This window comes from Alosa alosa, chromosome 6, assembly GCF_017589495.1.
Source record: "Alosa alosa isolate M-15738 ecotype Scorff River chromosome 6, AALO_Geno_1.1, whole genome shotgun sequence".
Classification (NCBI taxonomy): Eukaryota; Metazoa; Chordata; class Actinopteri; order Clupeiformes; family Clupeidae; genus Alosa; species Alosa alosa.
This window is the reverse complement of record NC_063194.1, coordinates 16,767,089-16,839,177: the sequence shown is the minus strand read 5'-3', so window position 1 is coordinate 16,839,177 and position 72,089 is coordinate 16,767,089. Positions and strand designations below refer to the sequence as shown.

Here is a 72,089-nt window from a genome sequence, read left to right as displayed (position 1 = left end):
CAAGAAGCACTACCACACTGACTTTGCCCTCTTCCACCAGACCACCTGGGTGCCCGTGCCCATGATGAGCGCACAGGAGCGGGACAGGGCCCGGGGTCTGGCAGACAGCGGGGAATCGGTCGGCCCAGCAGTGTGTCGTAAAGTTAAAACGTCCCAGAGGGAAAGATCTGACCCTGTGATTCTTGAAGAGGCTTGGTTTTAACACACTCACACACATTTACACATTGCATGGATTATCATCTCTAAGGGAAAGATGCAGGTAGTGAAGTAGTAGTACTCTGAAGGCACCACAGGACAGGTAAACAATCTGGAAGGGGGAATGTATGTTACTGTGGAATAATAACTACTGTGCTGTTGTCTGCAGTAACAGGAAGTCTGCAAGCGCAGAACAATGCCAGGATTATTAATTAATGCCATACCACATGTATGGAAGTACCTGCTGACTGACACAGCAATTTTATGTAAAATGGGTGGGAAAATATTGTAAATAGACATATGTATGTTTGTTAATAGTTTTGTGTTTTTTGTAGTTAAGTGCAATATTTTAGACCTTAAAACATCTGTCCTTTAAATCTGACTCCTTTACAGGAATATATTTATTAAAATATATTTGTTGACGTTTTCTGATATTTTTCAAATGAGTCATTATTATTTCCAGAGTAAAGTTTGCGAGCATTCAGAACAAGTTATAGCATGTGCATTATGAATTAATATTACAGAGAAATAAAAATATATGATTATTCTGCGTTTAGCGAATATACATATTTCATTTTCAGTCGTGCAGCAGGGTGAGCAGACAGACTGATTCTGGCGTTACGCTTTCAACCATGCACAGTAGGATGACCACGCAACTGGGCGGGGACAGACACATGCTCTTTTAAAGTATCACTCCATTTGTAAATGTATCTTCCCTGGAGCGTGCCGAGGGGGTGATGATGGGCGTTCGTGTGATGTGCACTTGGTGTCTCGTAAAATACAGCAACAAGTTCTAAAGCTAAATGTGGATACATATACAGACCTGGGATGTTTCAGAGTGGAATCACGGAGATGTGTCATCCTGTGCACTCAACAGGTAAGCGCAAAAACATCAACATCGCGGTGATGTACCAGTTGCTCAAAACGGGAAAGCGGCAAAAGAATAACGGAACCGAAACTGTTGAAATTGTCTTATAACGACGGCCACAAGGGGTAATTTTCAATTCCATTTCATAGGAATGATAGGTTTAAAGTTGATTTGGTAATGAATTACAGTTTCCACTTTGCAAAAAAGGATTTGATTGTTTATATAGACTGTCTAATTTATTTGAATTGTATTTATTGTAATATAGGATAAAATTCATAGATTCAAGATTCAATAGCCTACTTCATTATTTAGGCTCAATAGGTTATAGGGACTGATTCGCTCGCTAATATTTAACAGTCGTGTCTAGCTTTTGTCCTGTCTTATTTTTATTTCATAATTGCAATGCATCTCTTTCCTTTTTTCAATCAAAATAGTTTTAGCTGTAGGCCTACTCTCGCATGGCATTTTTAAGAATCTTCATTCATGACACATGCACAGCAGAGTTCTGCAATCTAAACTGACCCATGCTGCTTTCATCCTGGTCTTTGGCAGGTCATTTTCAAATGGACAGCTATGCATATTGGACCAAATTCTATTGATCTCCCTAGTACAAAAAATAGAGCGCCTTTATGTAACAAGTTTCCATCTTGCTCTACAGTGTGGCCTAATTGCACTAAAGAAAAACAAACAAACTTGGGATGTGCGCTAGACCCTGTGTTAGCATCCTGTTGAGCTTGTAGAGGATAACACATGTTAAAGTTGAGGGTTGCTTGAAGCTTGTTGCCTTTCATTACAATGAATGACTGAGTTGTTGCCTCTGGTATCAGCCTCGTACTCAGTATTATAAACTATTGGTACAGGCACACCATTTTTTGTTATTCTTTATGAGAGATGAGCAGTTGTGCTTTTTGGTCATTAGCCTTTCTTTATAAATCAGTAATCTCGATTAAGTTGTAAGTGTGACCAAGAATGGTTTCTAATTACACTTTCAAAGAGTGGCCTGGAGTAACTGTATCTGGCCGTGAGTGGATCCTAGTGGGCAGGGATGACGCCGGGGCAGGCTTGTCCCTTTAGACAGAGCTGCGAGTCAACAAGCTCCTGGTCGTCCCCGAGGAGCCGCAGTCACATGTTTAATTAGGGCTGCTCCACAAGTGCATGTGTTCCTGAGCAGCAAGCGCTCTAAAATCAGGCACGAGTACATCAGTGGATCAATCAGACACTGTGATTAAAACATGTCAAGTGAACTTTTTATATGTCACGAGCTGTTTTATTTTTACCTTTGTTGTGACAACCAAGGTAAAAATTGTTATCACGTTGCTTTTTCCACCCTCTCCTAATAATTGTAACATTATAACACCTGAGCCTGACTTGATGTGCACAGCAACTTGTGATCTCTTGACAGGTTTTAAGGGGTGAGAATGCTTTGTATGCTTAATTAGAATCAGGGGAAATGTGAGAAAATTAGCGCAGTGATTCTACCATATGATCCACTCATCGCTATAGGACCATTAAACAAGAAATTATCTTGTCAGGACAAGGGGCCAGCAAAAATAAATGTCCCTGTGTTGAAACCTGCCATAATGTTCCAATCCAGATTATAGATCTCTCAAACATTTCCTTATGCTGGGTGGCTGTGCATTACTGCATGGATATACATTGAAGTATATTGTGGCTTGGAGCATTGTGTGCCCTCTGGTGCGCTATTATGGCCCTGGAGTCTGAGTCGATTGTTTTGTAATTCTGCTACTGCTATGTGATGTAAGCATATCTGTATATCAGGGCTGGATGACCTATCGCTTTTGTGTAGCTGCAAGGATAGGACGATGTGATTGAACTGGTTGCACGTTAGTATGTTTGTCCTGAGTGAAATGATGACCATCTGCCATCCACTCTCTTGGACATTAAAACACAGCCAGCCGATTGTTCTGTAGAAACATCCTGTGGGTGTTCTGGAAGTTTCTGTGTGTCAGTAAACTTGCATCTTGTAGGTTCGACTTATTCTAAGCATCAGCCTCCTCAGCTGCCTGGCCTGCCTTCATCACCGTTTCCTTTTGGATTGTTTTGACCAAACCCAATCTGTAATGTGACCCTTGGTTGTCAATCAACAGCAAAATGAAGGCGACCTTGCAGCAACGGGAATCACTAACTGTTTGAAAGGTTATGTGAGTGCGTCAACTAATAGATGGAATAAAAGTTGCATCATTAATTTGTCAGGACGTCCAAGAATCATGTGTCTTTTATTCATCTGAAATATACTATCGCATGTCATCGAACCTTAACTGAAGGATGCATTATTAAAGTGGCTGGATACGATATGCCCAAAGCCACTGATCTTTTCCTCTCGTTTCTTCCAATTAGTGTAACATGGCGTTTCTCTCTGTCTGTAATTTCCACAGGGCACTCCGCCGATGAGGTCTGAGGCACTCATGAGAGAGACCTGATCAGCCCTCGCTGCCTCCTCCTCCTGCGCCGCCACCACTGCTGGTGCCACTGCACATCCCCTTGGGGGGAACCAGCCGGATCCCTGGACGCCGGATCCCCGTACCTCTCCTCCACTCCCGCCTCTTTTTTCCTGCGTGTGTTGGTCCCCAGCTAGCGTTCGAAACTGTTTCTCCAACGCTTCGTCCAAAAACTCAGACTGTTTTCCAAAGCAGACGGGGGCCAGCCGGCGCAGCAGGCGGACAAGGCCATGGGGAGCGTGCGCGCCCACCGCTACAGCATCGTCTCCTCGGAGGAGGACGGGATGAAGCTGGCCACCATCGCCGTGCCCAATGGCTACGGCAATGGCAACGCCGGTGGTGGTGGTGGCGGCAGCTGTAAGGTGCACACGCAGCACCAGACCCAGAGCCGCTTCGTCAACAAGGACGGCCACTGCAACGTGCACTTCATCAACATGAGCGAGAAGGGCCAGCGCTACCTGGCCGACATCTTCACCACCTGTGTGGACATCCGCTGGCGCTGGATGTTGGTCATCTTCTGCCTGTCCTTCGTCCTCTCTTGGCTCTTCTTCGGCCTGGTCTTCTGGCTGGTGGCGCTGTCGAACGGCGACCTGGAGCGGAGCGAGCAGCTGTGCGTGTCCAACGTGGACAGCTTCACGGCGGCTTTCCTCTTCTCCGTGGAGACGCAGACCACCATCGGCTACGGCTACCGGTACGTGACGGAGGACTGCCCCGTGGCCATCTTCGTGGTGGTCTTCCAGAGCATCGTGGGCTGCATCATAGACGCCTTCATCATCGGCGCGGTCATGGCCAAGATGGCCAAGCCCAAGAAGCGCAATGAGACGCTGGTCTTCAGCCACTACGCCACCATCGCCATGAGGGACAACAAGCTGTGTCTGATGTGGCGCGTGGGCAACCTGCGCAAGAGCCACCTGGTAGAGGCGCACGTCCGTGCCCAGCTCCTTAAGTCACGCACAACAGCCGAGGGCGAATTCATCCCCCTGGACCAGATGGACATCGATGTGGGCTTTGACACCGGCATCGACCGCATCTTCCTCGTGTCACCCATCACCATTGTGCACGAGATCGACGAGGACAGCCCCTTCTACGAGATGAGCCGGCAGGAGCTGGAGACATCCGAGTTCGAGATCGTGGTCATCCTGGAGGGCATGGTGGAGGCCACGGCCATGACCACCCAGTGCCGCAGCTCCTACGTGGCCAGCGAGGTCCTGTGGGGCCACCGCTTCGAGCCCGTCCTCTTTGAGGAGAAGAACAACTACAAGGTGGACTACTCGCGCTTCGAGAAGACCTACGAAGTGCCCTCCACGCCCGCCTGCAGTGCCAAGGACCTGGCTGAGAAGAAGTATGTACGGTCAAGCTCCAATTCGTTCTGCTACGAAAATGAGGTGGCCTTAATGGATAAGGAGGAGGAGGTGGAGGAGGACGACGACGACGATGATGAAGAAGCAGAGAACGTCCGATGCGAGAACATAGAACTGGAGGGCACAAACATGGATGCTGGCTCAGACACACTGTCCGATCAGGACACAGTGCCTTTAGAAGCAAGGCCACTGAGACGAGAGTCTGAGATATGACACCATGAGTTACACTGACAACAAAAACGACACGAAAAACAAAAAATGTACATAAACAGTTACTATGAGTGAATCTTGCCGGTGAAAGGTGCAACCACAGCAGTGGACAGGACTGACGTGTCAGTGTCGTTCTCTGACAGGACATTCAGGAACCCGTCTATGCAGGACAGAGGCCAGGAGATCCATGGGATTGCATGATTGATTCCCTGCGGTTCTCATGTATGGGGCTCACCACAATATTGTGAGACAGTATGATTTGCTCTCCTCATGTTACTCCGTGAAACACAAATGTCTCTCTTATGTTGTTGTTGTTGTTGTTTAGATGCATTCAGGGTACGGTGCTGTCGCAAACGCTTTGCCATCCTGCAGGGTGAAAGATGGGTTGGATAGCATGCAATCTGAATGTGGTTCTGCATGTTTCTGAATACCTGCACGTTCTTTAAAGGCTGCTCACACATATTTTTTTACTGTTTGAGGACAAATATATTCTGGTCGGAAATAAGGGATTGTGTGTGAGTGTGGAAGGTGTTTTACCTATTATCATTTTGAGAACATAACCACAAACTTAGGTACAGCGTCCTTTGACAGATGTTTTGTTGCACTGGTGGTCGAGATAGGACAGATGTCTGAGTGATGGTCCTTTCAGTTTGAAATGTATCTTTTTCTCCACACACTGAATGAGCCGTGGCTTGGTTAGGTTTATGTTCACAATACTTAGACCCCCTGATGCAATGCAGTGATTGCCAAAGCACATTTTATATTATTACCAGTAAGAATACAGAAGGAGATGCATAACTTTTAAAATGTGTAAAGGCCCATACCAAGAGGTATTCAATTTTCTTAAAAATATTGTGAGCTTTGCTATTTGTGACCTGTTAATGAGCTGGTCTCTTAACACACTTCTTAATTTGGACCTTTTCCTTCCCATGTGTGTGTGTGTGTGTATGTGTGTGAGAGCGAGAGAAACAGAGAGAAAGAGAAAGATAGAGAGTGCATGTGTCCATGGATGCACCCTGTAGTTTGGTTCCTCAAAGTCGTCTTGGCATGTTTATGTGTGCCGCTTTATTTGTTCCTGCTCACATGAACTGTGCATTATGCTACTCAATCTTCATCTTGTCTAAGTATAGCATCTTTTTTTGAAACATGAGCCTTCAGGCTAGTCTTCATTGCTCTTGAAAACAGCCATCAGTGGGAGGCTATGTTTTGGCATCTGCTGAGAGAGAGAGAGAGAGAGAGAGAGAGAGAGAGAGAGAGATGTCATCTATACGGGCATTAAAACCTTACTCCCCCAGTGGGGTGGATATTTAAGGCTGGCCAGTCACAGCAAGCAACTCATGCTAGCATGCTAGACTTGTCTGACGTGCAATACAGTCTTGGGGCAGTCAGTCTCTGAGCAGAGCTTCCTGTGCAATCAAACACCCCGAGTTGGGCAACTGATCGAGCAAATGAATGTTCCTAATCAAGTGCTGCTAAGTTACATATTGCAAGTTAAGGAAAACAAGGAGGCAGGAGCCAAAATGTATTCTTTGTCTATTTTAGCAATCAAATTAAACTCACATGAGAGAAAAAGAGAACTATTTTCAGCATATTAACAATGGTGCACTTTCTTATAGAAATATTTTGTCCCATCAAGGAGTAGACCACATTAGAAATTATTTTCTTATCGAGCCAAATGTAAATAGTGAGGATAACCTTTCCTATTACCTCTCATGTAGTTTATAGTTAAACTGTCAGAGGGCCTGACCTGTCCAGCTACAGGCTGAAAGGACACCAATCACTCGTAGTCTAGAATATCTATGTCGGAAGAGTACAGTGACAATGCAGTATTTTCTCCACACTGAGAACCTGTTTCAGTTGTAGAGCTGGGTCTGTCTCTGTTGATGGTCTTGTGACGAGGAAACACTCTCAAGGTGTCTCTCATCTGAATGGGCCTGTGAATCCTATAGCCACCTTATTTCCTTTCATGTCTCTGTGACAGTAGGAGACTTGGACAGACAGTAGGCTTAAAAAGCCAAAAGCATTAGAACACCAAGACGGTATGTGTGTGTGTGTGTGTGTCTGTGGGACCTGACTGTGTATGTGTTTGTGTATCTATATGAGAGAGAGAAAGAAAGAGTGAGAGACAGAGCAGGGTTTAGATGATGTTTTGTATTGCTTGAGTGGTGACTGAGGATGCCAGACATTTCTGTCATTATTGGTAACTAAATAACTAAATAAATAAATACATTAATTAAAAAGCCTGAGCAACTGCTGTCTCTTTCCCTGTAAAATGTCCATTTGGGTTTGGCTTATTTTTCATTTGTCTTATTTTTCTTTCTTTTTTAAATCAGTCTTCCTGTTTCCCTGCACAAGCCAGTGGTTGTACAGTTTTTATATTGTGCTACATAACAAGAGTAGTTAAAGGAAAATTCTCGTTTTTAGCACTTTAAGGCCCTTTTCTGGTTTGTTTTGGATGAACTAGAGTGGTGGTCACCGAAATTTTGACAATTGGTCCTGTCTCGACTTTTCTGACTCGTTTTGAATCGCCTTTGACTGCTCAGGGTGGCTGCCAACAGGCATACTGTAGGCTACTCAAACATTTCCTAAAACGTTCATTTTCAAAACTGTGCAACTCACGAGTGGTTTGTGGAGTTCGTTGACTATTAAAAGCAAATATATCGGCGCAATGTATGATTTCCAGCCGTCTTATTTGCTAGGCCTATTGTGGAACTATTTATTCAGACACCTCACAACTGTGTATAAACTTCCGCTCAATATTTGAACCTGAAGCATAGACGGTGGCGCAGTAATATCAACGTGCAATGAGTCTTCCAACAGAAATCAATGGGATTTTACAAAATGCCAAATAAAACACGACAGAAACTGTATTTCGCTACGCTACTTGTTTTGGAACATCAACGAACACCACTAACCACTCGGTGAGTTGCACAGTTTTGAAAACGAACGTTAAAGGAATTATCCGGAGTAAAATGCACTTTAGATCAATTTACGGACGATTGGGAGTACACACGTTGAGTTGACATCAAAATCATGTCATTCAGATGTGTTTTGAGAAAGTTCGATTTTACCGTTTTTAGTCAAAACTCGTTAGTGTGGAGGTGAGAAGGGCATATTATTTTGCCGCTACAAAGCGCTATTTTTATACCTCTTCTACAGTTCCAAACAACATTACACTTACGTAGTAGTGAGTAGAGGGTCCCTAAAGCCAAACCGAAGTCCAGAATGAATTTCCGGACTTTCCCCTAAAGATGGCAGCAAAAGATGGCAACATTTCCGGAAAGGTACTGGCTTGATGAAATTCATTCTGGACTCTCTATCCGACCACATAAAGACCTCGGGATACTTCGGTTTGGCTTTAGGGACCCTCTACTCACTACCACGTAAGTGTAATGTTGTTTGGAACTGTAGAAGAGGTATAAAAATAAGCGCTTTTAGCGGCAAAATAAAATGCCCTTCTCACTTCCACGCTAACGAGTTTTAACTAAAAACGGTAAAATCGAACTTTCTCAAAACACATCCAAATGACATGATTTTGATGTCAACTCAACATATGTACTCTCAATCATCCATAAATTGATCTAAAGTGCATTTTACTCCGGATAATTCCTTTAAGGGTTGTTTTAGGACATGTTTGAGTAGCCTACTACAGTATGCCTGTTGGCAGCCACCCTGAGCAGTCAAAGGCGATTCAAAACAAGTCAGAAAGGTCGAGACAGGACCAACCGTCAAAATTTCGGAGTCCACCACTCGAGTTCAACCAAAACAAACCAGAAAAGGGACTCAAAGTGCTAAATACCGGAATTTTCCTTTAATATATTGCTGTTGATGTTCAAAACATAATGTATAATTTTCTTTTGTTTTCCAATAAAACAGATATAAAAAAGATAGAATCTCATTATTTACTCATGATTTAACAAAACAAAAACTTTAGTCATATACAGTATGTGTACATTTACAACCATGTTCTCCAGATTTTTAAAATGCAAATGCTTTGCTTTTGTCCAATTTTGGTGAATTTCAGCATTCTCATTGAACTGAACACTATGGGGAAAGCTCTGAGGTGTGACATTAATGTGTATTGATATTTAACCAAATTATGTTAAATACAAATTAGCAAAATAGTTTAGATGTAAAATTCATAATAGAATTTCTGAATTCTACTAAAACTTTCAAATGTCTCTCCTTGACCTCAGTGTGGGGTCGAAAAAATCTATGGGGTGTCATGGCATGTAACAAGCCCTAACCAGCCAGTTTGAGATGAATAGACAAAGTTTAAAAATAAAACCACATACAATGGGTCTATTCCTCTGGCTAGCCAGACTTGATCTTATTCAGGAGTTGTAAAAGCTCATGGGTCACTTGATTCTTTCAGATACTCTTAATAAAAGCCGCTTTTGCTTTGACCGTATTTTGTCCTCTGGACCCTAGGCGGACAAGGCTTATGTAACCCTTGTGATTTCACCAAATATAGACTGTGCTTTGATTATTATTACGGCTAACAAAGGCACTGGGACGACATGGAGAGGTGGCGGTAATGGTGCAAGCTCAGTGAGTGTGTGTGTGTGTGTGTGTGTGCGCACGCTCGAGATCTGTGTCTGTGGATGCAGTAAATAGTTAGGAAAAAAGGGCAACATGGTTCGCTTTAAAGCGGTTCCCAAACAGACCCAGTGCAAACAGAAGTTGGAGTATTGATCAGTGTGGAGTGTGGAGCTCTGATGAGCGGATGTGATTGTGTTCTACTTATAGCCTGCATTCGGCCTGAGGGCTTTTTCCACATTATCCAATGAAATGTCCTCTAATGCTGGGATTTAGCTTCCTAGAATTCAATCTGTTTTAGTGTTCAGCAGTGTTTAAAAAGTGCATAAATGAAGTTAAATATTTACCTTGGATGAAAATGGTATGAAAAAAGCAAAAAAGGTTTTTGAAAAGAAACAGATTTTTCTACTTCCCCTTATAAGCACCTTAAATACTCCTCTGTGTTGTAATGAGGCAAGTAGCCTATCACTGGACGTACAAAAGAAATATCTGGATGATCAAGTTAACAGCTTCTTTTGTGTGTGTGTGTGTGTGTGCGAGAGAGAGAGAGAGAGAGAGAGAGAGAATCAGAGTCTGCTGATGTGTTTGGTTAGTGTCTGTGTGCACTGTCAGATAGATTTGGTGTGATTGGAGTACGTCCAGGTCCATTTTCCTGCTTGCGTTTCTGTGACGACTTCAGCTAGTTGGTGGATCCAGCAGAGCGAATTGGGTGATAACTACCGCGCAATAGACATGCCCTGTTTGCACAGCTACCATGTAAGCAAGCAAGCTCTCGTCACTTGCACTGGTACCCGTCACTTTAACACATTCCGCTAATTATGCTGAAGGGTGACATAACGGTGACCACTTGGGTTTGCCTGGTTGCCTCCCTGTGGAGCAGGAAGCTGAGAGCATGTGGCCAGGCCTGGTACCACAGACGGAGCCCAGATAAGGGACGTTTTGCAGAATGAGGTTGCGCCAAAGAGCCAGCGCTCCTCTTTCATGCTGAAAGTGAGACGATGACCCAGAGATAGGGGAACTTACGCAGAGCTAGTTCCAGGGTTTATTTCAGAAAAGCATCCCCATTGCTCCGGTTCCAGACCAGATGGGGTGAAGGGGCACAGGGCTGCTTTTTCCCTTCTATTTTTCTCTCTCTTTAGCAGAAAGGTCATGCACCTCAGAGTGAAGTGGAAATGAGGAAGGTGTCAGAAGGGGAGGAAGTTCCCTATCTCAGCCACCGACTTCACAGCGGATCTGGGGCCTTATGTGGGCCCTATAAGCAGTCTTTAGAAGAGCAACACCCTCGAAATGTTACACACGTTAAATTATTAATGGGAGCTGTTTTGGTGTTGATTTATACATTTTCTCACTGATCCGATCGATGCCATATCCAGGCCAGATGAGAGCCACATGTGTCCTGCTGTCTGTTCATTTATATCTGGGTCAGATGAGCCAAACCTCCCATGCCCACAGCTACTGCCCATGCCAGGCTGGATGCTGTCATTTCCCCTCATTACTGCCAGAGTGGATTCTGAGAGGGATGAGTGTATGGAGGGCACTGTGCACTTGAACTATCGTGGGTGTTTTTTTTTCTCTACTTATCTCCCTGTGCAGGTATGACCTTGTCCTCACCTGGGTAAGAGCATTTCATTCTGCTCAGCCTGTGCCTGGAGTTTGGAAAGTCTCTGAAAAAAAAAAGCTTAGGGAATCGGCAGGTAATTTAGTCATTTTAAACAATTTCATGCATTTAGCCTTAAAAGCCTCTCTGAGTAGATATTGTTTTTCTTTTCTGCTCCAGTGGCCTCTGTCTGGCATTCGAAAACATCTGCTTTACTTCAGGTCAATGATAGAGTGATGAAAACAGGAGGATTTTCCACATCTTAGGCGGAAAGAGCCAATGTCTGCACAGTTTCCGTGACTGACAGATGAGCACTGAGGAAGTGAAGACAATTCTTCAAATGCAGATCAGTACATTTGACTAGTATTTACTGGTGTTGCAGTTTTTCCAATTTCAATTGTAGAATACACCACCCTTTTATATATGTATGGCTTATGTATGGTGTAGGTCACAGATTTATCTTGCCAATGTGGGGGGCTAGTGTGAACCAGTAACAAAAGGAAGTTTAAAAAAACCTTTCCATCTATAAATAATAATACAACTTTATTTCTACAGCATCATTAGAATAACCTGGGTAAACCTAGATGAATATGGGACCACACCTGAATTTACTCTGCATATGACTGCACCAAATGCAGTAGATAACTGATTTACAAGAAAGATGTGTTTGCTGTGCTTCTAAAATATTTTGAAAGAGAAGAAATAGGAAGTTCCCAGACTACCAGTTAACACAATCACAACATGCTTTACAGATTCAGTTCAGAAACTCCAACTACAAGTGCACTGGTTACAATCAATCGCTGGATAGCAATAGTGAGTGAATTGGCTGAACTTGGAGATGAGTGATAATTTATGCTAGAGGCAGCTGGTACACTGATTATCGCCCCCACCACCTGATGTCCAGCATTATAAAACAGTGATCAGTCACATTGGGTATATGTTTGAAATGGTCAGTTAGTTACATCAGGTGTGTTTCAGTCTCTCACTGAGGAAATCTGCAGCCACATCAGCCTATTGAAGATTAAACCATCTACCCACCTTTTTTTCTAAAGCTTGGTTCCAAAAATAGCATGATGGATGACATCTCTCCATCTACAGGAGGCAGAATTAGCAATAAGCCATGTAGGTTGAACGCCAGGGATAATTGCAGCATCCGGATCAAAGAAGAAATCCCTTCCGCTGTGGGCGATCTGAACATGGCTTAAAGGATTCTCTCTCAACTGACCAAAAGGTTTGCCACAATTGGCCTTATAGCTTTACATACTGTACATGCATGCAAGTGTTTTCATAAATGTAATCTGAGAAAAAAAAATTTAATACCGGTAGTTGATTCAAGATGGATTGTAAGGGTGATATTTGATGCTAACATGAGGTAGTGACGTTTATTCATGGATTTCTGCCCAATGAATGAACTTTGTAACTAGAAAATCAAGAACCAATACAAAAACAAAGGTGGTTCAACGACAAGAGAGAGTCCCTCTAAATTTCCAATCCTCCTTGGCTAACTTCAGCCATCAACTTACAGACACACATACGCATGCCCTGTCTGTGTCCTTCTGAGAGCATTCATGGGTAATGTGATCCATTTTACCCACATTCATACATTTTAATCACCCCATGTCATGATGATGACCACATGTCTGACAGCCATAGTAGAACATCCAACTCACTGAACCTGTAAGGTGAGCCAAATAGGTCAGTTGCTCTCTACTAATAGATCTGCACACTGGGGCTATCATACATTTCAAACTGGCAGACAGTCTTAACAATACCACAAGACTTGACTTCTTCTACTTCTTGGCTGGGCATTCACAATTAGAACTCTCACTGGAGATATTTTATGGCACCATTACCATTGACACTGTCATCATGGAAGGTGAATCATGTTTTTGTTATCAGAAGATGCACCTAAATCTGTGACACTGAGTTGATAGAGTACTGTTTCTCGAGTTCTCCAGTGCAGTGTACTATATTGTTTTTCGACGTCAGGCCCATAATGTCATTTGTTTGCACTTTCCTGAAAAGGACAAACAAATGCATAAAATAATTGAGATACTAATCATGTCCTTCACAATTATATTGTTAAAGTAGCAACCTACAACCTTTCAGGGAAAACTGCATAATACACCTTCAAAAATAATACAATTGCTGAAGTGACACCAGAATCCCAAATTAGCCATTGTCAACATCAATGAGGCACACCCCCCCCCCATCACATTAATCTGGAGATTACATAATTTTTGATTGGCTGTATAAATTGCTGTAATGCTCTGATTACATGGTCAGAGGGGGGCCAGAGCTTGCTGTAATAGCTGCTACAGAATAGCAGAGAGGGGCACAGGACCTCTGGCCGTGACATTTTGACTGATGAGAGCCTGCTGTGTGGCGTGCGCTTGTTGACGGAGACCTCAGCTGTCATCCCCGTCCCTGGACGCATCTTCAGCAACGATCGAGTTGCATTTCACCTTTGAGACATACATCTTGCAGAAATGCTAAACCACTTAGTGCTGTTATAAAAAGCACCATCTTCTTTCTCTGTTTCAGCTGCTGCTTTTTCACCCATCCACCTACAACATAAAAAACATGCCCGCACACACAAACACACACACACACACACACACAATCTCATTCTCTCTCTCTCTTTCTCTCTGTCTCTCTCACACACACACACACACACAAACACACACAAACACATGCACACTTCTTTCAGATGGTTGTGAGGCATTATTTATTGCTGCAGTCTGCATATCTACAAGAGAAAGTAATCCCACACAATATGACAAGTTTTCTGCTAGGTGGCTGCACACCGGCCTCATAGAGTACAGTTGGCATTGGACTGGGGTGACAATCCCATACAGTTTTTCTCGATTGCTTTTACTTGCTTAAGTAAACTGGAACCCACATGATCTTCATGACTACATTCTTTGCAGAGCAAAAGTCATCTCTTGCGAATGTGTTCACACATTTTCATTGGGTTCACACATTTCTCACACCCTTTTGCAAAACAGTTAACACAGGTCTCATTCAAAAGCCCTAAACTCTATTGGTTTTCCCATGCTAAACAAAAGGAAAACATCTTTTCACAGGTGGTATAGATTCCATGCATAAGTCTGAATCTCTGATACACCTGTGTGAAACTCAGCACAATTCTTCAATCAGCAATCATTCATTATACATAAGAGATGTCTGTTCTGTGTTGCTATTTGCGAGTATGGATCTAATGCACATTTGACAAAGTATTGTATTGCCTATTTGGTGGAGAAAACGGTACAAAAGGTCTTTACTGTAGGTTTATTTCGATGAAAGTTGTAGTTCAAGGAAATTTACAGTATCTTGCTATAGTGTTTTGCTGTATGTCTTACATGTTTATGACAGTTACATCTTGGGAGGAATGAATAAATTATTTTTTTATTCAGTACATTTTGTCTTTTCACAGTTTTTTTCTGATACCAGAAAAATGAGAAAGTAATGGAACAGACATAACAAAAATGCTCATTTTGAGAACTAGATTTTGCATTTTGTTGTCAAGTGTGTAATGATTGATTAAAGAGTGTTTTTGAATTGGCAACAAGTTGTAGTGTTTGAAGGCAAGATTTGCTTTTGCTGCATGTTTTAAGTGTTTTGAGAGAGTAACAGCCTTTTGCAAGCAAAATGTGTAATTTTGTCCAGAGTGCTTTTGTTCAGACACGGGTGTTAACTGTTTTGAGAATGTGATGTCACAGTTGACACAGGTATCAAAACGATCGAGAAAAACTGTAATACTACAGTGTAGTTAGGATCCTGTAGTCAAGGTTACTCAGATAACCCCTGTCATCAGACAAACCATAAATTGGGGCTTTGCATTAGTCACTGGTTAAACATTTATAGAATTTATAATGTAGCTGCCGCTTGATGTCATGAATGTGAATTATTTACTTTGCTTGTCATTCAAAGGCCAATCTCATATTGGATGATGGAGAATATATATATATATATATATATTGGCCGCCAGCTCCAGGTTTTGGACAGAGTTTATCCTAGTAACTATGTATCCCCAGCAAGTCAATGTCCTGCTTGCAATGTCCTCAGCTGGAAGCAGCTCATAATGTCCCATAATGTTGCAATGTGGCTCAGAGAGAGATGTTTTAAAATAAAAACTTTTATTTTGTTTGACTACATGTGATTACTTTGAATAGTGAATAGTAAACTAGACAACAGGAAGAAACTGTTGTTCACTTTCGATGGTTTTTGCCCCTGGCAATACATGTATGCACATGTCTACACCAACACACACACACACACAGAAACAAACAAACACACACACACACACACACAACCCTAGCCAGAACATTTACCCTCCCTGACAGCTGTGGGTCTTATGACACTCAGGGGAGAGAGAAGGAGAATTGAACAGGTATGCTGGAAACAATACAGGCTTTTTTTCCATTCACTGTGCCTGCTGAAAGATAATATGTATATTTGTTTACTGTGCTTGTGTCCTATTACAAGCATGGGGGCCCATAGGCCTACCATGTTTTCCACAGCCAAACAAAATCCATTTATACCCACTGTTCACTGTTCAAGCATCCGCCCACTGCCCAAACATGCCCACGTCAAACCAATTCCATTTGATTTGGAGTCTGGTCACCCAGGCGCTAGCTCTGAGATGCTAATGTAGCGTCTGCAGTGATAGCATTAGCAGCAGCGGCGCTGAAATCTGAGGCCATTAGCTACACAGGGGGAAGTGTAGTCACATTCGTGTGGCGTGTAAATAAGAGCGGGCTGTGCTCCTTACACCGCGCTGCGCAGCAGATGGTCATGTTAGCCACTCTTATCCAGCTATGCTCCGATTACTCTTGTCTAGCACACTCTGCCAAGGGCTACCTGAGCAAGACTGAATCACTACTCTGCTTTAAACACCTGGACTGGACAGGCTCTCCTAATATTCAGTCATTCGAAAATGAGTCGGATAACATGATGTTGCATAGTAAAGTCAAGCATGCTGAGGCCTTTAATAGTGGTGTTGATTTTCACATTGGTTTTGACTGGTGGGTCATTCCACGTCAGTTCAACCAGGGCCCACGCACTTAGGTCTCACAAAATTCTGAAAAAATTACCTATGTTACCCAGGAGACACACTGTAAAATTACTCTTATGTAAGATCAATACTTTCCAAGATACAGCCAGTTTTACAGGGGAGGGGGAGGGTGTCGATTTTGTTCGGGGCTCTTTTTTGTCAAAGTTCACAAGCCCACAGCGCAAGAACTAAACCATGTAGGAGGCTCAAATTTTGCATGCTGGTACATAAATAGGAATAGTATGTAGCAAAATCGTCACGTTTGGTCTGGATAATCCTGCATGGTCATAGCTGGTCATAGCATGGTCAAGAGCCTATGTTGAGTACAAATATGTCTTCTGAAGGCTTAAACAGAGCCCAGCCACTCCAAACTCCAATAAAATTTGTATCAACTTTGAGGGACAGCTATGACCATGCAGGATTATCCAGACCAAACTTGACGATTTTGCTACATACTATTCCTATTTATGTACCAGCATGCAAAATGTGATCCTCCTACATGGTTTAGTTCTTGCGCTGTGGGATTGTGAACTTTGACAAAAAAAAGAGCCCGAACAAAATCGACACCCCCTCCCCCTGTAAAACTGGCTGTATCTTGGAAAGTATTGATCTTACATAAAAGTAATTTTACAGTGTGTCTCCTGGGTAACATAGGTACACCTGGTAATTTTTTCAGAATTTTTTGAGACCTAAGTGCGTGGGCCCTGGTTGAATTGACGTGGAATGACCCTGGTTTAATCCGTTCTGAAAATACCACCAGACCATTACCAACTTAGTAGAAATGAGTGATGGTCTTTTCTACACAGTATCAACCACACAGAAGTCGTTGTCCTTTGACTTTCCATCCTTAGCGATGGAATATGACCAGCTCTGACTGCTCCCCTCAGTCTTCTCTCATGGGTGCTGTGAGAACCACATTTAGCATTTACCAAATGCTCCTTTAGCCTTATATACACAGTAATTATCTGGTCTGCGTCACACTTAAATGGAGCCACACTCCTCATTCTCAAGGTCAGGTCAGATTGCTGATGTGACACAACAAAATGGGGTGTCTTCAAATTACGTAACTTTGAGAATTAGATCATTTGGTGGATAACCTATTTTGATGAATCTAAATAATGAAACTGAATAATAATGATAATAATAATAACAACAACAATAATAATAATATAGCTGTCTATTAGATCAGAGCATGTGAGAGGGAAAATAACAGCTGCTCAGAGGTGCCATTTAAAAGCTCTTTGAATGACAGATGTTTGGCACTTGTTCAGAGCCTTGCCCCGCTCCACATGATATCATGTCCTACTTAACTCCAGCAGCCTCCGGAGACCAAGGAGAGTGAAAGCCAACGGCCTGGTACAGCCAGAAGCAGAATGAATGGCTACCTACCATGGCTACCTCTACATCTTTTGCAACAAGTGCACAAAGGAAATCTGGCTGAATCTCTGAATTTCATAGAAACAATAATAACAATATACCACATAGAGGTAGGATGGATAATTTCATGAATGAAGATGACACGTTTACCACAGAGGAGTATTAAGTCCCATTGGGCCAATATTCCACTACACCTGAAGAAGTTGGCTGTCATTGTTGTTGGGGCGTCAACCAGGCAACCATGCACGTCAATCTGTACCAACACCTTAGGGGAAAAGTCAAGAAGGTGAGAAAGAGTGTGAGAAGGAGAAGAAGGATGGATACAGATGCTGTTATATTGACGGCTATAAAGTGTGGAAGATTATTGGCTAGTGCAATAAGGCCCACATAGAAAGCTGAAACATGAAAATGATGGATGACAGAATGGATATAGAAATGATCACACAGGTGCAAGGATGGAGTCTTGTTTATATTTGTCTCCAGGCCAACTGTGAGGTAAACAGTTGGGATGAAATGATGGTGCAAGAAGAATACCTCTCATGCAGGTAAGTTTCAGGCAGCACAGCGCGACAATGGCCTGCAAATTTAAACAAGACCCCACACTTGCAAACTGATCTGCCTGCCTTAGTTAGCATTTTCTTGAAAATGCACTCTAGTCTTTCCCTGTTAAGAAAATGTTGAGGATTGTACTTCAGTGTGGCATATACTGTGCCTAAATACTTTTTTATACTAAAAGGGGCCTATATAGTTTACTTAAATATCATCTAATTTTTTAGTGTTTTGGGCAAACGGACTAAATTTCACATTCATGGTGAACAGTGTTGGGTCAGATTACTTTGAAATGTAATCCATTGCTGAGTACAGACTACACTCCAATTTTTGTAATCAGTAACGTAATCCATTGGATTACAAAATAATGTAACATATCTGAATATTTTGGATTACTTCAAAATAAAAAACTCGATATTTACAGAAAATAGCATGTGTCTGACATTGCTAATGCACGCCCAGAATGCCTTCTATTGCATTATGTAATGCTATTCTCACAGGTAGGAGCATGACCATTTTTTTCTGTTTCAGATGAAGTGATACAGAAAAAAGTGTACACTGTCATGTGTTCATGACAGTATCATGTCACTCTTATGTCGATACTGTCAAGTAAAGTGTTACCGAAAAAAGGGTATTGAAAAGACCCTTGACTCTGTGGTTGTTTGCGAGTGTGTGTTGGGGGTGCATGATGGCCTACTTGATAGGTAAAATACTGGCATTGTGTTATACATTCTGTGTCCATTTACCCTTTATTGGGTTGAATAAAATTACTGTATTTTCTATCGAAATACTTTAAATATATAATAATATTTTTAAAATACTGCAAAATAATCTCTGTGGGACATCTATGTGATGATGTCATAAAAGCAGAATAATGGAAGCTAATTTGTGCTGACTTTTGCCAAGCAAACACTGTGATGTTGACCTGATTTTAGCCCAGAATTGGGCTTGTGAACTCAAGTCCTTGTGCTGTCCTTATGTGAGCAAAGGAGTGTGTGTAACCTTAGCTAGTGGTGTCTCCTCAGTTGATGCCTAAGCACAACTAACTTCTCAAACAGTGTTGCATTCAGACGACGCCTATGGGGCCTGTTAATCAGTCTAGCAAAGGAAAATAAACGCTCTACTGGAGCAGAAGGCGGAATAATGGTATTGAACCTTACAAAAAGGTTTATGATGAGGGAGTACTGGTCCAAGGATGACAAGTCCTTCCTTTGGTCCTCTAAAAAATGAACTGACCCTAGCTCAGCCTTGCTGTGAGTTGACTTCAGGAAAACCTCCACGTCTTCTGTGAAGATGAAGAAGTCATCCTCTTCCTCTAAGCACCAAGTACCTAGTACTCAATCCAATCTGCAGCACCGCACTTTTGTGTTGTGATGACTATTGCAATGTGCATGCTCATAGCAAGTGTGAAACAGCACCAAAATTCCTTAGTGGCAGAGAACAGTATCACAGGGACTTGACCATGCAAGGGGGCCACAGACAGAGACAGAGATTTCGTGCTTTATAGATAGTTAGATAGATGTCATCACAGTGTTTCACAGAAAGTATTTTACAGTATTTTGAAAATACAAAAATACACAACACTGAAGTATTTTGATACAAAATACAAAGGCAGTAGCCTGGGCGCCAGCCGAACTTAGTCCCGCCCACAACATTTGAGGTCGGGAAGTTCGGTCTGGCATTACTCCGTTGTGGAGAAACTATGCTCGCTCAAAATCTGGCGGACCAATCAACTATCACATCATCTGAGCATGCTTAGGTTGATTATGTTTGCAACAAAAACGCTGTGGCTAGAAGGAGACAGATGGCTTCTAAGACCCCATTTGGAAAATGCATATTGTTTCAATGAGGTTTTATCACTGAAAATGATTATTTCTGAATACTTTGGCCAATGTTGAGATGTGGGAAAACTTTCATCAAGGGAAAACAGCGTGTTGCATTGTGACATGTTGTTCCCTCGTTCATTTGAAATCTCTGATTGACCACCTGTTCAAAGGAATTTGCGACAGCCTTTCCCAGTATATAACATGTTTGTAGCATATCAGTGTTCAACAGAATTATTTTGAACGGAGGGGATATATAATTATTTTCCTAATATCCTACCCTACTACGTATCTCTTAGATTTCGCTAATGAGTAGAGATGCACCGATTGCAATTTTCTGGGCCGATACCGATTTTTCATAGAGTTTGACCTGCCGATACCGATTTTAGCCGATTCCGATTTCATTTCTTCTAACCATTTTACAGCACACACACAAATAGTTATTTTCTATCTTTTCTTTGATAGAACGTGTTAATATAGACGTATAATCAACTTATCAATGATGAAATGGCTGTTAAAAAAAAATGGAACCGGTGAGCAGACAGATTCTTTTTCAAGTCTAACTTCAGATGCAGTAGGCTATCAAATTATGAATTAAGTTAAGTTATGGAACACCCATTTTATGCTTCTCACATCCAATATCAAACTAAAGATTTAAGAACAATTTTCATGATACATCTGAACATACTACATATGTAACATATTTTCATATGCATTGATGAATTCATGGGAGGGCGAGGGAAAAGTGGTAGCAGCCTAGGCTATCACGCAAACACAGGGGAGAAGTGCTAATAGCGATTAGGTGCTCCACCATATGAAAACAGGGCACGTCTTTTTTGCGGTGAAAAAATGAAATCCAAATTCCGGTTAAATGCATCAATTAGGCTATAGAAACTTTCAGAGACGACTGATTCAGTATTCAGAGCATCAGTTTTCTTCATTGTAGGCTACTCTGTCAAAAGCAACTTTAACGTTTGTTTGCCTTTCTAATAGGCTATCGTTTGTTCACTTTCACGACATCCACTTCTCAATCTGCTAGACTAGGGTATTTTAAGGCATAGCCGCAGTCTACGTGCAGTAAATAGTTAGAGTATTTTTTTTTCAGTGGAGTAGAACTACTAGGGCTACTGTATGTCGCTGCTTGTTGACATCTTTGATTATTTTTAATATCGCAGTCGTTTATCTCCGTTCAGCAGGCTTGTGGTTCAGCTGTGGGCACGCAATTAAGCGGCAGTGACGGGCGTGATGAGCGATGTTTACGTAGCCTAATGAAGTGACAGCTTAGTAAATTCCACGCAGTAGGCCAATGGTAAAGCACAGCGTTTGCTGCATAGAAAAACTCACTAGCCTATTAGCGCTTTCTTTGTAGCCCTACATCCAGCCCTGAGTGTTGGCCTGGTTGCTAGCTTCTTCAAACTTTGCAAACTCAGCTGGGTGTTGTTACAATTCGCGGCGCCGAAGTGTATTTGACCGGCATAAAATCGGCATGTCTCAGACTGACCGGCCGGTCGCCGGTCATGGCCGATCACGTGAAAATCGGCCGATACCGGTCACCAGACGATCTATCGGTGCATCTCTACTGAGTGTTGTAGGAGATATTGACGGCACAATAACTTTTAATAAAGATCAGAAAACAATGTTAAGGCATTTGTGGAGAAGGATGGTTCGTTTGTTCTTCCTATATCTCATGGTAAGTTATTTCGTTACTCTGATTGGTTAGGTCTATCCAATTGAGTGCAGAGGCATTCCCCCTGTATCGGTTGAAACACGCCCCATATTTACATCCCAATGGAGCAGTATCAGACTCATATTCTGACTATAGAATTGAGCATGGCTACATACGATGGAGTATTAGGGCCACACATGAAGGAAAAAAATATTTTTGCCATGATGAGATTAAACTCGACATGTCGACTTTAAAGTCGCCATGTCAACATTAAACTCGACATTTCGAGAATAAAGTTGAAATGTAATATCGACTTTAATCTTGACGTATCGACTTTAATGTTGCCATGTCGACATTAAACTCAACATTTCGAGAATAAAGTTGAAATATCATGTCGACTTTAATCTCGACGTGTCGACATTAAACTCAACATTTTGAGAATAAAGTTAGTTTGGCGAGAGAATGACCTCTTGGGACGATTGAAAGGGAGGACGAATGAAACAATGCAACAAGTGCAACAATGATTCAGAGTGTTCGAGTGCAACAATGATTAGACATAGGCCTATATCATGTGGACAAAACATAGAAAATATTAACCTACGTTGCTCAGCCAAATACTTTGCTGTTAGGTCCTTATCACAGAGTTACAGGCGATAAATGCGATGGTCAAAAGTAGCCTAAACGTCATAGCGGTTTATTTATTTACTGTAGGCCTATTAAAGTGTTGTTCTAAACATTTAGTTGTTGCAACTTCAACTTCATGCTTATGCACTAGAGGCATACTAGGCGCTCTCCCCAATCCTAGACTTTCACGTTGCTTGTTTGTAATGGATGCAAAACAGCCCATTGCTGAATGTCTATGGAGGGACGAATGAAGCTGTCCTCCCGACCACCCCATGTAGGCTAGTAGCCTACTTGCACACATATGCACACAAAGTGCATAAATAAAGTGCATGCACACATATTCTCTCAATGGGATTAAAATAGTATATATGCTTAGGCTATACCTGTGTTTCTAGCCTCCTATAGGCTACGTATTGCAGGTGAGACATGGAAAAGTAGTTTTAGAAAAATTAGTTTCGCCATGTTATCCTATGGAGAGTGACGCCCGTGGGTCATGAAGGGCAGTATTTGGATGTGCAGTAGCCTTAACCACGTAAAACAGAGTGAAATAACATTTTGTATAGAAACATTATATCATTGGATACATATATTTTTCTAGCTATTTAGCCTAAAACGGCATAGTATTTCCATAACCGCGAGACAGCACTTCCCGATGATGACGGCAATGATAGTTAACAGACAAGGCGCGATCTATCTGAATATCTGCAATCTATCTGAAATAACACCTATTTGAAGCCCATTTTTCATGTAATATATTGTGTATTAGTGTAGGCTACATAGCTTAAACTGTGTAGGCTATGTTTAAACAGTAGGGCCTATTGCGAGTTTAATGTCAGCATGTCGACTTTAAAGTCGACACGTCGAAATTAAAGTAGATATGATATTTCAACTTTATTCTCGAAATGTCGAGTTTAATGTCGACATGGCGACTTTAAAGTCGATACGTCGAGATTAAAGTCGACATTAAATTTCAACTTTATTCTCGAAATGTCGAGTTTAATGTCGACATGTCGACTTTAAAGTCAACATGTCGAGTTTAATCTCGCCATGGCAAAAATATTTTTTCTCTTCATGTGTGGCCCTAATACTCCGTCGTAGCTACGTCAGGCTACATAGGCAGTATTTTGTATTTGAAATACGTATTTTAAATACATAGAAATACTGCCCATCCCTGCCTGTGATATACATGTAGCCCCCACTCCCCTTTTAAACGCAAATTGCAAAATGTCTATAAACCTGATCCGAGTCATGGCACCAATGCCTCGTGTTGATTTGCACGCTCAGCCCTGCACTCGCAGAAAGACCTTGGATTCGGGAGTCGAGCGTGCTAACAATCAAGCTAAAAGCCCAGGCTGCTGGCACAGCTAGCACAACTCTACTGCGTTGGGAAAGAAGTTTACAAAACATACATACTGCACAGATATGTACCAGCTAGCTACAATTACACAACTGGAATAGGCCTATAAGCAGACACTGGGGGGTGTTCTCATTTTGGCCAATTTGTCCTCTATAAAAGACAACATGTCCTCCTTTTCAGAGTCTGCTTGGTGGTCAACCTAGTTCTGCTACATTGAACACAAATTATGACTATCAACTGGTCATGTATTTCTGCACAGAACACATATGAAGTGTGTTCTCTAGCTGGGTCGTGGTTGGTTGTGCTAAAAGGCAATTAGCCCTTTAAATTATGACTTCTGGCAAGTTTTGTGCAAATAAATGACAGATTGAGACTTACAAATATATCCAGCAACACATTTAAGGCATCATGTTGTGAAAAAAGATGGCAATTACAAAGCATGATTATCACACATAGCGTGACCTGTGTTATTTGACTGAGGGGCCCCGTTTAGATATCAGGGTGAATAATATGTTATGTGTTATATGATTGAGGAGCACTATTCCGATATCAGGGCTGGAGAACATAGTTGTGACTTCACGCAGAGGCTTGGGCTTCAGGGATCCCTAAACACTTGGGCCCAAGGGTCTGTTAGGCCTGTTCAGTAATCCATCCCTGCTCATTAGTTTGAATGTTTAGAACTGTTGAACCGTTTTGGAAATCCTGGTGTGTGATATTCCATATGTAGCCTTATTCGAGTTTTAATAGCCTAAATGTTTGTGATAAAAAAGTTGATTTGTAAAGTGATTCCATGCCTCTTTGAAAAAGTATTTTGAGTATTTTCAAAATACAAAAATACAGTAGTTTTTTTATATATACATTATGGCTACAGCATTTTGAAGTTTATTTTGATATATTTAAAAACAGGGTATTTGGTATTTTATTTTAAAATAGGCTACATCCTGATGTATTTTTGCCCATCCCTGTATGTGTTGAAACACATAAACATTTTCTTGTGTAATCTGGTGTGATTATAGTTACTTATTTTTTGTAATCTGATTACGTAATCCAAATTACTTGTAATCAGTTACTACTCAACCCTGATGGAGAACTATAAGTTGTTAGTCATATACGTATGATATGAATACTGGACCTAATTCATACACTGGCAAATATTGCAGGTCAGGTAGACATACTGTGCCATGGCTCATGCAATTTCAAATAACAAGGAAGTGAAGAAATGGGCAGTTAATGGAACCCCAAAGGGATAGTTATCACAAGGCATGTTGTAAAAGGAGGAAGGCTGATGACAGCCAGGGCTGAAATTTCAAATGGTATCAGTGTTGGTGAACAGAGGATCATCACCAGAGCAGAGTGTGATGGAGATGATCCGTCTGTCCTGTACAGGTTTAATTCACAGACAAGATTAGACCATCCAGTCAGAGGTGACATTGAGCCCAAACCTCCACTGAAAAGGATACTAGACCACTTAATCGTTCCACTGCCATGTCAGGCAAATAGAATCTGCCGGGCGGCAACAGATGGTTGATATTATTTTGACGCTGAGATTACGGGTCCTCAGAATGTCACCCAGCAGCAGTAGCAAGTCTGAATGTGACTGAGGCATTACGCCCAGATATGAAGTCTCCGGTGGTAACGGCCCAGAGGACAGCAAGTAAAACCCCCCCAAGCCCTGTCTGGGATCAAGAGTTGAACCAGAGGAAATGCTTGTGCAAGCAAGAGACACTGTTTACCTCTGTGATGGTGCCACACAATTGCACTCTCCTCAGAGAGAGGGGATAGAGAGAGAGAGAGAGAGAGAGAGAGATTGAATATTAATGAGAGATTAAAATGGGGGTCACCCAGCGATTGCCCCCATCAGAGGGAGACAGTCTTCACATGTCTCTGTCGGACAATGGAACTTCGGCTCCCCACACAGGAGATTAGACCAGTGCGTCATCTTGCAATATTTTGCCCTTGTCCTGGGTGAGATTAAAGAACTGGCTTAAGCTTAGCTTAGACAAAGGAGTCTGTACGTGGGAATCCTCGAGAGGAGAAATGACTTTTCAGTTACAGTGATTCCCTTGGGAGTGCTGAGCGGTCACTTGTGTGTACAAACAAAAATCAGTGCATTCCACTCATTAAAGCAACACAGTGCCGTTCTTTTACTCCCAACTCAGCCATGGCCTACTGGTTAGCACTTCGGACTTGTAACCGGACGGTTGCTGGTTCAAACCCCGACCAGTAGGCACGGCTGAAGTGCCTTTGAGCAAGCCCCTCACTGCTCCCTGAGCGCCGCTGTCGTTGCAGGCAGCTCACTGCGCCAGGATTAGTGTGTGCTTCACTGTGTGTTCGCTGAGTGTTTTTCAATTCACGGATTGGGATAAATGTAGAGACCAAATTTCCCTCATGGGATCAAAAGAGTATATATACTTATACTTAACTCATGTTTGTGCTACACTGATTCATAATAGGGAAAATCAAGTCTATGATATTACCAGTGCGAGCCCGTAATCGTTGATGTTGCACTTAGTAACATGGTGAGATCAGGTAGAATCATGACCCTTTTAGGTCATTTTTGACAAACTCTGTACCATCTTAGAGACAGCTTGAATATTGAGGCCAAGAGGCATAATTATTAATTCTTCCATCATGTTGCTTTAAACCTTTCACATTATACACAAATGAGTGACTATAACTTATTATTAATGGGAAAGAAGTGGAACAGGTTACAACATACACATGGGCATAATTTATGGTAGGGACTTCAGGGACATGTCCCTCCCACTTTCCTGATTACTTAAACCGTCCTCACCACTATTTGGACATTAATTGCTCATGCGTTTCACATCGTGCCCTAGTGTTGCACGGTGTATCGATACTAAAAAGGTATCACGATGCCTTCACGCAAAAAACGATACGATTTCCGACGTTTTTAGAATCGATACTTTATTAAAATAATAACGTTCTGTGTCTGTGTGAACTGCTGCTCTCACTGCTCCTTGCACGCATCTAGGCAAGTGGGCGTGTCAAGCAGGCAGCTCTGAGTGAGTGAGTGCGCAGCCAAAGTCAACATAGTTCTTTGCCGACAGTCCTCGTGGATAAAACAAAAGGTGAAGTGAAATCTGGAACTACAGTATTTCGGATACATCGCGAATAGTGAAGGCAAGCCATCAGGTACACAGAGGCCCGTTTGTAAAATATGTTTCAAAGTAATTTAAAAGCAGTAGGCTACGCATGGAACTTGGCACCTCGCAGACATATCCCAACATTTTTAAAGAGTTCAAAGAACGACAGGTTAACAAATATGCTATAGAAAACACGACTACATGGTTAGTGCCAAGTTCTTCTCTTCTGTTTTAGTCTAGCCTAAGTGAAACGAGTATGGTTCTCTGGGATAAAGCGAACCTTCCTTCATCAATGAATTTTGACGAGACATAACGAGCTAATCATTTTGACGAGACATGATGAGCTGTAATCATAGGGTGCTAAAGTGATGAAAGCGCAACGCCAGAATAACATTACCATAACTTGTAAACAATCTATTTCATGTTCGGTCAGTACTACTGGTAATATTTGTGGCATGTAGACTGCAATTTGATCAATAATTATTGCCCAGATGTAGGATAGGCTACCCGAAATGCGCTAATTAAAGCCCACAGCATATAATACCACCAAAGCGTGTTGAGTCCTAATAATAATAGCGGCTTATTGTTACGTGGTAGCAAATCATGTTATCAAAGAAATAGACGTAATGTAGGAATGCACACAGATATATTGCAACAGGTAATGGTGTAGGCCTATCTGACGAAGACCTGAGTGGTTGGAACGTCCTACTTGTACATTGGGCGCAAAGAAGACTATCCTCACATTTTCCCCTTTGCAACTGTCAAAGAAATCCCATGAACACGGGAAGGCCTAGGGTAGCCTATACTGTACATCAGATGGCCTAAAGATTAGGCCCCTCTGCATAGCATTCAGTGATTTGCATGCAGTAATTTCAACACTGACCTTGATTTAGCCTAGTTTGGCTATTTAAAGCTACTTTACTGCCAAAACACAACACAATGTAAATGAACTATAACAAACAATAAAGGACTTAATCACACAAAGTAGGCCTACTATTTTACTGACTATAAAAAAACAATAATTATGTAGGAAGTTTAGAAGTTTAGAACCCAGAATTGACCTGCACACTACAAAAGTGCACCGAATTCAACACAAATGACTCAATACACTTGGAGGAGGTATGAGTCCTTTCTTTTCCAGATATCTTACGATTTCGCCGAAGCATCGTTTCAGTATCGAGCATCGTGATATTTAATGCAGGTATCGTATCGAAGTCATAATTTTGGTATCGTGACAACACTATCGTGCCCTGATCGCAACATGCAGTTTGGTTGCAAATTAACACTCGCTGTTCTCAGTTGAATTGCTCAGAGTTCTCATCACACAGATGTCACACGCATATAAAAAAACTGCACGATCTGCGCTATATCCAATGGGGCTAGTTGAACAACGTTCAATTTACATCAAATGTTTGGCTCCTCTCCTCTTTGGCTCAGTGTGTGTCAGGAGTGCAACTACTCTACTTCTCTACTTCTGTTGCATAGGCTATATTGTCCTGTTTTTGCATGTGAAAAGGATATGACAGCTTCCCTTTCAAAGCATGCATTAACCACGATTTGACATCACTGACTGAAAATAGTGACACACAAAAGCCAACATGTAGACTTCTGGAGGTATTGATACATCACACAGCATATTACAGTAGACATAAAAGATAGGTCATATATAAAACATTTGTTTTTTAAGCATATGAATGTAGTGACGTGTGTTAACACACAGTTGCCATATGTACTATAAAAGTGGACTTATAAACACATACAGTGAATAGATTCCACAGACACTTCCCAAATGGGCACAACAGCATAGTTCATTTTCAGGCTTCTGCAAAGATGACAAATGTTTGCTAGCACTGACTAAATTTAATTTGACTTTTGTATGTAGAAAGTGTAGCTTACTTTTATATTCAATCTAAATCTAAACTCGGCACAGCAGATTCTCCCACACACTCCCCTGAAAACACGAACTCTGCGAAACAGTGTGAAAGACTAGCTGCACATTCAGATGCAACACCCCTCCAGCCACTAGACGTCTACAGAAAGAGGAGAAGGGACAAATGTGGGGTATGTGTGGTTGGTGACACCCATTCCCTCACCACATGTCAAACATAAACCAAATATAGCAGACTCTTACTGAGTTTACATAATTCAGTATGTTCATCTGCACAACTGGGTGTTGAAAAGTAAGAGATGAGGTGTGGTATGGCTATTGCTGAGAGTTTATTAGGTTATGTAGATGTGGCATATATGTTTTTTTTTTAATTGGGAAATGTAGTGTGTTCATGGGCGGACTGGCCATCTGGCATACCGGGCATTTTCCCGGTGAGCTGATGCACCTTTTGGGCCGATAGAATAGGCTATATATATAATTTAATTATTTTGGCCAACGATCGGCCCAAAGGAAGGACAAATCAGCGGCCCATTGGTTAGATTTCAATATTGACACTGGACTGATCCAATAACAGCTCACGTCAGGCCCCACCCCTCCCATTTTGGCTCAGAGCCAGGATTCTGTGAGCGCATCAAAAGTTAATCGAAGTTGCCTACACGAAATTGCAGCGGGTGCCGGTAGTGACAATTGTGCAAAATTAACACCAATGTAGAAGCTTCAAATATACAATATTGCAAGAAGGCTAGCATATGTCAGCAACATGTTGAAGTTCGTTGAGTTTAAACGAAGATGTAAGCAAGCATACAGAGCAAGGGACAGTGAGCAAGTGGAGAGTGCGAGCCTAGTTGAGGCTACATGATAAGAACTCAGTTAAGAGGTGGAACAGGTAGGCTGTGACATGCATGCCATGCTGACTATGATGACTATGATGACTGCGATAATGTAGGTAATGATATGGTAGCCTAATGATAACATAGTAAGGCCGTGTTGTGATTATAATAATAATAGCGCAACTTAAATTTTCTAAATGAATGATTTGCAAACCCGGACAGCAAAATAGTGTCAAATCAACGTTAATTGTTGGTCAGATTGATTAGTTTCCGTCAGACGCCCAAAAGGGTTATCATGTAAAGAAGGGCTAAAAAGGTTGTAGACTGACGGAAATGTAGGTTACAAAACGTCACGTCATGCACAAGCCAACTAAGCTATATATAACCTATACGATAGGCTACTGGAAGACACTAAAGATAATTACAGTGCATGAAAATGCACTGTACTGTTCTTCCTAGGCTTCTTATTACAGTGCATGAAAATGCACTGTACTGTTCTTCCTAGGCAACTTCTTCTTCTTTTTATTATTCCGCTTACCACTTTTTCCGTAGGCAATTTCTCTTGAACAGTTTAACTTAGAAACTTCATTCAAACTTTGTAACGTAGGTCTTCAAACAGATCGGGTTGGTATGACTTTTCAACTTTGAAACTTTTATACTTTTTAAACTATTAAAGAAAAACTTAAAAATTAAAAATCCCCATAGACTAACATTGCCGATTGTGACATCATAATACGGCCGTTAAGCAATTAGAATCCTATGGCAGGTGTTCAGGCCACCTGCAGCCTCAGGCTTTAAGCATACAATCTGGGTCAATTAAGACTACACATCCTATTCAACTGTTTCCTCTGCCCAAAACTGTTTCAAAATAAAAGTCCTCACTACAATAATCCACTGTTAAACAATGTAACCCATTAAACTACTGAACTTTTTTCAACCTGTTACATTCAACTATTAATTAAAACGGTCTACTTTTAAACTATCATTAAACTATCTATCTATTAAACTAGCTTTTAAACAAAATCAACAACTTTTAAACTATCTACATTCAACTTTTAAACTATATACATTCACTAGCTTACTTCGTCTATCAACAACTTTTTAACTTGTCATCAACTGTCAACACTTTTCATCAACTATGACTCCATTAAACCACTTAGTAGCTAGTTAGCATGTTAAAACGTATGTTAACATTAGCATTTTTAACAAAACTGCTAAAATGATTAGCTTTCGGTTAAGTAACATGGTTAGCATAGTTAGCATGCTAGTTAGCATAGTTAGCATAACTACTAAAAATGATAGTTTTAGTAGTTAGTTAAGTTTTAAAAAAATTATACTTTTTAAACTATTAAAGTAAAAATATTTTACTTTTAAAAATTGCATTTCTAGTCCCCATAGACTTAACTCTTGAACAGTTTAACCCGATCATTCAAACTTTGTAGCGTAGGTCTTCAAACAGATCGGGTTGCTATGTCTTCAACTTTGAAACCATTAAGCAATTAGAATCCTATGGCCATTAAGCAATTAGGTGTTCAGGCCACCTGCAGCCTCAGGCTTTAAGCATACAATCTGGGTCAATTAAGACTACACATCCTATTCAACTGTTTCCTCTGCCCAAAATTGTTTCAAAATAAAAGTCCTCACTACAATAATCAACTGTTAAACAATGTAACCCATTAAACTACTGATCATTAAACTATCTATCTATTAAACTAGCTGTCTATCAACAACTTTTAACTTGTCATCAACTATGTCAACACTTGTCATCAACTATGACTCCTACCTACTGTAGCTAGTTAGCATGGTTAGCATGCTAGCATTGCTAACATTGTTAGCATTTTTAACAAAACTGATAAAAATGATTAGCTAGGTTAGCTAAGCCATATGGTTAGCATACTTAGCATGTTAGCATTGTTAGCATGCTAGTTAGCATAACTACTAAAAATGATTAGCTAGGTTAGCTAAGTCACATGGTTAGCATACTTAGCATGTTAGCATTGTTAGCATAACTACTAAAAATTATTAGCTAGGTTAGCTAAGTCACATGGTTAACATAGTTAGCATGTTAACATTGCTAGCATAGTTAGCATGTTTAGCAAAACTGTTAGAAAACGTTAGTTAAGTTAGCTAAGTAGCATGGTTAGCATAGTTAGCATTGCTAGCATGTTTAGCAAAACTGCTAGAAAACGTTAGCTAAGTTAGCTAAGTAGCATGGTTAGCATGTTAGCATTGCTATAAAACATTAGCTAAGTAACATGATTAGCATAGTTAAAAATCTTAGCATAACTGCTAGCTAACATTAGAGCCATTCCAACTTTCAGTTATCGTCAAATATCTACCTATACACAGCCATTAAACTATTTAAATATCAACATTCATTAAACTTCCAGTCTGTCAACAACTTTTAAACTATTTACTTTCAACTTTTAAACGGTCTACTTTTAAACTATCATTAAACTATCTATTAAACTAGCTGTCTATCAACAACTTTTAAACTATCTACTGTCTATCAACAACTTTTAAACTATCTACATTCAGCTTTTAAACAGTCTACTTTTAAACTATCAACTTTTATTAAGCTATGCAACCACCATGTCTATCCTAGCATCACCATAGCATCTCTGTATTATCTGTTTTAACTATACATGATATTTTACATGACAACTTTAGCATTTTCATGCACTGGTAATTCCTTGGAATTGCATTTCTAGTTAGTTCATGTAGCTGTACTGTTCCAAAATGTACCAGCAATGTAGGTAGGTAGTATAGCCTACAGGAATAAAATATTTCCAGCAACAGCCCTGTTTGTGTTGTTTCAGTTGTCCTACAGTGATAACTGGTATAAATTACATTAATGTCTTCAGTAATTTTTGGTGCTGCTGTCAATTGTAGCCTATTGAATAATTTGAAATGATACTTTGAATTCAAGCAGAAACTCTTAGGGACTGTATGATATTTAGGGGGCTAAGAGATTTTTTTAAGCCTTAGGGGAAGGCCCTATTTTTTTTCTCCCTGATCAATGATTCGTTTTGATATTTTAAAAGGTTTGTAGGCCAAAACATGATTCACATCTCTTTGACAGAGTGGGCGAGTCCAAAAAGTAGCAACCCTACCTGAATCTCCCACAACCCCTTCTCGCAAGCTTGCAGGTCACCCACGGTTATGAGTCATAAACAAAATATTTTAATGATATTCGGGTCATTTGTGGGCGGGTCAGTTAAACTTAATTAAATATATATTTTCTACAAATAGGCCTACTTAAAATATCACGAGAAGGCTCACATGCGCTACACAAAGAGTTAAATCATTTCTCACTTCAGTGCTGCGGATCATCTCGTACAGATCTTGTAATGTGCAGTAGCCTATAAGGGTAAATCGCGCTGATTTGAAGTTACCTATAATAACTACTTGAATGCCCTCATACAGACATAGGCTAAGCTACCTCTAGACCGCTGCGCTCCTCAGACGAACGACGTCTAGCTCTACCACCGGTACGCTCAGGCCAATCCAAACTTTTCTCATCTGTTTTTCCTCGTTGGTGTAACACACTGCCAGTTCCTACAAAGGCAGGGACATCCCTCTCCATTTTCAAAAAACTCCTGAAGAACCAGCTCTTTAGAGAACATCTCCTCTCATAGCACCACTTACAACAAGTCTTGCTGATCCTAGCACTCACCAGCCGTCTTGAACTGACACGTAACTGTTAAAAACAGCACTCACTGATGCACTTATTCTTACTGTACTCTACCGTTTTTTTAAATTGTCCTAAAATTGTTGAGAATTGCTTTAAAACTTAAACTGTTTACCATGTTGTTAGTCGCTTTGGCTAAAAATGCGTCAGCCAAACGTAATGTAATGTAAATACCAGTGAGCCGCAGTCTCCTTTGGCTTTAACTTCACTTCGGCGTATGAAGTGCGTCCAAATTCACCCATTCTTCTCTGTTGAACTCCTCGAGAAGTAGGCTACTCATCACACATGTGTCACATGAAAGAGCCTTTTCTCAGATTTTAAACGGTGCTAGCTAGCCACTATTTGCTGTGATAAACAGTTCGCGAGAAAAATAACTTCAAGAGATTGAATAATTATTCTCTGCGCCCATCTCCACATCCATTCGTCTCGGTGGAATACACACTCTTCACGCAACACATGACAAACCATATATCAGAATAAACAGCAGACCTTACCGAACACAAAGGTGTAATGCATTTCTGTGTATAGTTAGCTGTTCCAGAGTAATCCGGTTTTCAAATAAATTGTAGCAAAATTCAACATGGTCTTTCGGCTTTAGGGCAGTTCCAGCGTTATGGATGTGACAATTGGACTCATATTGGTAAACAAAATGCCTTAGAGTGGGGGCAAAATTAGTATCAGTGAATAATTTGCATAACTTTTAATGCAACCTCTGTCCTCTGAATACTGAGAAATCCTCAAATTTCATATAATCAATTTCATCCTAAGAATACAAGGCATTTTATCAGCGTTATGGATGTGACATGAAATGGACACACTTTTGTGAGAGATTACAGGTTTTCTACAAACTCTGAATTTTAAAGGAAACTGCCAAAACTATGATATATGTACCATGAAGGAGACTTGAATGAACACAAAAAGTGTGTTTTTGAAACTATGCGTCATTTTCGTAATGCATTATGTAGGAAAAACTGGCGTTATGGATGTGACGGTTTCACGTTATGGATGTGACGTGTCTGAACCAGTCCTCGACAAACTACATAAAACACATAATTAAGTAGTGAATTTTGATATGAAACAATTGAAACGGTAATCATGAAAAACTAGCGATGAAATTATTCCTTCCTCAGTGCCCACTAAAATCCACAAGAAGAATCAGGACAACAAGTCATTTAAAATATAAAAAAGAAATTTATTTTTTTCTTTTACCGTCATCAATTTTGGTCAGTTCCCGGGTTACTGAAACACCAGGGAACATGAAACTTGGTGGCCACTCCCCTAAATAACTAGCCCTACCTGAACCGTTGCACCCAAGATGACAAAATATTTATGGTATTGTAAGGCCATTCACATATATTGTCTTTTATCCTTTCATGTTTATGTTGTGTGATGCTTACGTTGATTGGCCATGAGCGTGACATAATCACGTATAGTGAGCGTAGTGGAGATACCATGTCAGTTGCAGTTTCTAGGTTGATAGGCTCACAGCTCATCGCATGGACAGTAGGCTAGTAACATAACTGTTCTGTGCCCGAGCTAGAGACCATAGCCTAGTTTAGCCACGGCCACTGATTTGTATGTATTGTACTCACCTGCCGAAGTTCAGTAAATTCCACAAAAGGAGGATTCTTTGTCGTGTGAAGTCATTTAACCCACGTCAGACGAGCGGTGCATTGCCCATTCAAGAAGTCACAAACGACAACTGGTGTCAGAGGTGGGATCAAACTTTCCAAACCGTGAGTAAATCCAACGGATGAAGTAAGGACCCAAGAGATAAGTGCAAGCTAATCAGCTGAACGACGCTAGCAGTTCAGCAACATTGCAAAACTGAGGAGTGTTTATGTTCGTTAATTAATGCTAATCGGCTAGCTAGTGGACTAGCAGTGGCAATCATTCACCTGTCAAAATAAAAGGCCAAGAAAAGCAAAAGGAAGACCTTGCTGGCAACGTGTCACGAGTTTTACTATACAAGTCAAAGAGACATTATAAAAAGAAACAGCTTTTTAAACTCACAAAATTTGCTGTGCAAGTCCTAGAGGAGCATTTTAAGGGATTTTTTGTCAGCTGATATTGGCAGTAAAAAAAAAAAAATAAAAAAATCTTGGGCTGTTAATTACCTTCTTGAAGAAAAAATAACAAAAAATGGCCGACGATTACAAGGAGCTACAGCAGCCTTAAATGAGTCAGAACAGGCTCCAAAATGGCTGCAGGCTTTACTAGATAGCCAAAATCAACAGGCAAAACAACTGCAAAAGATGCTTGCCCCCGTTCTTACGCACATAAGTGAAAAGGCAGCAGGACAAACCCTCACACCACATCTAGCTGCTCCTACTGGTGGTGGGGAAGAGATGGGACTACACTCAACAGGGGACAGGCATACATTTGAGCCTAATGTTATGCCTCCAGCTATGTTGGACATGTCTGTAAAGCCAAGAGAAAATGTCAGTGGGCCCTTTGCAGCTGAGCTGGATGTTATCAGTCAGCGTGCTCGCAACTCAGGTCCGACTAGGCGGAGCATTAATCCTGAACTTGACGTTAGACGGAGAGATAGCAGAGATCCGGAACGTGAAACACAACGTCTATTCCCCAACCAAGATGCACAGAGGCAGGAAGTGCGTAGGCCTAAGCTTGCCACATACGATGGTAAAGAAGACTGGGATGCCTTTTTGTTACCGTTTGAGCGCCTGGCCAGGAAATATGGATGGAGTGCTCCTGAGAGAGTGGACAGACTGCTTGAATGTTTAAGAGGAGCAGCTATTCGATACGTCTGTTCACTACCAGAGCGCACAAGAGAGGACTATGTCCTTTTAGTAGAGCAGCTCACTCAGCGCTTTGGGCAAAAAGACCCTCCTACTACTGTACGAAGAAAGCTAGGAGAACTTCGCCAAGGCAAGGAGACGACAGCTGAATTTGCAGAAGAGGTACGATGTCTCGTCACTTTTGCATATCCAGGAGTCGATCTTCGGCTACAAGACCAGCTGGCAACTGATGCCTTCTTGAAGGGTTTGAGAAATCAAAAGGTGGCCTATGAAGTTATGAACCGTGACCCATGTTCTCTTGCAGAGGCTCAGAAGTGTGTAGAGGCCCACGAACATCATTTTAAAGCCACTGTGGGGCGTGAAACTGAAATAAAGAGCAGAGCGAGACGCATATCTTGGGCTGATGAGGGAGACATCGGCGATGACTTTACTGCTACTTCTCGTAGAGTGCAGGCTCCTCAATATGTCACTGCTGATCAGTTTTCTGTACTGACTGACCAAATCAAGGCCCTTGTTAGTACAGTGGGGAACTTGCAATTGCAGATGGATCATCTCAAGTCTAATCATGCAGAAAACCAGCCAACAAGAGCATCAGCACGACCCCAAGAGAGGAGGCAAAGTCCCCAACAAGTGCACCCTGGTCGAACGCGCTCCCTGTCCTCAAGCCCAAACCGTGGCACACCTGGTACATGTTTCACTTGTGGAGAACAAGGGCATTTCAGGAGAGACTGCATGAGGTTATCAAGTCCGACAGGAACCCGAAACCATGGTGAAAAGAACACAGGCCGTCAGAAACCACCTGAAGGCACCATAAATTCAAGTCACCAGCCACAGGACTTACAAATTAGCTGCACCAAAAACAAAGGTGAGAGTCTACAGATTCCTGTAACTGCAAATGGTGTTCCAACTCAAGCTGTGGTAGACACTGGAGCCCAAACAACAGTGATCTCTGAGGAGCTGTATCAGAGTTTCTCAGGATGTGAGCCGACAAACCTTACCTCCTGAATGCAGGTGTTGGAGATGGCATGAAGGCAAAGCGTGGGCTGACCGTCACCTTCAAAATAGCATCTAAGACCATTGACTGGGATGTGCATATAGCCCCCATCCATGACTCTGTTCTCCTAGGATTGGATTTGATGAAGGCCCATGACATCATCATCCACACCCGTGGCAAAGTTTTCATTGGAAATGAACTTGTACCGTCCAAAATAGTGAGAGGGGATGGATCTGACTATTGTGTTGCCAATGTTATCCTGAGAGAGAGACTACCACTATACCACCCACATCGGAATGTGTGGTGTGGGGGGAGGTAGAAAATCCAAGACCAGGTGTCCCAGCCGTGCTCAAGCCTTTGAACATCACTGAAGCTGTAGCTTCCGGAAGTGTTGCTACCACCATGGAGAAGCAGGTGCCAGTCAGACTATGCAACTTTTCCACCAGTAAAGCAGCACTGTCAAAAAGAGCATGCCTTGGGCTTTTAGTTGAAGCTTATCCTGATGAACCAACAAGTCCATGCCAACAAGGTGCAGCAACCAAATTAGAGAGCAAGTCAGTGAGTGTGCGACCATTGGTGATTGGAAGAGTAGCAACTATTTCTGACCTACCTCAGCATCTCCATGGCCTGGTTGCTACCACAAGCGAAACACTCACTGAGGAACAGCAGCAGCATTTTCTTCAGCTACTAATACATTACCAATCCATTTTTGCCAGAACTGACTCTGATCTGGGTTACCTCTCTGCTGTAACACACAAGATTGACACTGGGTCAGCTAGACCTGTGCATCAGACAGTGAGAAGAACACCTCTTGGCTTCCAAGGTGAGGAAGAAGCCCATCTTCAAGACATGCTGAGAACAGGTGTCATCACACCATCATCATCGGAGTGGGCCTCTCCAGTGGTTTTGGTACACAAGAAGGATGGAGGAGTACGATGGTGCGTAGATTACCGCAGCCTAAATAGTGTGACGGTCAAAGATGCGTATCCTTTACCCAAAATAGAGGAATGTCTTGATGTTCTCGGGGGAGCTACTATGTTCTCGACACTCGACTTGCAATCTGGATATTGGCAGATAGCAGTGGATGACAAAGACCGTGAGAAGACAGCGTTCATCACCAGATGGGGCCTCTACGAGTACACCCGTATGCCTTTTGGCTTGTGCAACGCCCCCAGCACTTTTCAAAGGGCTATGGAGCTTGTCCTCAGGGGACTCCAATGGGAGACGTTGCTCATTTATCTGGACGACGTCATTGTCCTAGGTAGAGATGGGGATGAGAGCCTGGATCGTCTTTCACGTCTTTCACGTCAAGTCTTTGATTGCCTCCACAGCTATGGACTGAAGTTAAAGCTATCAAAATGTCACCTGCTCCAAGAGGAGGTTCTCTTCCTAGGCCACATTGTAAGTGGAGAAGGTATTCGGCCAAACCCAGCTCTGATCAGGGATGTACAGCTCTGGGGATCTCCCAGCAACGTTAAGGAGCTTCAAGCCTTTCTTGGACTATGTAACTATTACTGCAAATTTGTACCAGCTTTTGCAGAGCTTGGAAGTCCTCTCCACAATCTTCTAAAGAAGGGAGCCATGTTTCAATGGACAGAAGAACATCAGGAGGCCTTTACACAGCTAAAAGAAAGACTAACAACTACCCCAGTGTTGGGATACCCGATTGCAGAAGGCAAATACATTCTCGACACTGATGCATCAAATCATAGTATTGGGGCAGTCCTGTCACAACTCCAGTGGGGAGAGGAGCAAGTACTGACATATGCCAGCAGTCACCTTACACCAGCTCAACAGAGGTATTGCGTCACAAGGTGTGAGTTACTTGCTGTTGTGCGCTTCACCCACCAGTTCCGCCACTACCTGCTGGGAAGGACGTTTTTGCTGCGAACGGATCATGGCAGTCTCACCTGGCTCTTCAGGTTCAAATATCCCGAAGGCCAGCTGACACGGTGGTTAGAGGAGTTGAGCCAGTATGACTTCCAAATAGAACATCGTGCAGGCCACAAACACTCAAATGCTGACGCCCTGTCGAGACGAAGCATGGAATATGCAGACAAATGTGACTGCTATCAAGCAGGGAAATACTTGTCTGACCTCCCATGTCAAGGTTGCAAGTACTGCCAAAGGCTTCATGAACAGTGGACACGTTTTGAGGAAGATGTTGACGACGTTATGCCATTGGCGGTGAGGTGCATTGAACCTGCCAGTGAGCCCAGTGGTGATCCCATACAGTCGATGGAATCAGGCCAACTATCAACAACCCAGCTGGAGACTCCAGTAGTTAATTGGATAGAGTCCATCAGCTCTGATGAGCTTGCCCAACTCCAGAAAGTTGATTCTGTCCTCTCCATCCTTCACCTGTGGAAAGAATCTGGGAGAATTCCAACTAATCAGGTGATGCTTGAGAGCCCTGCAGTGAGGAAGTTCTGGCTCTGTTGGCCTCAGGTGGTATTGAGACAAGGAGTTCTATACTATTCCTGGGAGAGAGTCGGAGGGCAACATCCAACATTGCTGCTGTTAGTGCCAGTTTCCATGCAACAAGAAATCCTAGCCACAACCCTCCCAATTCTGGTCACCTTGGGGAGGTAAAAACCTTAGAGCGCCTGCGCCAAAGCTACCATTGGTATGGAATGGGCACAGACGTCCATCTGTTTGTGAAGAAATGTCAACACTGCAATGCATCCAAAGCTGCAGGACCAACAAAAAGGGCCAAGCTGCAAAACTATCAAGCGCTCCTTTGGACCGTCTCCACCTGGACATCCTTGGACCGTTCCCGGAATCCAGCTCAGGAAACAAGTACATTCTTGTCATAATTGACCAGTTCACTAGATGGGTGGAAGCTTTCGCTGTTCCTGACCAAGGGGCAGAAATAACAGCCAAGAAGCTTGTGTATGACTTCATTGCTCGATTTGGTGCCCCCCTTGAGTTGCATACCGACCAGGGCCACGATTTTGAAAGTTTACTCTTTCAGAACGTATGCAAGCTTCTGCAGATAACAAAAACTAGGACTACCCCATATCACCCAGCCTCTAATGGACAAGTGGAACGGTTCAATAGGACCTTGCTCCAAATGATCCGGTGCTATGTGGACCAAAATCAGAAGAACTGGGACGAGCACTTACTTACCTCAGCCTATCGCAGTTCCCGGCATGCAGTCACAGGGTTTACACCTAACCAGCTCATGCTTGGCAGAGAAGTTCACCAACCGCATGATGTTCAATCTGGGGCCGCAGAACTCAAGTCAGATAGAATGGGTGTAGTGGAGTTCCTTTGCAATCTAAGAGAAGGACTTGAGGAATCTCAAAGCATAGCAAGAAAACATCTCTGCACCGCACAAGAGCGCCAGAAGAAGATATATGATGTGCGAGCTCAAGAGCACTCATACAGTGTTGGAGATTTGGTGTATGTGAAGGATGACACTAAGAAGAAGGGACTAAGCCCCAAGCTCAAGTCACCATGGAACGGCCCCTTCATTGTTTCTGCCCGTCGTGGCCATGTCCTCTATGAAATCCAAGGCTTTAAGCGCAGCAAGATACTTCATCATGACCGGCTAAAACCCTATGACAGTGATGTGGTTCCTATTTGGATTGGGCGTCGGAGAAACCAAGTGCTACAGCAGCATCAGGACCTGGCAACACCACTGCCTGAAGAGGATCTCCCGTTGGTACCAGAGCTGCCACTACTAAGCATTAGTGATGAGCCAGCTGAGGGAAGTGCTTCTCAGGAGCCACACGAGGAAGACGAAGCATCACGCCTTAAAGCTTCAAGACGTCAGGAGGAGAGAGGACCAGGAGCCCAATCTACCCCAGATAAGATTATGAAGACTTCTAGAGGGTGTATTGTTCATAAGCCAGAACGATTCAAGAACTAGTAGTTAGAAGAGAGACTGTTTAGTTAATTTTCATATTTCTCTAGTTCATCGAAGTCCAAGTTTAGGGTTAAAAGAGAATATGTGAATTTAAGAGTGATACAGAGAAAAAAAATGTGTTCTACTGCATTTGATTGTGTTAGATGTGTTTTGGAGTCACTTGTACTGAAGGGACTCAGTACTCCTGGAGGGGGGTAGTGTAAGGCCATTCACATATATTGTCTTTTATCCTTCATTGTTTATGTTGTGTGATGCTTACGTTGATTGGCCATGAGCGTGACATAATCACGTATAGTGAGCGTAGTGGAGATACCATGTCAGTTGCAGTTTCTAGGTTGATAGGCTCACAGCTCATCACATGGACAGTAGTAACATAACTGTTCTGTGCCCGAGCTAGAGACCATAGCCTAGTTTAGCCACGGCCACTGATTTGTATGTATTGTACTCACCTGCCGAAGTTCCGTAAATTCCACAAAAGGAGGATTCTTTGTCGTGTGAAGTCATTTAACCCACGTCAGACGAGCGGTGCATTGCCCATTCAAGAAGTCACAATACGACAGTATGTTAGTCTCAAGAGCCCACATGAACCTAACCCATACCCACTCATTTGTGATTTGCACACATAAAGTACATGCACGCGCACGTGCACACACACGCACGCACACACACACACACACACACACACATACACATGCACGCACAGTCGCACACATACAGACAGGCAAGCACACACACACATAAATACATACAGACAGGCAAGCGCACACACACACACACACACATGCACAAACACCCACCCACATGAATGCAGACACATAAACACACACACTCAGGCACGCATACGCATGTGGGCATGCAAACACATACGCACACACACACACACACACACATAAACACACAAACACAGGCACGCATACGCACATGCACACACACAGACATACACACACAGACACACACACACACACACTCTTATAAACAAAAGCAAACTCACATATGCACACATTCATTTACATGCACATGAGTTGCAGGAGTAGGAGATGGAGACAAATTGACAAGCGTGATTTATTTTTGTGAAGAGAATATGCAGGACTGAGAGGCGGTCATATTTTGTACCGCTATGCGGTACATCTAGTTTATTGCTGCCCTTACTCTGTGGGTATTAGCTACAGACCTGACACTTCAAATGCGGTCATATCGCGTCACATTTAAAATTAAACTGTGTTAAGCAGACGTGAACGGCAGGCTGAACAGATCTGCAACAGAAGGAGGTTGCTATGTTAACTCCAGCTGCAAAGTCAGCCATCTTCACCAGCTAACACGATAATCCAGTTACTGTACAACATTAGTATGACAGTTACAGGAAGATAATCGCTCAGATTTTCGTTATTAGGCCACTTAAAAATAGGCTATGGCTAGGCTAATCACTGGAGGTATTTTAATATTATGTTTGTTTTGCTAATGGTTAGGCAAGGCCTCCCTGTGGTTTTGATCAACCTAATAATCTTTGAAATGTCAGTTGTAAACACTAAGTTGAAATGCATTGAAACTGACATGCCACCAGAACAGACGTTTTATCGGCTTTGAGGTATAATAAAGTCCCCAGTCTTGTAAATTCACATTATGTAACATCCATAATGTCACATCCGTAACGCACCATTAATGGTTTTAAAAGTAAGAAAGGGGCACAATTTGGTCATCACACTTTACATTGATATAAATCAGCTTTGCACAGACACTATGGACATTGTCGCATCAACACTGTATGTGTAGCATAAACTTTTCCTATAAAACGTTATGGATGTGACATGGCCATGGAACTTGCTGACTTAAAAACAAAAGCCTTACAAATGTAAGGAGTTGTGCTCTTAAAGGCAAGCTGAGCATAGACATTGCTCTACCATTCCCTTGTCAATCTGGAATTTGTCAAATGACACAATTTGTTTGAACATTGGGTCCATTTATCCACTTTTGAAATATGTATAATATTACCATGTAAAAAAAGTTGTTTCTGTATGGTTGCACACCATATTAATGATATAAAAAGAGTGTCATTCTCCATCAAATTCAATCAGATCAGTTACAAACAATAAAATATAGACCTAAATGAAGATTTTAACAACAGTTCTATTTGCGTATGCACAACTTTTTTTTCCATGGTAAGGATGACCTTTGCATGGAATTGCCCTTTAGCATTTCTTAAAACTACACAGTATAGTTAGATCAAGTTGGACAGTAGCACATTTTAATTATGGATAGTTGGACAGTAGCACATTTTAATCATTTTATAAATCTATAGTGGCTGGTGAAAGAGTTGTGGCTTTTTTTCGGGGGGGTCAGTGGGTAGTGTCCCCACGAAAGCTCAGACCAAACAAACCTACGCCCTTGCAGTAAAGCATCAATACAGTAAAGTCAACAGTAAAGAAGCTGAAGACGTGAGTTAAAATAATAAAGACAACCCTTCAGGAAAAGCGATATAGGCTATGGGAAATATTGGGAAAAGTTCTTAAAGAAGATGACAGTAGTACAAGTTATGGTCTATGTAGGCCTACTTCTTGCGAAGCCATTTAAAAGGATGACAGCCGAAACGGGCAGCCTGCAGGAATAAATATTATGGCACAGACTACACAGCCTCATAGACAGTTTATCTTTCAGGTATATTTTCCATTAGAAAACCATCGCGTTAGGGAATGTTGTGGCTAACTTACTTAGCTTGTTATAGGCCAGAATGAGATGACAAGTCGAAAGATGTCTTTGTTTACAAACAAAGTGGCGGCAATCAGCAGTCAATTCTCTACATGCCCACTCAACGCATCTGACTCAGATACCGCACTCCTATAACCTCTAGGGACTGCTGGAACATCTTTTTCAGCATTCACGCCTCACTCCGAGAGTGAAGTGTCCAGACTCCTGACATGCAGCCGTCCTACCACATGCTCGCTGGACCCTATACCTACGAGCCTACTTCAGTCCATCAGCCCGACCATCGCTCCAGCTATCACACATGTGATCAATGCCTCGCTAACCTCCGGCACATTTCCAACAGCGTTCAAAATGGCCCGGTAACACCGTTACTTTAAGAAAGCTTCTCTCAACCCTGCTCAAGTCGAGAACTACTGCCCTGTCTCACTACTGCCTTTCCTATCCAAAGGCATTGAACGAGCAGTCTCCAAACAGGTCTCTGACTTCCTTTCACAGAACAACCTTCTGGATCCAAATCAGTCTGGGTTCAAAAGCGGCCACTCTACCGAAACGGCTCTGCTGTCTGTAACAGAAGCCTTAAAAGAAGCCAGGGCGACCGCTCGGTCATCAGTACTCATTCTGCTTGACTTATCGGCTGCCTTTGACACGGTTAATCACCGTGTCCTTCTCTATACTACGCTGACATGGGAATCTCCGGTTCTGCTCTCTCCTGGTTTGAATCCTACCTCACAGGACGCTCGTTTAACGTATCATGGCTTGGTCAGCTATCTGCACCTCACCATCTCACCACAGGGGTCCCCCAGGGCTCAGTGCTGGGCCCCCTCCTCTTTGCTATCTACACCACCTCCTTGGGACAGATTATCCGTTCGCACGGCTTCTCATACCACTGCTATGCAGACGACACACAGCTCTATCTGTCCTTTCCACCTGACGACCCCCTGGTTTCAGCACGGATCTCGGATTGCCTTTCAGACATAGCTACATGGATGAAGGCACACCACCTCCAGCTGAACCTCTCAAAGACTGAACTGCTGGTCATCCCAGCTAAACCTACCATACACCACGACATCAACATCAATTTTGACTCCCTGTCTGTTTCACCCGACCAGGACTGCAAGAAATCTAGGAGTTGTTCTCGACAACCAACTAAACTTCTCAGATCATGTTGCCTCAGTCAAGCCCGGTCATGCCGTTTCGCACTCTACAACATAATGGAAAATCAGGACTTACTTGACTCAAGATGCTACCCAACTTCTGGTTCAGGCAATAGTCATCTCACGACTTCGACTACTGCAATGCCCTCCTGACAGGTCTCCCAGCCTGCGCGAGTGAAACCACTTCAGATGATCCAGAACGCGGTGGCGCGCCTGGTCTACAACCAACCCAAAAGGGCACATGTTACCCGCTGCTCATCCAGCTACACTGGCTACCTATGGCGGCCCGCATCAAATTCAAGTCTCTAACGCTTGCCTACAAAGTAGTCTCCGGTTCTGCTCCCACCTACTTGAATGCCCTCATACAGACTTACACTACCTCCAGACCGGCTCGCCCTCTGATGAACGACGTCTAGCTCTACCACCCGCACGCTCAAGCCAATCCAAACTTTTCTCATCTGTTGTTCCTCGTTGGTGGAACACACTGCCAGTTCCTACAAGGGCAGGGACATCCTTTTCCACTTTCAAAAAACTCCTGAAGACCCAGCTCTTTAGAGAACATATACTCTCATAGCAACACTTACAACAAGTCTTACTGATCCTAGCACTCACCAGCCGATTTAAACTGAAAACAGCACTCACGACGCACTTATTCTTACTGTACTCTAATGTTTTTAAACTGTCCTAAAATTGTGAGAATTGTTCTAAAACTTACTGTTTACCATGTTGTTAGTCGCTTTGGTTAAAAAAGCGTCAGCCAAATGTAATGTAATGTAATGTAATGTAATGTAATGAAAGATACAATTACAGTGCTGCTATCAATTTGCTTGGTATAACCGCATTTATAGTTTTCTACAAATGCAATCAAATAACGGTTAACGGCTAACGGTAACATTATTGTACCTAGGTCCTTATTGATATTATAAGATTAACGTACCTGCAGTAAAAACCAAGCATGTCCGATAAACATTCTCAGATTTATTTCGGCTTCAAGAAGAAATGGGAATTACATTTCATGTGAAAATCGTCCTATCCTTATTAGACGTTGTCTGCGGTAAACTACAGTCCTTGTAGGAAGCGTCCATTGTTTTTCCAACCTACTTTTAACTTCCAACAAAATTACGTCTCACTGCAACAATGCTCCATCTAGTGGACAAACGACTACTTATCGCTAACACTGGAAATGCAGCCATGATGATGATGATGAATATTTGGTTTTCCTTCAATTCTACTGAATTTGTAATTATGTATCGGCCGTTCTAATTGCCGATACAGATAGTACAGTATGTGCGTGCCTGTGTGTGTGCGCATGTGTATATGTGTGTACCGCCATCTACAGGCCAATGAGTGTACAGTCACCAAATGTACACAGAACCTACATTTTTTTAGACCCCCCCATGGATGAAATTCTACGAAACTTGGCATACCCCCAGAGAATGCCAGGTTAATCATACACACAAAATTTGGTGCAGTTCTGAACATCTTAACTGAAGATAGGGGCGATTAAAGCAGAATGATATTGCATTTTCATTTTTTACCGGGGGGGTGCAAATCACAAATGAGTGATTATGGGCCAGGTTGATGTGGGCCCTTGAGACCAACATACCATAAAAAATTCTGCATCCTCAGTGCCACGGTTCAGGTAGTTATTTAGGAAAAACTGCATTTTTTGGGTTTCGGGGGGCCCAGCGCGGTGGGGGAGTGGCCCCCGGGGACCAAACGAAATTTTTCCGTAAAAGTCTAGTGGAGCTACATACCCACCAAATTTCATGTGCCATGGTGTTTCGGTGTCCCGGGTATCGTTGACCAAAAATTCAGGACTTTGACAATCCCTATATGACCGCTTCATAATAAGCGGGTCGGATCGCGGGTCGGGTGTAATTTTGTCCTAATTAATATTTGCGGTACGAGTTGCGGTCGGGTTGATTAAAATATCGGGCGACCGCGATAGTCAGAGAGATAACAAATGAGGCCTACATCACTTTCAGTGCTTCATCAGCATCTCCATGAAAGATAGGCCACGGAACAATAGGCCTGGGCTGGCTGGCCTGATGGGGGTTTCCATGTCCAGCAGGTGTTCCATGTCCCAGCTTGAGTGGACGTAACCAGAGAGGGTCAACACCTTCCACTTCAGGAAGCCCTTGGAGAAAAGAGGAGGATTTGTGTTACACTCACGGCAGTCGTGGAGTAATCAATGCCCCTGTGATCCTCACAATTCCTTTACGTCACAGAGATGGCCAGAGGCTAATCCATGAAGACCCTCTCAGAGATGCTTATGGAAGAGTATAAAATAGCACTACACAGTAAATACAGTGAAATATTAAACATTTGAAATATAATGTAATGATACTGTGATAGCCACAGAAAGTAATCAAAATAAGTCAAGGAACAAGAAGCATAACACCTTTAGGTCACTGGGAGCCACCTTCTTCTCTTGACCGTTTCTCTCTAAGATGCATGTTTCAGTGGTTCTATATAGAACCCATCATGCAGATAATCCTGGCTTTTCTGGAGCCTTAGGTGGTGAGCTGTATGGTGACGTAAGCTTTTCATAGCAACATATTGCACCAATTTTGCAGATTACCCTTTGAGGAACATGGCACGGTACCTATTCCGGGAAACAGTGATTATACTTTTTTGTTTGTTTTTTTCTCTCTACCTCTCTTTCTGTCTCTAAATATTGTTAGATTTGAATGTAATCTCCTTGAATGCTGGGTCGTGCCAAGTCAGGTCACTAGGAAGGCAATATGGCATTGTCAGAGGGAACGAAGCTGAGCTGCACTATGTTGCCATTACCGCCCCCCACACACACACACACACACACACACACACTCACAAACACATAGTGGCCACATCTTGTTGAGCGCATGCGCCTGGTGCCCCATATCCAAGTGACCTGAAGGAAAACAACATTAGCAACAGGAATTTCTGACCACCAAACAAAAATTGTCCAGACATGACCTGATTCACACCTATTTTGTAATCAAATAGATGCGTCTGCCTTGTCCCAGATTTATACTCTTAACCCCCCCCCCCCCCCCCACCCCTTCTTGTTATAAATGAGTGCACTGAAATAGTGCTGTGGCCAGAGTTGCTGAAAGTTTCTTTACTTAAATTCACCACTGGCACCATTATAGCAGTCACTAGTCAGGAACACTGGACAGAGGAATCGGAGGAGCCCAGTGTGCAATGTAAAGAGAGACATCTCGATCCTCAATTGTGGAATTCAATCCTGGCGTCTTCACCTGACCACATTACCATGTCACATGGGATAGTATATTTTTACTACCAAGACTCGGTCAGGACGATTGAAAATCAGGATCCAGGCTTTTATTCTTTTCAATGAGGGGCCAGTGCCCCTCAAGGGAGAGATGGCATGTTTGTGTCACCCAATCATGGGTTTCACCAGATTCTCTGACTATACAGAAACAGTCTACCATATTTAAGATACACACAAAGAGAAGGAGTGACCTACTAGTATGAATATGCAATGTAAATGTGTGGTGTGTGGGTATGTGGCCTTTTAGTGCCATCAAGTCTGTTCAGCTTCTATTGTCTTTTAAATTAAAACTACCCCCTTTCCTGGGAAGTTTCTCAGAGGCCTGACCCCTCACTGTGTCTACAAACATTAACATTTCACGCCTGGTGTTAAGCAAAAGGCCTCTAGACAGGCTTTCATTGAATTCTAATCATTCAAGGATAAACAATGGATACACTGCATACAGACCACACATGGGCACAAAAATCACACATGACCATAAGAACTACACAGTATGTACATTTACAGAAATAAGTCTGATTCACAACACTTTCACATGTGATTGTTGAGCTGTTAATGTCTTGCACCTCCCCTTCTCTGTTTCCTCCCTGCCCCCTTGGACAACTGAATAAAGAATACATTCACGTCTTTCTGCCTACCAATAACATTTTCACTGTCATTGACCACCTTTCCAATTTCGTTGCAGAGATATTTGCACAGACAATTACTAGTTATAGTAATAATAGTTAAAAATGAACTATTTACAGTTTTGCAGAAAAGTTATTAAGTATACAGTAAGGAAAATAGTAAAAATAACAACAATGTCAATGCAATATCAATGTATCAATATCAAAATAAACAAATACCATAAATATACAAACCATGACTCATAAGAACCACTTATTTAATTAAGTGTAAGCTAAACAGATACGTCTTTAGACCCTATTTGAAAGACCCAAAATGATCGCAGGAACTAGTGGTGTAGTCTACATGATACACAGGACTACGCCGTATACCCACTTAAAAAGCATCACCATCTCAGCATACCCTCTAAAAATAAATAAGGATACGTATTAACATTTGAGGTTGATCATAGTATACCCACTACAGCTAACAAGACTACATCACAGTATACCTACTACAGCTAACTAGACTACACCACTGACAGGAACATATAGCACTGGGCATCTCATTCCACCAACGACTGAGCAAAAGAGTCTTGAATTTGACCTAGCGTTTATGGCTGGTTGACACAACAAACGCTCATCAGACCACAGTGGGCGGTTGAGGATGTAGTTGCATCATAGAATTGAAATAGCAGGGAGTATATGGGAATATGGCACATCATGTGAAAGGGCCCCTGAACATTATGATTTACTACTGTAGATCTGTAGGAACAAATCACAATATAAAGTAATGGTACAAAATAAAAACTCAAATGACACAGGGTAAGTAGTAAACAGTTACATGATTTAATAGCAAACCCAACCAAAGAGTCAACCAACACAAAACAAACATCATAGTAAACTGTACCAATCAGTATGCCAAGACTACTTAATTGTACGCTCATGTATATGTTATATAATTTAGAGATGAACAAACACATTGCAGTACACATAATTTAGTTTGCCAACCCTCTGGACATTCTCTATGGCCATTTAGGGGTATACTTCATGCTGAGAGCATGGCGAAAGGCTTCAGAGAGGACTGGGTAATTGCAAGCAATTGCATTGCACTAATGTAACTAATTACACTGTCATTACAGCCCATTAATAAGGTGTGTTGCTAATTTGGTTAACTGACACCTTAGCAACAAAAACAGTGATGAACTTCGGTATGACCCCCCATCCCTTTCCTTGTAACTTGCCCCGCACCTAAAACTGTCCTAGCGCCAGTTGCGTAAGGATATGTTTCAAGTGAGATTTATATCATATTGACTGGGTGTCTTTACAGGAATGTGTTTTTCGGTCGATCTGACAGATGTTAATGTACTACACCGTTGGAGGCAGACACAGCAGCTGGGGGTCTATATGCTAACCAGCTCTGGAGCAGAGAGTGTCATTTTCCCCCTTTTACACGGCAAAGGACTTGGGGGAAGGGATGGCTGGTAGCCAGTAGCAGCTGGAAGATGGTAGCAACCATACAATGACAACAGCATTTAACTGACTCATCAAGCCAAAATGATCAGATAACACAGAGCAAGCCGTTTAACATCTGAAGTCACCGGTCAGGTTAAAAACTGACCTGTGTACATTTGGAACGCAACCTAGACTTGATCCAGGGAACATTCTCAGAAACTAAGTCATCCTGCTTATGTTGGGGTGGAAAAATAATCTCAATGAGATATGAGGTCCTAATGTTTTGTTTGCCTTGTCATGTCTATTTGAAACACTTATGTTGTCCGGGTGACCGCAGGCTGACCCAACATCTGTTAAGGACATTTCACTCGTGTAGGGGTCATCTTAACTCCAGCAGCCCAGTGCATTACTGACCGGGGTGCGCTGTTAATTTAGTGAGTTACTGGTTGTAGAATTTCATGTGTGGTTTGAAAGTTTCCTAAACTTTCTGTCAATGTTTCTTTCTGTCATTTTAGACATTTGGTGCAGATGATCATTTGTAGACATTAGACATTTTCCCTTTTTGCTGATTCCAGAATCCCTGTGCAGATGACAGCCTCTCCCACTCAATGCACAGCAGGAAAATCAATAGCAATGTGCCAGATTAGCCAGAGGTCACAGATGGAAATGAGCTTATGTAATCAGACTGGACAAGGATATAGGTTCCCCTGCAAAATCATTTTTCAAATCAATATTTTCAGTCTATTTAATCTGTCATAAACTGGAGTAATATTGGTCGGTTCAATTTCATGTCCAGATGTTATCTCTGCTCAAACTTAATGAGCCAGGTGGCATTATGATTTTCATGACTTGTTCACATGTGCAGCAAGTAAAGGAACATGCTCTGCCCTGTAAGTCACAACAGAGCCACACTGTCAGCCACACTATCTGCGTACATGTTGCATACAGGGGCGGATAAATTATGCTCTGATCTATGCACAGGAATATGTGCATGTGGCTACTAGTACTCCCACAGGAAATGGTACCAAGGCCATCAGAAGAAGGCGATGAGTAGGCAGACGAAAGCGGCTAAAAACAAACAGATTCATCAGGAAAAATGTGCTCTTCTTGAGGATCAAACAGATCCATCAGGAAAATGTGCTCTACTTTAGGATCGCAGCTGTTCGGCTAATGGCCACCACACTGTTTCCTCCACTTTGTGTGGGAAGGACTGTTGTTATACTGTATGTCACCACTAGTGACCTGTTATGATTTTAAAATAACCTAAATATTCAGAGGTTGTAAGTAAAAGCATAGCTTTCTTGGGCCACATTACAGTTCAAAAGTGTGAACTTTTTTGACCATAACAGATCTCTGGTGAGACCAATTAGATATTCTCGGTTCTGATCCTTTGCTTTTGTCCCATGCTGGTTGATACCAGTCACGTGACACAGGTAATTCATAAAAGTCCTAAAAGGGTTTTGTGTTTTTCCATAGTCACACACAACTGCAAATGTTAACTCATGCGGAACCATTGGCTCTGCCATTCTGCTGTAAGCAGCCCCACAGTCATAAACAAGACTATTAATACCCTTTTGATTCCGTTGTCTGGAATAATAGCTAGACGACTGCTAACACAGCATGTACGGCATTTAACCTTCGACATGTCCGCAGGCCCTCAGAGGAGGCGATGAAAAGGAAAAGATCTTCCAGATGTTTCTGACTGCTATTCCTTCGCAGCATTGGAACAGTGCCGTCAATGAGCCACACTAATAGAGATATCATCTCGTTTATCGTTTCATCACTGACCCCCAACACCCCCACACACACACACACTCTCCCCACTCCACCCCCCACTGTCAACATGTCTATGTAAAGAGAACCATTCAAGTGTTACCCAAGTCCAAATTATTTGCCGCGGTGAACCACCTCTTTCCAGCAAACACTGACACACCAATTAAGGACACCTGATTCGGACACATAAATCTGACACACCAATTAAGGTGATTCGCACCTGATTCGGACGCATAACTCTAATATAGACACGCACACACACACACACGCACACACACACACACACACACACACACAACTTTCGGACAACAGACACCGTACACCACTGCCTTCAGCTGGACACACGTAAACACACAGATGGCTGAATTGCAGGAGGACTGAGTTACGCTCCTTCGTTGATATGTCATGGAAAGTTGCCATTAAGGGCAGGGGGTATGACTGCGTTGCTGCCCCTGGGGCTCCACTATCGCATCTCCCTGCTGGCTATCACATTCAGCTTTTGCCCCCAGAGGAAAACATCTAGTGGCACGGTTTTAGCGCTTCTCAAATCAGACAGAGCCAAGTGAGCTAATCCATGTATTGCATGTCCAAAAGCTCTCTATATCAATTTCTGCACCCTTGGGGCCAAGGCCAGAGCACTGAACAGGAAGATGTCCTAATATAAGGCTCGAAGCTTGGGGAACATGGGCATCACGCTTCTTGTATTCTAGATAAGTGAGGAAAATCACAAAGGAGTCCTTTAAAGCGACATGCTTAGACCACTGACACCTTAATATAAATAACATGTATGAATGGGTAAATTCACATGACCTCAGCTTTTGTAGTTTAGCACAATGCAAAGGTCTCCTTCCCAGTAAAATGTTTGTGTATACAGACGTTCCCTTGCAGAATGCATCTTATTCATAGAAGGCCATTACTGTCCCTATTGTGTCTTTATGGCCAGGCTTCATAAAGAACAGCACCTCCCTTGAGGCTTGGAGACATGGGAGATTTGCGTAACAGTATAATTCAGAGATGTAAAGTGCTGTCTGGCATGCAAGCCAAAAAAATGTTCTTTTGACCGTTCACTTTCTTTCCAAGTGTCCCTAGGCCTCTCTTGAAATGTCTCAAACCTGGAGAAGAACTGAACATTATGTCGGGCCTTTCGATTGGACCAAAAACAAGGTGTATTACAACACTGGTACCTTAGTGTTGTACCACATGTATGCATGGCATGCGGCGTTGCTGGCAGCCACAACCCCACCACCCCACCCACACACCAAATCTACCCTCTTAGGACCAGTCTGTTCCGGCTGCGTCTGCAGTCTACCCGCGGTGCAACAGATCCCCCCTCAAGCGGTTGCATAAGAGGGCCGTACACTGTGCAGGCCACCCTGACGGAGGCGTATCTGCTTTCAGGGATGCTATGTGCTGTCTCCACTGCATCTGCTCCCATGGTGCCGAGGTATGGGTCCCACAGCAAAGCTCCATGTGTGCCATACCCCATGTGTCCTGCGATGGGTATGAGGCGATGAGAAGTGTAGGGTGAAAATGTCTGTGAGGCCCAACCATGTAGGGCCCGTGGATGGTAAGCAGAGCTAAGCATTTGACACAAGATGTCATGAGACATTAAACTCATGATACCTTTAACTAAGTCAGGACATGTAGCTGACTGTGAGCATAGTAAAAGATTTCATTTAGCATATGAGCAATGTGGGCTGGAGTCAAGGTCACGACCCTTGTGTTGCTGTCTGGTGCCATTCTAGCAGCTGAGTTGAAGGGAGATCAGTGAGATCTGAATGATCAGAGATCTTTTAGGGTTAATCAAGAGTGTAAATCTGAATTTCTAAGCTGGCTAGTTAGGAATACAATCAGGAATACAATGTACCGGATAGCACATCACAGTATTCCTCTTCTCTGCTGGAACACCGGTTATGCAAAGTGTACTCTTTATTCCTTATATTACCAACATGTTTACCTTCTAATTATTCTTATGTACCTCCTTAACACTTTAATGGTTGACAAAAAAAACATTGCTACTTAAAACACTATATTGTCATGGAAGTAATTTGATGGGTCCAACTGGGAATAATCCAGGCAGAAAAAGGGCTGCTGTTTTGCTTCGGCTTAATTTGGCACCCAAGGTTCTAAGCCTTTATTCCGAATTCAGCTGAATGTCATGAATGGATGATTGGCATATCTTTATTAAGCTAACATCAATGTCAATTCCTTCACACAATTATTTGGGCAAAACTGAGCCAATACAGAGGCAAAACAATAGTTTTCTAAAACATTTATCACTGTTTATTTGAACAATAAATGTTGACTGATATCAATGAACAATTCTGTCCTTCACCGACATGTCCTTTCAAGAGTGTAATTTTAAGAACAAGTCAACAGCTAATTATAGAGACTTAAATGAAAACTAAGGCGAATTAAAAAGGGGCACCTGATCCGATCTGATTCCTTTAAGAAATCAAGACGTAGGATTTAAGCCGTGACCCGTGTACTAATCTCTTCTCACATTTCCCCCCACTTCTAAACCACAGCTCATCGACATCGCCAGTCTTCTCTTTGGTCCCTACAAGATGTCTAAAGGTGGCATAGCTACTCAGGAGCAGTTTAAAGTAGGCAGAGAAAGCTATTCAGCTGGGCACCATAAAACACTGGTTCATCTTTTAAAAAGAGTGTGAGTTTAAAGTAACCTGGCCTCGAGTGCAGTGTGTAAGAAAGCTGGACCATTTGATTGAAGTAAACATTTATTCCATCAAAATCACGTACATATTTACACAAAAAAATCTCAGTACACACCCACACATACATAAGATTACTGCCCATTCAAAAGATAAAATAAAAAAGAAAAGAAATAGATCATAGACTCTATGGAGCGACTGGCCCTCCCTAAAATTCCCTCCATAAAAATTCGGAAATACAGTGCAAAAAAAAAGTTCCGTTCACTGCGACTTTCGGAGTTGCACCCCAGTGTACTTGGACAACGCTAATGCCACTTCTGTACTTTCTACGAGAGAGAGCGACGCTGAAACTAGAGAGGGAGAGACACACACACACACACACTGAAGACATTCCGAGACACGAGAGCAGAGCCAAGAAGGGACAGATGAGAGGACACACACTAGAGCACGTGGCCAGGCGAGCCGCGGGAATAGACAGCACTGGACACTTCCATTCTTCCCCACCTTTTGCAACAGCTGCCTCTTAGCTAATCAAAGAATGGCTCTCTTCGAATTTATGAGCCAATTTCTGAAGAAAACAAAAGAGGCGGCATGTAAATTCAATAAAAACACATGCTTGGGTCATTCCATACGAACCATACCCACATCAATTAATTGCTAACCAGTCTTTATTGCAGAATAAAGCCGTTCATTTTAAGCAGGTCACCTTCCCACTGTTCAAGTTTGTCAACGTACGTCCCCTCTTCCTCTCCAAATCTCAATTGTGGAAACGGCTCATAAAGAGAATGAGGTAGAAAAGCTGCTCCAAGGCTCACTGCGACCAGCCCTGTACTCTTCGATAAGGCCTGACGGGACACACAGCGGCCTCAACAGACCACTGCAGCTTCTTTGTGACGCCATTTTGGTCGTCCCTTCTCATTCACAAGCATCATCGTTGCAATAGAAGCCACCGACAAGAGAGACACCATCCACTGAAGGACATGCCTTGACACGGCCCTGCTGTGCACCCATGACTACATCGACCAAACCACCGACGAGATATTGGGGGATGGGGAGTGCCACCACCTCAAGCCACAGTCATGATCCTAGTTGAGAACATGGTTGCGTGTGAATGCATGTGTGTGTGTGTGTGTGTGTTTGCAGGTGGGACTTGGCTCCGTGGTTCTGGGCTCTGGAAACACCTGAGAGACGGTTGCAGCAAACAAGTGCCAGGGAGGGAAGGGACTCACTGGGGTCATTAGTGTGTGTTATGGGTTTTTTGTGTGTGTGTGTGTGTGTGTGTGTGTGTCGCACTGTGAATATGCGAATACATAGGACAGAGGACCGTAAGCGGCTGTACAGCAGCTTAGTGCCTGCATCGCTCCACAGTGCAAGGTTTTCTCCATTAAAAGGTTCATCATCAATAGTAATTACACATCTTTCACACAGCAATCAATCTCAAGCACACAGGTAAGGCATCAGGTGCCTCTCTTAAGGGCCTCAAATTAATTAATGCACTCTGAAGGACAAAAAAACAAAACAAAACAAAAAACCCCAGAAGAATCAAATATAAGGAGAAAAAAATAGGAGAAATGGGCCAAACAGCAGTTGTCATAAATACATTAACTGCATAACACTGACATGAGAATGATAATCTATATAATAATTATAATAATAATAATAACAATTCCAGTCCCTTACTGTCCAGCATAAAGAGGTGTATTTTTTGGTGTAATCAGAGAGGACTGCAGGGGAGCTGAATGTCTGATGCTAGTTCTCTTCTTTTTCTCTTGTGAGGAACAAAAGCGCTACAAGCTGGGGGAGGGGGAGTGTGTGTGTGTGTGTCCGTCCCACTGATTAAATTTTTGGGTGTGTGTGTCCGTCCCACTGATTATATTTTTGTGTCTGCAGTGTAACCGAACACCAACCAGCAACCACTAGGACCTCTACGAATCACAAAAAATATATATCTGAAAAGAAAGAAAATCTGTAAGACCTCTGCCCTTCACAGCGTGTGTATGTCTGGGGTGGGGCATTTAAAATTCTATAAATCCTAAACAATTCCATATTTGTAAAAGCATAAAGACCATAACCCTGCACGTTTCCATATATTTTTTTGTTCTATATAGTAATGCAATGCACTTGGACATGTACCTCATATGCACACAACCGGTTTTGAAAAAGGAGATGATATTAAGTAAGTGCATATTTCATCACACAAATACATGTATGAAAGTAATCTATGTTGGTTTCATGACATATGATGTCCATGCCCACGTCACCCATGAATGAGCCAGCTTTGCCACCAGTAGCAGCAGCAGCAACAGCAGGGCCATCCTAATGGACAGAGACTAGAGGTCACAGCAGAGGAGAGGGTGGGGTGGCAGTGGACACGTGCTTGGACGCCTAAAGTCCTGGGTGAGCATAGCAACACAGACACGCTCTTTCTCTCCCACGTTCTCTCTTTCTCTCTCTGACGTCCTACGTTTCAGCTGGGATCTTTTCCAGGGTGGAGAGTGGGGGTGGGGGTAGGGGTGAGGGGCCTGAGTCTTGTGCTTGGCTTGAGTGTTCACTTTGGGAGGGTAGGTTTTTTTTTTTTTTTTAAATTTATTTTATTTTTATTTTTCATTCCTGCTGGCTCCTGGAACTCCGTGGCCTGTGGTGGATCAGTCCTGCCTGCCCGAGCGAGTGCCTAGGAAGGGCAGAGAGGATGGTGAAGGCGATGGCAGCAGTGGTGGTGGTGGATGTGGTGTTGTTGTTGCGGTGGTGTTCCGGGAGGCTGAAGTCAGTGGCTCAGTCAGACGCCCAGAATATCCTTAACGAAGCTAGCCACATCGGTCTCTTTGGAGTCGTGGAGAGTGAAAAAGGGATGTTTCTGTGACGGGACAAGGTAAGAGTGCGTCAGAGATGGCGCAGGGGTGGGGGGTGGGACTTGTGCCGGAATCACAAAACTCACGTGTAAGGACACGCGTGCCAGTACACACACACACACACACACACACACACACACACACACACACACACACAACAGTATGACCGCCTAGTTCAGGCTGTCCTCTTGTGGACATTTATAAGAAATACAACTTTCAAAACCTAATCCTGCTCAGCAACCAGAACATACTTCTTTTAGGAACAATACTGGTTAAAATTAAAGGAAAAACAAACCAAAACCCTTCAACCTACCTTTAATTCTGAGTAGGCAGGCCTCTCTTGTGAATTTTTCTTTAAGCTGCAATGACAAAACAAACAGGATTTAAAAATGCATTTGGTCACAAATCAACGTAGAAAAGCATTCCTGTCAGAGAACAACATTGGCAGATTGCCCAGAAAGTTTCCACACTGTATTAAGACAACAAAAAAAAAATGAAAATAGTGACTGTCAGCACATTTATAGTTATAGAGCATGTGTGCAACTGTGTGGACGAATATAAAGGCCAATTGTGACTCCTAATGGCCAAACAACAGCACAGCTCTAAGGACAGGAAAGGGAGGAGGAAAGAAGCGATTGGGGGTCTTACCACTTGGAGGTGAAGTCCACAAACTCGGGGGAGAAGCGGTCTGCCGGGAGCTGGGGGGACGGCTCGTCCACCACCTGCTTGAGCTGCTGGAACGGAGTGCCCCACGACTCGTATGGGAAGCGCAGGATGGCCAGCTCAATCTGACGGACGGACACAGCGAATTATGTCAGTATCATTTTGAATGCAGGAGTAAAAACATTATTTTGAAAAAAAAAGTGCCACGGTCAGAAATTGGTTGATGATCAATGTTCCAGGGTGACAGCAAATTCATGCCAGGATTTGTTTTTAAACAATAGATAATGGTATAAAATAAGGGTGACTCCAAAAGTACGAACCAAGGTAATCCCTAAACTCCAGATGTCTGATTTGACACTGTAGCCCCTCTGATTGAGCTCTGGGTTGATCCTCTCCGGCTAAAACAGGAAAACACAGCACACAGTTAAACACAGACACATATTTATCTTTCTGCAAAAACCTACGTATGTAGTCTCATCTGCTAGTTTCTGTTTATTATTATTTTAACGGTGCCATGATCGTAAATAATAAGACTGCATGTGGGTCATCTATAAATCTAATGGATGACCCACAGTTGCAAAGCAAAACTATTTTCTGTCTTACAATACAGGATGCTTCTAATGAATGCTTTCTGGGTACAAGTGAGGCTCACCGCCATATAGGGTTTGCAGCCAGCATCCATGGTCTTGGCCACAGAGTCAACCAAATAGCCACTGATTCCAAAGTCGCACATCTTCACCTGTCCTTGAGTGTTAATAAGGACGTTGGAGGGCTTGACATCTGTGGGATGTAAAAATCAGCACACACACAGATGAGCAAGACACTATGCAGAGGCCTGTAAGGGCTAATTACAGAGGAACTGATCACAACTAAATGGCACCAATCTGCACTCACTGTTTGTAGGGCTGCAGCTATGGCTATGCAAGTGGTTCACTGGTTTAAAACTACAGCAAAATGTAGCAAAACAATATACCTCTTCTACATATTGAAGATATTTTTGATTTTAGGGTTGATAAAAGGAAGTTATATTTACAAACAAAAGAAACATAACTCATTGAGGTGCATTGTGTCATGGACACACAGAAAAACAAATCTTGGTTGACGCTAAACACTTTCATACTGCTGCTGCTCATGTCCAACATAAAAATTGGGCAAACAAAAAAAATACATAGCCAATTAAATATTCAACAGGGCTATTCCAGAACATTACCCTCACTGTTCCTCTATTTACCTCTGTGTATCACCGATATGGTATGGAGATGATCCAGGGCTTTGACAATCTAGAGAGAGAGAGAGAGAGAGAGAGAGAGAGAGAGAGAGAGAGAGAGAGAGAGAGAGAGAGAGAGAGAGAGAGAGAGAGAGAGAGAGAGAGAGAGAGAGAGAGAGAGAGAGAGAGAGAGAAGAGAGAAAGAAAGAAAGAAAGAAAGAAAGAAAGTGAGAGAAGTTGACAGGAAGGAAAGGTGGGAACAAAAGGGAATGAGAGACCGAGAGGGAGATCAGAGAGGAAATGGTCGCTTCTGTACTAAGCAGCTGCTCATGACTAAACAGTGAGTCACTTCTACACTATGAGAGACTTGTCTGGTGATCTGATAGAGACCTGTGACTAACATCGGTCCAACATGCGCCTTGTTTGCCTTGGCTTATTTTTATTATGAAAACGACTCAGAGTAGCTACAAAACACAACTTCACACCAGGCAGAGGGTGATTCATATGCAATGTACCATTACAAAACCACTCAAAACACTCATTCATGTAAATTTTAAATGTAATGTGGAATTTAAGTGGAATGTTTACTACAACAATAGTAAAGAGCTGAGATTAAAAATAGAGGAGAGAATGTTACCGAAATAGTGATCTTTCCTAAAATGTCCTCTGGGATGGTGGCCCCCTTCTCTATAACCTTGGTGTAGAATTTGTCCAAAGACATGTCCATTAATTCCATGCAGATCCAGACATCACCCTGGCAACACATACAGGTGGATTAAAAAAAAAAAAGACAGAAATAGAAGAACAGCAGTCATAATAAAGTACGTAAGAGGGCTGACTCAGTTTATGAGGCTGTTGGTAAGGACCGCTTTTGCTGCACTGTGCCCATGAGGGACACATGCGTTTGGCTGAGAAGGCCGCGCTTGTTTGCTGAGCCACATACCTCTCTGAAGAGGGCTCCGTAAAAGGTAACCGTGTACAAACAGTCCACCGTTCTCATGCAGATGTCCAGGTCCATCAGCAGCCGCTTCTGCTCCTGCGAATTCACTGTGGCTCGAATTCGCTGGGGTGGGGAGTAAGCAAACATTGAACAAAACAAAAAGTGCCCTGTGGGAAACAACAACCAGCTTTCTTTCAAAAACGCCACACAAAACACTGTCCTGCATCAATGTCGAGAGTGCCTGCCTTTCTGCAAATCAAAAATTGTGACCGAGGGCTACACCACATTCTGTGACGTTAAGGTGTTGATACAGCCTGTGAGTGCTTGACCACTGTGGAGTTGAAGTGGAGCGCTGGCTGCCTGCGTAGCGGGGCTAACTCACCTTTACAGCCATGATGAGGCCGGTGGGGACATGCCTCATCTGGTCAACCACTCCGTAGGCTCCTCGGCCCAGCTCCGCTATCTGCTCCAGTTCATCGGCATTCACCACCACATTCTGACCGGGACAGACCGCCACGGAGGACACATGGCCCAAAAGGAGAAGACAAGAGTTTAGATTGAACACAAGCTGAACAAAGAGGAAGTATATCCGTAATGACACTGTGAAGGGGCAGATGATTTTAACACAAATGTATGACCAGAAACAATATCCAGACAAGCACAGGTTGGGGTGGGGGGGTGAATGTGTATATTGTTACAAAAACCATCGTACCTTCTCACCAATGGTCACTTTGGCCTTGGAGTCAAGATCTCTGGGGGCCTGGGGTGAGGAGCAGAACGGATGACACATAGATATTACCATTCACACTGAGGATTCAGTCAAACATCGCTTCCATAAAAGCCATCACTGTGCTGGAGACCAACACTTAAACGACACTTAAACGAACCTAATAAACTGAGCTTTGATACTGTACAAGAGCCTCTTATTACTTACGTTGGTGCTGGAGCTGGTTGCTGGAAGACCTCATCATTGATCTTGAGATTAACCTTCTTTTTCACTGTAAAAAAGGAAGAAGGACAGGCAGTCAATATCTCTGATGGCAGAACAAACAAATCTGAGCAGTGAAATTCCAGGTGTGATGCGAGTGTTCCAAGGATGGTTACTGAAGCAAGCTGCACTGAAACATTCTCCTGCACAAAGCTAATGTGACTCAATAGGTAACCGGCGCCGAGGCAGACGGTAGTAACGACATCAAATAACAACATGGATTGAGGCAGAAGGGCTATGGCTGATGACATTTCAAACGCACAAGGTTGTTTGCAATGACAGCCATGATTGGATGATGAGTAAAAGGTCTATGCCTGTTGGTAGGTTACACAAAATTGCTAATACTGCAATGAATGTTCGATAAATCAAGATCACAGGCTACTAATGGAAAAAGACTGGAGTACGCAACCCATACACTGGGCATTTTCGCAAAAGGTTACAAAATACATCTGTATGACGTAGTGTTGTCACGATACCAAAATTATGACTTCGATACGATACCTGCCATAAAGATCACGATGCTCGATACTAAAACGATACTACGGTGAAATCCTAAGATATCTGGAGAAGAAAGGACTCATACCTCCTCCAAGTGTATGGAGTCATTTGTGTTGAATTTGGTGCACTTTTGTAGTGTGTGGGTCAATTCTGGGTTCTAAACTTCCTACATAATTATTATTTTTTAAGTAAAATAGTTTTACTTACTTTCTGTGATTAAGTCCTTTATTGTTTGTTACAGTTAATTTACATGGTGTTGTGTTTTGGTAATAAAGTAGCTTTAAATAGCCAAACTAGGCTAGATCAAGGTCAGTGTTAAAATTACTGCATGCAAATCACTGAATGCTATGCAGAGGGGCCTAATCTTTAGGCCATCTGATGTACAGTATAAGCTACCCTAGGCCTTCCCGTGTTCATGGGATTTCTTTGACAGTTGCAAAGGGGAAAATGTGAGGATAGTCTTCTTTGCGCCCAGTGTACAAGTACGACGTTCCAACCACTCAGGTCTTCGTCAGATAGGCCTACACCATTACCTGTTGCAATATGTCTGTGTGCATTCCTACATTAGCATACGTCTATTTCTTTGATAACATGATTTGCTACCACGTAACAATAAGCCGCTATTATTATTAGGACTCAACATGCTGCAGTGGTATTATATGCTGTGGGCTTTAATTAGCGCATTTCGGGTAGCCTATCCTACATCTGGGCAATAATTATTGAACAAATTGCAGTCTACATGCCATGACAAATATTACCAGTAGTAGGCTCCTGACCGAACATGAAATAGATCATTTACAAGTTATGGTAATGTTATTCTGGCGTGAACATTGCGCTTTCATCACGTTAGCACCCTATGATTACAGCTTGTTATGTCTCGTCAAAATTCATTGATGAAGTAAGGTTCGCTTTATCCCAGAGAACCATACTCGTTTCACTTAGGCTAGACTAAAACATAAGAGAAGAACTTGGCACTAACCATGTAGTCGTGTTTTCTATAGCATATTCGTTAACCTGTCGTTCTTTTAACTCTTTAAAAATGTTGGGACATGTCTGCGAGGTGTTTAGCCAAGTTCCATGTGTAGCCTACTGCTTTTAAATGACTGTGTACCTTGCCTTAATTCGCGATGTATCCGAAATAGTTGCAGATTTCACTGCACCTTTTGTTTTATCCACAAGGCCTAGAACAACTGTCGGCAAAGAACTATGTTAACGTTTGCTGCGCACTCACTCACTGCTGCCTGCTTGACACGCCCACTTGCCTAGATGCGTGCAAGGAGCAGTGAGAGCAGCAGTTCACACAGACACAGAACGGTATTATTTTAATAAAGTATCGATTCTAAAAACGTCTGAAATCGTATCGTTTTTTGCGTGAAGGCACCGTGATTCCTTTTTAGTATCGATACACCGTGCAACACTAGTATGACGACTTGATTGTGTAGACAGAAACTAGTTTGATTTAATATACAATAAAACATCACACTCAAGTTTCTTCAAATTAATGGGTTTCAGTTGGATGGTGGTGTTGTTGCATTCATTATAAGCTCTAGAGTTGTTCTCTTCTGGTTGAGAATGCATGAGGTGAATATACTTCTGCATTCCAAAAACATTGTAAAAAAAATAAATTAGGAGTCAAAGTTAAGTGACACGTCCATTATTATTATTATTATTATTATTATTATTATGAGTTTCTCCAAAATCAGCCAGTTAGTAGCTACTAGCTACCATTTGTCTTAAGATGCTTTGTGAAAACAGGCCCTGATCAAAGTTCTCCAGCATACCTATTTTTACAACCAACCACTTGCACCAGCTTTTGTGACTCAGCAAAAAAAAAAAAAAAAAAAAAAAAAAAAAAAGCTCAACAGTCAACAAGTCCGGTGTACATCCAGGAACAGATACAAGTTCTACTGGGGTTTGTCAAGGTATTCCTAGAAACACAGAACACTGTGAAAACTGTTCCCGTTTGTGCATTTTCCTTCTGTGTACCCTACCAATCACTACAATCAGTTCAGCTCTTGTTTTAAGAGATGCTGCTCAGTGTTTTCCACACATGACATTTTTTTTAAAGCTCTGCTACAATATGCAAATTTATTTCTTGGGACTTTTTTGTCGTCATCATTCCTCCCAAGCTCTGTCACTGCACGCAAGGCAGAATGCGGCTCGGGCTGCATCTTTACGTCTGAGCTTGACCCGAGTCTGATAGTGGTTGCCCAGCCCAACCCTCATCTGACAGGCATTCTGTTCATTATGACGGCCAGGTAGATTGTTTTTTACACACAAACCCCATGACGTAATGTCATCAACTGTTCTTCACACATAGTTACCTTGCAACTGCACCTATGGTTAACGAGATTGCTAACCAGTAATAAGCTTAGAATTCTAGCCTAACGAAGACATGAACAAAAGTAGGGATGCAGATATATCGGCCTTACATCTTTATTAGCTAATATTTGCCTCGTTGACTGGCATCAGCCTATTAGCAAATAATAAATGTATACCATTGGCAGTGGTTTATGTTATGCCACATCAATGTGGCAGTAGCTAAATGTTATGCTGAGAGACTCAAAAATAGTTCATGATTATCCAACACCGCGCTCTCCCGATTCTTCTCTTGTTTCTTTGTGGGTGCGTAATCCAGGAAACTCATAAAAAATAACAAATGGTCGCACTCCAAAAATCTTTTCTTGCTTTTAATCCATTTAAGCACAGGGGTTAATTGACAAACGTTTTGGCCTGATGGCCTTCGTCAGTGTGTTACCATGAATATTGAATATTGTTTCACTAAAACACTAAAGGGTATAATTAACAACAAAAGCAAAGTAAACAAACAAAATAAATCTGTGCATCCCTTTAAAAATATTTTGGCAAAGAGCTAACCTGCAGTTTGACAATATTAGACCTAACATTAAACTTTGCACTTCAAAGCCTTACCATATTTTGCTTCGTGTCCTCAATCATTGAGCCTATGTGATGCACCATGTCAAGTAGACTGGACCTGCCTAATTAGTACTTCAAAAGCGACATGTTAACTGCCAAGTTATGACGTCTTTGGCTTATGACCAAATTTGACCGTAACTGTCAAACCCAACCCAAATGGTTAGATCCTGACGAGCTTGAATTGTGTATCCACCCTCTAATACACACATGGCATTTTCATAGACAGTTTGGACCTCACCTACTAATGAACCTGCTGTACAAGTGTCTCTTGTTTTGATTATCAGTAGCTTTCAATTGGGCATGGTAGGGAAAGACATAGTCTGATGCAAGACACTATCCACACCAACACAAGACTGGGAATCATGGAAATCGTGGGAATCATGGGAAAAGGAAACAAACAGCAGAATTCCAGACGTGGTATGTCAGTCTCCTGAATATGTGCATTGTTCTTTGTTGGGTTGGGAGGGGGTTGTTTTGTCTGCTTGCCTCAAAAACAGTCACATAAAAAAAGTCAACATTTGAGAGCGTGCATTTGTAATTAATTCTAGGGACTGGATCTCATAACTTACACTACATTCAAATGGTAGTACTAGGCAAAGAGGTAAGAGACAACTTTCCCCCTCCAACCATTCAGTAACAAGGATTTTTTATGCAAAGACTGGAAAGCAATAACCATCCTTCTCAGAGACTTTGGGTTCATACAATCGTCTGCTGAGGGATACTTTGCATGCTGACTCAAAGCCACACACACACACGGACGCCCGCCCAAAAGCCTTTGATAGCGTCTCACAAGTGTTAACACCCCTCGTAAGAGTTTCCTCCCAAAACACCCATGTGCTTACCTACACGCGCGCACACACACACACTGAAGCAAGGAGGCAGGTGTGGTGCTCACAACAACATAGAGGGGTGTGGGCACTGGCACGCCACACCAGCACACCAAAACAATTCTGCTCCCGGCCCTTAAACAAACACGAGAAGAACGCAGACATAATACCATGCATACAGGCTCCTGTTTGAAGGGCGCAGGGCAGATATGGGGGACCCTTCAACCTGGACGGGTGCAGTGGAGGATAGGGAACCCTCCCAACCCACAGTGTATACACACACACACACACACACACACACACACACACACAGCTCCATTATGGCAAAAATCCTAATCAAAATGATTTTGGTGAATATTGAGATCACGATTAGATAACATGATCACTCAATTATTTGGAATCACCTTACATTTTCTAAATGTTACACAATAAAAAAAAAATGAATGTAAATAAACAGGATATACTGGATATACTTGGAACTCAAGACAAAACCTGTTGCAAAATAATCACTGTTTCACTATCTAATCACTCATTTATGTTCTTTTCAAAACTGTTGGAAGTCATAATGGAAATTCAATTTTGATTAATTGCACAGCCCTAACAGAGGTCTCAGTGGCAAGTCTTCGCACTTGACTCGACCCTAGTAGGATAAGGTTTATTTTAATGTCAGAAGTGCTTTGTTGGGTGAAAGGAGGGTGTGTGTGTGTGTGGGAGGTGGGCCTACATTTCACAGCCATTTGTCATTTTAACACAGAGCTCACCTGTTTAAGTCATGAGAACACTGAACATATATCAGCGAGAAGCACTAAAGAGTTTAGCAACAGAAAATACAGGACTTTAAGTTAAGACAAGAGGGCATACTAACACAATTGTTGTTGGTCTATCGCTTTGGTCTTTCAATATACCTTGTCATCTATCAATTCAATGAGGAGTAAAGGGCTGCTCACATCAGGAACAATAACTATAACCATAACGATAAAAGCATCCACACTAACGATAAGCAAAGTTTCTTCTTGTGTTAATGAATGTGATGGCTAAAATTCTATGGATTCTGATTGGCTGTTAGCTTTTTATTGTTCTCAAAATCACTCTGAAAGTGATCCCCAACTATATCATTCTTCATGTTGTTATAGTGTCGTTATAGTTTGTGTGTGAACGTAGTCTTTCATATTAACGAGAATGATATATTTTGTTTCAGTTATCGTTCTTGGTGTGAACGGCCCTTAAAGGACAATTCCGGTGTGATATTGACCTAAAGTGTATTCAAACATGATACCGAGTGTGAACGTATGTATCATAGCCCATCTCGGCTTGTCCCCTGCACTCCAAAATCTGGCGCTAGTTAGCCGATGCTACCAACAGCTTTTTCAATAGTGGTGGTTCGGCATCGGGCTAGCCATGCAACTAAATCACTGTTTTACACCCATTTACGAGGCTCAATGTATCTCCACACTTCATTGGTAGACTTCCGAGGGTCCTGACATTTAAAACGAGACATTGAGAACTTTGAAAAAGCACTGGTAGTTTACTTACAAGACGATTTATACAGACAGTATCTTCACGAAGTGTAGCGTTTGCAGCCATCTTGAATTTAGTCACGATAAGTCGAGCAACGAGTAAGAATGAACAGGTATGATAAGGGATCAGATTCCAAAAATAATTCAGTGGAAATGCATGGATTCCAGTTGCTGCTACTGGAAGAAACTGGAATCCATGCATTTCCACTGAATTCTCCTTTAAGCCACACTAGTTTTGACTCAGAATCACATGACAGGCTATGCGTTCTACAGAGTTCACTGGAACCACAGCATTTCTGGTACAGCATGTGGCGAGTGAGCCAGCGACATGGATCATGATTGAATGAAATTCCCTTGAAAAACATTGCTCTGGCTCCAGGAAAAAACTACAGATCTAGGCCATTGTATTTCCGCAACACAAAGACAGATGCCTTTGACTACTATGGTGAAAATATGTAGGCTTAAACGTCAGACTGTATTGCTGCTACACCTCAAAGTCTCTGTACACACAGTACATAATACAATATAATACAGCTTCTGCCTAACTATGGAGCACAAGCAACACAATGCAGAGCATGACAACAGATTTCAACAGGTGACATATCATGGCCAAGTAGTATCTGATGCAATACCACTTATGATAACTTTTTGTGCTTGCACCAAACCTTAACAATACTTATTTCAGCTTAATTATATGTTAAAAACCATTTCAAACATGGGTGAGTGACAGTGCTCCAGGAAATCTCAATAAAAGCACCATTATGATCACAAGAGCCAAGTCACTTTAAACATGTTCCACTGAAAACTTTGAGGCTTTGGAAGAACATACTTGATAACACAAAAATCAGATTGAGAAAACTGCAGAGGCAATGCCGTGGTAAACTAGGGAAAGCTGCAAACTCATAGCACCCGCATGCCCATACAGGTTGTTCATGTCCATACCGCTTTCTGTTAGCCTAGGAGGGCATTTGATCGGGCATTCCACAAGGCCTATTTACTATCTAAAAGCAGATATTAAGAGAAGTCAGTTAGAATATAAATAAAGTCATTGCCAAATTTGGTTTTAACTGCTTGCGTTAAACCTCAAGATAAAATTCGCGCATTTAATGCGACAAATCCTGAGTGCATAAAACACTGCGAGGTAAACAAACAGCAATCAAATCATAAACATCCCACTTATACGTTTCGCCTGTTTTATGTTACATGGGAATCAAAACTAAACCTAGTGAGAACAAATGTTGAAAAGGTCAGCTCTGATATTTAATTTTGCATGACAGATATAGTTTGATATTCCAATAGCGGAAAGTATTGCAGGAATGCGAGGGAGTCGACGTCAGTGGGCTGCATTTTCCTTTTTTTCTCCGGGATGTTTCGGTTACGGCAAGTATTTGGGAAACGTAGGCTAACTTACCATAGCTGTCTACAAATAGTTTTGAAAGTAGCTGGACAGCCAATGTACTAAATTCGAACATAGAGCACTACAAAACAGATAAACTTGCTTTTGCATGTTTTCATAAACCCAATAAGTGATCACTTGCCTCTAACAACGTTTTTAGTGTGCTAAATACACGGCTAACTTGTTACACTGCTAATGATAGTTAGCCAACGGTATAAGTTTAGCTGGCAAGTCATCACGTTGTTTTAGGTGGATACCAGGCCATTTATGACAGTAATCTTAAACTTGCTCAAACCTGCAGACCACCAACACCTTACATGCATCTAATCTGATGTATTCAACAAATCATCAAGTAAAATGTGTTCAATTAGTTGGTAATCAATTTAAGCATGCAAGATTTCACAAGAGTCCGTATTCATCCGAGCTCAGCTAACTTGGCTATCTAGCTGATTTTCAAAGCTAGCTTGAAGTTAGCTTAATGACCAGTGCTAGCAGCAACTGACAGGTAACAGGTCCATGCTTAAGCTGTGGACGTTCCACACAAATTTGCAGGGTACGGAGAACAATCAGTGGTGTGTGATAACACAGACCAAGCCTACATATTTGTTGATGTTTTCATGAATCCGTTGTCGTTACACTGGACAACTCGAATGCCATGTTAGCTAGCTAGCAAGCAATCCAGCCAGCTTGGCTAGTAGGTTAGCTTACTAGACTTAAACTTCTGCTTGCAAAAAGCAATTAAAGTGCTCTGCAAGCACAGATGAACGCAAGGGAAACGGATCTGCACTGTGTAAACATGCATTTAAATGTATCTTCCCTACAGTGATGCACATGTCAATTAAATAAATCCTAATGCATGATTATTCCAACTTTGTTAAAAGGCATGAAACTCTTACCTCGCTTCGGCAGAGACATTTCCCCTTTACTGTGGTGGAGGGGGAGGGGAATACAAAAGACTTCGCGTTCTCACTCCATCTCCCCCTTTCGGACGAGAATGTGGTCCAACTGAGCTACAAGTTCTTTTATGTAGTCTTGATGCTCAAATCCCGTCCCTCCAGCTGACAACTTCGGGAAATAAACGGAAGTGAGGGTTTAACAAATTTCACTGGTAGTTTTTGGGAAGTTGTAAGCTCCTTTGACGCTCTTAAAGCTAGCGTGCCCATGAAAAGATCGGAGGGCTGTTACGTAGCCTACGTTTTCCTATCAAACTTAAAACATCACTCATCAGAATTCCAAACATGGCACAAATGACGTAGGGTAGTCCCCGTGTTGTTTCAACTGTAGCCTATTCTTATCCTAAGAGCAATTCCATGCAAAGGTCATCCTTACCATGGAAAAAAAAAGTTGTGCATACGCAAATAGAACTGTTGTTAAAATATTCATTTAGGTCTATATTTTATTGTTTGTAACTGATCTGATTGAATTTGATGGAGAATTACACTCTTTTTACATCATAAATATGGTGTGCAACCATACAGAAACAACATTTTTCACATGGTAATATTATACATATTTAAAAAGTGTATAAATGGACCCAAGGTTCAAACAAATTGTGTCATTTGACAAATTCCAGATTGACAAGAGAATGGTAGAGTAATGTCTATGCTCAGCTTGCCTTTAAGAGCACAACTCCTTACATTTGTAAGGCTTTTGTTTTTAAGTCAGCAAGTTCCATGGCCATGTCACATCCATAACGTTTTATAGGAAAAGTTTATGCTACACATTGGCTACAGTGTTGATGTGACAATGTCCATAGTGTCTGTGCAAAACTGATTTATATCAATGTAAAGTGTGATGACCAAATTGTGCCCCTTTCTTACTTTTAAAACCTTTAATGGTGCGTTATGGATGTGACGTTATGGATGTTACATAATGTGAATTTACAAGACTGGAGACTTTGTTATACCGCAAAGCCGATGAAACGTCTGTTCTAGTGGCATGTCAGTTTCAACGCATTTCACCTTATAGTCAGGGGGCCTATGTGGTTTCTGTGGGATTGAAATGTTAATTTTTGGAGTGGTTGGACCGTCTTTAGATGTCATTGAACATGGAGAAAAATGATGTCTCCATTTGTTTTACCCGTTTTAACCCTATTTTTGTGAATTTGTATATTTCACTATAATTAACACCATACATTTCGCCTAAATCACTGGCTATGTTGAATAAGGTTCACAAAACAGTTATTTTCTTATTTTTAACAGTATGATTGTATGTCAAACAATTAGAGATAAGATCAATAACCAATCAGTTTCACCAAATACACATACTCCATTGCTGAAAGATAGCAAAATCACAGATGAGACCTCAAACATTTAATTCATTTACATATACACAACATATTAGATATCACCTCCACAATTCTCATCAAAATCTACAACTAGTCTACTAAACCTTATTCCTACTCACCTTCTTAAGACTGCTCTCCCCTTCCTAGATAATGTTTTGCTTTAGATTATAAATAATTCAATGCTATCAGGGCATGTACCACAGTCGTTTAAGACATCTGTTATTAAGCCCTCCCTCAATAAACCTAGCCTTGTATCTATACTGGTCTTCCTGGACCTCAGCTCTACCTTTGACACCATAGACAATGACATACTACTTAGGCTTGAAAATTTGATAGAGTCACGGACAGAAGACGACCCAAGAGCGCAAGTTCAAATTCAGAGTCTTTTTATTGAAGGGTTCAGGGGGGGAAGAGGAGTGACAGAATCGTGAGGTCTTGGAGGTTCCGGTTCCAGGGGTGCTAGGAGTGCCAGGGGTTCAGGGGTTCGGGGCTCTGGGGTTTCAGGGTCCTGTGGGTTACCTGGGCTCCGGGGGTCACCAAGGTTCCGGGGGGTTCCAGTCCAAAGTGCGGAGTGTGTGTCCCCCAGTGATCGAGCGGCGTCTCAGGCTGAGGGTGGTGACGTGTCTGGGCTCGCTCGTCTGGTGGTCGGAGGCCTGGGGGAACACACACACACACAACAACAGCAAGATGAACAGCAGGCAGTAGTACAGACCAGGGCTAGGCACTAAACGTGGTGAGAGACAGAAGGCAGATTCGAGTTACCGGGGGGGCTGAAGATCGGAGAGTAATCGAGAAGATCCGGAAGGCAGGTCGGGATAACCGGGGCAGTAGAACAGGGAGGCAGTCAAGAATGGATCCGAATCACAGGTAGGAGTCAGAGCGTAGACAAGCAGGCAGGTTACTGGTCCAGGTTTGAAGACGATCTGACAGGGCTTGGCTGAAAAACAGGGCTTTATATACTGGGAGAGGTTAGTGGAGAAATGCAGTGCAGCTGGCAGAGTAATTAGAGCAGAGTGGGGCAAGGTGAGGATGGTGAGTGGGAAATGCAGCGCAGCTGGCCAGGTAACAAGAGCAGAGCAGGGCGGAGCCAGGTGGAGCTCGTTAGGCAGAGTAGAGAGAGAGTGAGCAGAGTGGCAGAGAATTGAATTCAATTAAGGTTGTTACCAGGGAGAGAGAATGCTCATGACAGATAGGCATCAAAGACTCAGCACTCACTTGGTTTAGATCAGTGTTTTTCAACCACTGTGCCGGGGCACACTAGTGTGGCGTGAGAGATCATCAGGTGTGCCGCAGAAAATTACCCAAATGTCACTCACTGGTCCAGAAAAGCAACTGTTGCATCAAAGAATTTTTAACCACATACTCTCATTGATTGTATGATTGCACTATTTGTGGTATGCAGGCATTGTACAACGGGGGCCCCATATCCAGTACAGAATCATCACATATCCAGATCAAAACAACAATTAAATTAGATATAGTCACCTACAAATGAAACAGAGGGCGCTTGTTATATTGAGCAG

The 72,089-nt window shown here is 42.3% G+C and overlaps 3 protein-coding genes across 3 annotated transcripts in view; 2 read left to right on the top strand and 1 right to left on the bottom strand.

Annotated features, from left to right (window-relative positions):
• The window catches only part of LOC125296246 (inward rectifier potassium channel 16-like), a 4,548-nt gene extending 3,924 nt beyond the window's left edge, over positions 1-624 (top strand). Inside the window, exon 3 of the mRNA XM_048246041.1 lies at positions 1-624. This exon is cut by the window's left edge and continues 980 nt beyond it. Coding sequence (XP_048101998.1) covers positions 1-202 — 202 coding nt within the window. The 3' untranslated portion in view covers positions 203-624.
• A 298-nt stretch (positions 625-922) lies between these two features.
• On the top strand, positions 923-7,153 carry kcnj2b (potassium inwardly rectifying channel subfamily J member 2b). The gene is made up of 2 exons (XM_048246040.1): positions 923-1,072; positions 3,460-7,153. Exon 2 carries the CDS (start codon positions 3,753-3,755, stop codon positions 5,094-5,096), a length of 1,344 nt encoding a protein of 447 aa, XP_048101997.1. The 5' UTR covers positions 923-1,072; positions 3,460-3,752; the 3' UTR covers positions 5,097-7,153.
• Positions 7,154-55,107: 47,954 nt separating this feature from the next.
• Positions 55,108-69,484, bottom strand: LOC125296244 (dual specificity mitogen-activated protein kinase kinase 6). Its single transcript, XM_048246039.1, has 12 exons — positions 69,176-69,484; positions 61,051-61,114; positions 60,829-60,876; positions 60,499-60,612; positions 60,120-60,239; positions 59,814-59,930; positions 59,201-59,249; positions 58,622-58,749; positions 58,290-58,367; positions 57,955-58,094; positions 57,620-57,665; positions 55,108-57,311 (listed from the first exon to the last, which is right to left on the bottom strand). The coding sequence occupies exons 4-12, from the start codon at positions 60,535-60,537 to the stop codon at positions 57,234-57,236; spliced, it is 795 nt and encodes a 264-aa protein (XP_048101996.1). The 5' UTR covers positions 60,538-60,612; positions 60,829-60,876; positions 61,051-61,114; positions 69,176-69,484; the 3' UTR covers positions 55,108-57,233.
• Positions 69,485-72,089: the final 2,605 nt, after the last annotated feature.

What these genes read in the sequence shown, in the direction of transcription:
- LOC125296244 (XM_048246039.1), bottom strand. Translation starts at nt 60,537, where the DNA reads ATGAGGCATGTCCCCACCGGCCTCATCATGGCTGTAAAG. An exon ending in CATATCGGTGATACACAGAG is followed by an intron (nt 58,750 to 59,200) that starts GTAAATAGAGGA and finishes TACATCCCACAG; the next exon opens with ATGTCAAGCCCTCCAACGTC. An exon ending in GTGGACTTCACCTCCAAGTG is followed by an intron (nt 57,666 to 57,954) that starts GTAAGACCCCCA and finishes TTGTCATTGCAG; the next exon opens with CTTAAAGAAAAATTCACAAG.
- kcnj2b (XM_048246040.1), top strand. Translation starts at nt 3,753, where the DNA reads ATGGGGAGCGTGCGCGCCCACCGCTACAGCATCGTCTCCTCGGAGGAG.